At 38.8% G+C, this 72,089-nt stretch overlaps 1 long non-coding RNA gene across 3 annotated transcripts; it reads left to right on the forward strand.

Moving 5' to 3' along the window:
• The first annotated feature begins 19,040 nt into the window (after positions 1-19,040).
• On the forward strand, positions 19,041-51,266 carry LOC145109634 (uncharacterized). 3 transcript variants are annotated; one of them, XR_013709115.1, is made up of 4 exons: positions 19,041-19,240; positions 19,435-19,565; positions 20,596-20,685; positions 51,179-51,266. It is a non-coding gene; the product is annotated as an uncharacterized LOC145109634 (long non-coding RNA). The 3 variants fall into 3 exon arrangements; XR_013709114.1 differs by lacking the exon at positions 51,179-51,266 and adding an exon at positions 39,217-39,395; XR_013709113.1 differs by lacking the exon at positions 51,179-51,266 and adding an exon at positions 34,149-34,263.
• Positions 51,267-72,089: the final 20,823 nt, after the last annotated feature.

The following is a 72,089-nucleotide window of genomic DNA, read 5'->3' on the forward strand; positions in this document are numbered from 1 at the left end:
GTTTAGGCTGGCATGACATTCAACAATGCTAATGTCCTAGTTCTACTATTGAGCTAAAGAAAATTATTCGTGTCCCACATGCTTTTGCTATGGGATCGATCATATATGCCATGCCATGTACCAGATCTAATGACTCGTATGCCTTGAGCATGACAAGTTAGATTAGATCAATTAGGCAAGAATCAACGAATCAAGATCAAGAACATTCTTAAGTATCCTTGAAGGACAAAAGATATGATCTTGATAGTATGGAAGAGATCATTGTAAGAATTACATTGATGCTAATTTCCATAATAGTAAAGACGATTCCATTTGGAGTCGGATTTCCTGCTTCTCTGAATGGTGAAGTATTAGCTTGAAAGAGTACCAGGTAATACACCATAGTGGATTTAACATACTTGGAGTATATTGCAGTTAGTTAAATTGCAAAGAAGACAACGTGACTAAAAGATATTCATTAGTGACATCTTTGTTGAAATTCAATCATTGATGGTCCTTATGAAGGTTCTTGTGACTTTGGGTGAACTTACCTCGAGTATGGATCCCAAGTCACACAAGATCACATGAAACATACTTAGTAAGTACCAACACATTTGATAGTGAGTCAAATGTAAAGACATCATAGTCAATATGTCATATCGAAAGATAATCTTGTCGATCCATTCCTAAGCCGATGTCATTGACCAAGTCTGACAGTCAGAAAAAGTCGAGAGGCATTAGATTTGCAAGTGAATTGGCTTTAAAACTCTTAGTTTGGTTTGTTTTAAAACCCGAGAACTTTAAGCGGTATAAGTTTTAATTTGATTTGGCGATTATTAAGTGGTGATCTTAATATATGATGGATTTCGGTCAATTCAATTAGCATATCACTGCGTTCTCACTTTTGCATGTTTGGAACCCACTTCCCGAGTATTAATTTACTCAAACGTCCACAGTCGGTCATACTCTTGGAAGTAAGTAGTGATTCAAGACTGTCATGAGTATTAGTGCATTGTCCATAATGATTGGACATAGCATAGAGATTGCGCTAACACTCATAAGTGCTTAATAGAGATTTAAGTATTGGACCAACCCACGCTTAGAGATTACTTCATGGATTCAGTCACGAGTAATTCAAAGAAGATAATATCTTCTATTCTTCAAACCTAGATACATGTGGGGTTTTGCTTTTGTAACACCCTGTTTATTTATTAGATAAATAAATAAATTAATGAACAAATGGTAGCCCTAAAATAAATAATTATATATCAAAAGATGGTCTCGAAGAGCTAACTGTCACAGTTTTAGAAGTTGGGGGTTAAAAGTGTATGTTTCGGAGTGGTTTGTAAATATTCATGATGACAGGGATTAATTGGTAATTATTAGGACTTAATATGGAAGGAATTATGGAAGCAAGGGCTAAAGGATAAATTCTGGATTTAATTGGTAAAGATTTTTGGAAGTTGGGGGCTGAATGGTAAATTTTTGATCAAAGTTGAAAAGATTTATGGGGTCAGGGGCCAGACTTGTAATAATGCTTCAAAGTTTCAAATGGAACACGGGATAACACCCGTGCCTTCCCCTCGCGCATCTTAAACTCTAAACCTAGGATATCAGCCGCCACATTGCATGACACTTCCAGCCGCACCATTTTCCTCGTTCGTTTTCCGATCAGACCAGGTAGCCAAGCCGCTACTCCGCCATCGAATGCAACGCTGCTGCCGGAGACGTCGTGGGCAGCCGGCGAGTCGCAAAATCAGAGTTGGAATTGGGTCATTGTGCGTGGGTCGTAAGCCGTAAGAAACACTCGGTAAGCTAGCTACACTGCAATTCTTCTTCTCCTTCGTTCTGTTTACCGGTTCGACGTCGGGTATGTCGGTTGTGGCTGCCGCCGTCCGTTGGTCGCCATTTCTGCTATACTCCGGCGACGTCGGCCGCTTGGGAAGCCACCAGACGTTATATGCATGTGTATTCATGTGCTGCTGTTGTGTTTGCTGGTTGTAGTGCTTCTTAGTGATTTTGATGTGGATTCGCATGCGTATGAGCTCTCTGTCGAGTGAAGTTGTGAAGAACCACCATGGCAGCCGGCCATGGTGGCTGCTGCCGTCACTGCCCACCGCAGGTGGAAGATTTGGGTCCGTTTCTCAAGAAAAGGAGTGTATTTCTATTAAGTGTGTGTCTTGTGTGATATGCTTGCTCGGAAAATTGAGAAAAGGCCACCGCCACCACCGTGAGGTGGTGGCTGCTGCCACGTGCCACCGCTGGCCACCACAAGGGTGGTTGAGTGTGTGTTCATTTTAGTGTAGTGTGTGTGTGTTATTTTGGTATTTTCATTGTAAATTGTAAAAATTGAATAATGGAAAGAAATTGAAAACCACCACCTTTGGGTAGTGGCTGCCGCCACCGGCCGCCGTGTCGGGTGGCGGTGTGCTTTGATGGTGTTTTGACTCGTTTGGATGTTTGGACAAGGGAATAAAACCCTAATGGGCCCAATGAACCCTAATTGGTCAAAGGACCTAGCTAATGGGCCTAATGGGCTAATGTGGGTTGGAAAAACCCTAATGCCAATAGAACCCTAATTTGGGGAATTAATCGGGACACTCGGGAATTAAGTAATAACTTGAGATAGTAATTAATAATCATTGCAAATTAACCTAAGGCCATGTGGGACTTAATGGATTAAGTCCTTAATGGGTTAAGTAGGAAACTTAACCCTAATCATCATTTTATGTGAAACCCTAATTTCACTTGGGTTTATTATTGGGCCTTTCAATTGGGCCTTGATTGGATTATTAATGGGCCATCCAAGAATAATCATAAGGACTAGAATAATTTAATGGGCCTAAGGTAAGGCCCATGTAAGGGGTTTTGGCCCAATTTGGAAAATTGGGTCATAGATGGGCCACAGTTTGGGCCTTAATGATTATATGATGTTGGGCCTTAGAATAAGACTATATATGGGCTTGGGCCCAATGTGACAACCGTGAAAATTCGAGTCGGTTCTAGATTTGAATAAACTTAGTTGCACATATAGGCACGACACGTGAATAGACTTAGTAACTAGAAGCTAAGTTATAACCTACTAGAAACTTAGAAACAAGTAGGATCGAATGATAGTGTACTTAGATTTCACATTGATATGTGAATTCTACTACTACTTAACTGTAATGACTATCCATATTTGGGTCACTCTTCGACTCGAACACCATTTCATGAATCATATAAACACATCATGCACTTGACCTAGTAGTAGAAATTAGGTCAAAGTCTCATAGAAACTTAAGTCAAAGTTGAAGACTAGGACTTGTATACTTGATTCCTCAATTTCGCTTGAATCTCGGAATCACTACATAGAATGCCAATAAATCGATAAAAATAAATTACAAACATTATTTATAACTATGAAAGAGTTATAATACCATAAGATAATTTAAAGTCTCAAATATTCTATTTATTTTGATATCCAAAGATTTACAAAATCTCAAGACCCTAAAAGCCATAAAAACTCATATTTATAAACTTTAACCTTAAAAATTCTACAAAAATAATTATGAAACTTATAATATGATCTTATAATAATTAAAATTATGAAAATGCATTTAAGGAAAATAAAATTTAAGTCATTAACAATTGCCCTAAATTTATAAGTCAAAAATCAAGGTTTCATGAGCAAAAACTTGGTTAGGGTGTATATTTTATAAAAAGTTTGATATTTTTATAAAATAATTGAATTTTTTTATAAAATTAAAAGAGAGGGAGGGAATTTTACACTCAAAACCGTCCACCCTCTTCCCAAGACACCTCCCCTCTTCCCAAAACACATAATCACTCCTTTCTCTCTCACACTCCACTTTCTCTCTCATTTTCTCTCACTTCTCTCTACCTTCACCACTCCATTTTCTCTCTTCCTCTCTCTAGGAACCACGAAATTTTCCAGGAAACAAGTCCAAGAACACTCATGATGCTCAAAATATTCATCATCTAGTGGTGTTCATTACGGTAGAACACGATTTCCTTTCATTTTCCTTCAAGTTTCATGGTTTTTCTTGCATTTCCTTCTTCTTCTACACCTTTCTCTTAGAAAATATGTGTGCATGTTCATTCACTTCAGTTTTGATGATGATGGTGGTAGGATTTCACCCAAAAACAACATGCATGTTGTAAATGGTGAAATCCAAGGACCTAAACCTAAGTCAAGATCATGAAAATGCACTTTTCTACAAGTTTTGGTGGAAAATCACCACATGCACTCTAAGTTTTCTTTCAAAAACGATTTTTGAACATTTCAAACTCATGAATGGTCTTCAAACAAACATGCATGTGATGATCTTCAAGCTTAGATGCTAGATCATCAAAGTATGTTGTTAAAAGCTTTCAAATATGTTCATGAAGGATTTATTTCCAAATAAATATCTAAAACTCCTTTTCTGACCAAATCCGATTTTTCCCAGATTCCCATCAACAAAATGAGATGTTCAACAAATTTTCAGAAAATAATTCATTTTTCTCGAATTAATATAATTATTGGAATAAAATAGGGCAATAAATCATATAAAATACTTTCTGAGGTCTATAAATCCTAGATAAATTCGTGAATTACCCCTATGCTAAATAATGACCCCACCTTAAATTTCATCGGTTTTTGTTACTGTTTAATATGGTTTTGAATTTTCTTTTTGTTTGGCTCCAATAAATCATAAAAGCACTTTAGAGAATCTTAAAATGATATATAACAATTTTCGCAGTTGCTACCAGAGGTATAAGACTCAGAAAAATATTTTCAAAATTTTTCATAATGCATTCCTATTTTTCCCCGATTTTTGTATTTCTAATGGCCTAAAAATAGAAAAAATAGTTCGGCTCATCCAAAATTCATGAAAATTTACCAGAACACCTTGCAGTACATTAGGAGGCTACATAAAGTTTTTGATGATTTTTCTCTTATGTATACTATTTTTCTCCTATTTTCTAAGATTAAATACACTTAAATACACAAAATCGGATTCCAGTAGATAAAAACCACCTTTGGGATTTTTCCCAGATTATTTACACTGTAAATGAACTTTAAATTTTTTTTTGGTAATTTACTTTAACTGTTTAATAATTATTCTTCAATTAATGATTATTTAAGAGGATAAAACAAAGAAAAATAGAAAGACTAATTGAAAAATATCTTTTATATTTTTCACAGCTTCTACATGTATAATAAAAGTGTTACAAAAATTTTGGGCAATTTTGGAAACTGTTTTCTATTTATTTCAATTTTTATTAGAATAAATGCTCAAAAATCATAAAATTGGGTTAAACAGTTTAGAAATCAATTTTTATATTTTTCCCAACTTAAGAATGTTTCATAACAATATTACAAAAAGTTTGGGTAATTTTGGAAACTGTTTTATATTTATCCCCATTTTTATTAGAATAAATGCATAAAAATCATAAAATTAGGTTAAACAGTTTAGAAACCCCTTTTTATATTTTTCCCAGCTTAATTATGTGTAATGACATTGTTATAAAATTTTTGGGGTATTTTCTTAACTAATTTCTATTTTTCATGAATTTGTATCTATTTAGAGAATTAAATATATGAAAAATGGTTATACATATTCATAATCCATGAAAATTTATCTAGAAGTCTTTTAGTACATTTAGAACCAAAATCTGAAGTTTGGTAATTTTTATTAACTGTTTAGTATTTTTCATGATTTTATGGTTATTCAAGAAACTAAAATCGTGAAAAATAGTCAGACAAATCAAAAATTCAAGAAAATTTATCTTGAGGTCTTTATTTCTCATGATGACAACGAACTTTGTTTACACAAACTTATTTACTCATTTTAGCAATATATTTTTATCTATGGAAACTTATATCAAAATTTGATTTCGATTCATGAAACCAATATTATTTTTAAACTTGTGAGTACTCACCAACTATTTTTATAATTGACGCTCGTTTTACATGCTTTTTCAGGAATCATCGAGTAAGTGGCACTTAGGGACACTTCAGTTTTAGGAGCATTCGCATGTGTTGTATTTCAATTTACATTGTAATTTCTTTTAAAAGTTGTTCAAACCCATTGTAAAATTGTAATGATTTTTAATACTATGGTTGGTGTTGTCTTTTAACTTTTGCTATGAAACCCTTTATACTGCCACGCCTCGTGTTTCCGCTTTAGCGGGGTGTGACAGGAAATGGTATCAGAGCCGAAGGTTATAGAGAATACCGGTTTTCCTTTGGAGAACCACAACTATAGCCAAAAATTTTCAAAATGTTTTTAAAATACTGAACATACTACTAGTATAACTAATTCGAGTACACATTATTAGACTTTAATTAAGTATAGCCTGGCCAACTATGCTTAATTAAGGAAAATTAATGCGAGGCTGGAAACGGTTATAGTAGAATTATGTTCAAAACAATTTTCAACTTAAACTTTTGAAAAACAAATTTTTTCGGTGTGCGTACGGGCATTGCATATTATAGGCATTCATCTAGATACACTTAGAAACTAAGTGCACTTTTATAACAATGTCTTTATTTAGAAATACTCTTATCCCTTATCAAGTGATAGGTTAACCACTTAGGTTGTATCACTAGCCACTCTAGGAGCAATGCACTTAGTACTGATAATGGGTATTCCTCGGTAGCTATTGACTTTAGATGTAAGGTTAGTAGCTAGATATACACTAGTAATAATCTTAAGTCGAAACCTATACCAATTATTTCTCAATACCTCTTCATCGTCTTCGTACTAGAGTTACAACTAGGAAAACGTTCCGATACTGACACGGATGAAAATTGGAGCATCGCGTAAGGAGGTAGATGAGTCGTTTCTAAGTAATCACTTGGATACCATTGGTGGGCATTCCGGATTCGACTCACAAGGAGACACGGAGGTTTAACGCATACATGAGACCTTATTACTACGCTACGATTTAGCTCTACGTTGTTTCCACCTTGAGCTGAAAACTTAACATAGGATGTCCCTTTGACCTCTATAGAAGGTCGTAAACTGCATTGACACCATAAAACGTTTTTCAAACAATTTTCTTGCCCTTTATCTTAGGGAAAAAGACATCGGTACTCGTCTTATACTCGCCTTGTACTCGCCTTAGTATTTAGGTACGATCAGCTACACTAATATACTTATTCCTTACTTCTTAATCTTCCATCGAAAAATTATTTCGCTTCATCGGTTTTATTTATCATCAATAAAATATTTTATAACCACGTCATACAACTTAGTAGACCATTCCTAACAATGTAAACCATATTCTCGCTAAAACCTTTTTGACAACTTGCCTTAAACTTAACACTTTTCTTCAAAACTCGATTTAACCAATATTGGTTTTAACCTTGCTATTTCATTTTTATTTCAAATCCATTTCATTGGATAGATGTGTTTTTAAGGGCATATAAACCATTTTAAACCTTGCTTACCATTTTGACACGTTTTCGAAAAACTTAGAAACATTTTCTTTTATAAAAGTGTTTAAACTCTATTCTATAAAACTTAAACATATAACATTGAAGTCCTATTATATGTAAAAGCGTCCTCGGATTTTCCAAACCACTTTTGCTTTGACACATTTAACCGCTTTCTCATTTAGGAATTGTAATTTACTTTAATGTGTTTTCTCGAAAACACAACATGATATTTATGCAAATGTCTACTTCAAACATGTTTATAAGACATATCTAACGCTTGTAATTCAAAACATACCTTATTTGTGTACTTTGCTTCAATATAGTTTTATAATCTATAAAGATTCTAAAATATAAAGCATTGCAAAACTTAGTGTTCACTTTTAAATTTCCAGTGGCGCACTTTCGACAATGCACAATTATTCATCTAAATATGTTAAGTCTTTACCTTATCCGTTTTAACCATTGTTGGACTCCAGTCAAAAATGTCAAAGCTGTCGGAATTTCAATTACAAGTTTTAGTGTTTCTTCTTTTTCACAAATGGAGTTTAACTTAATAGATAACTCATAAATTTTTAGAAAACACTTTAAAACTCCCACATGTCTATTTAATCATCAATATACATCAAATATTAAAGTTTGAAATATATCTCAACCTGGTTTTAATCTACCTATAGGTATTGTTCTTATAATTTTAACAATAACAATCATTGCCGCCGCTACCTTCCTTTTTCTTTCCCCCGCACTTGATTTCTTGCTATCCTTATGATTTTAGATCTCGCACACCCATAATAGTAACATAATACATTGTCTAACTTTGTTTCTGTCTATTTTGCTTCTCCTGGTATCATGTTTGTACACATACATACTAGAAGTCTATCCTTTCGTTTTGAGCGATTAATACATGTATAGCCGTGAGGAATAATTTTTATTTAGTCAACTTTGATATATTCAATTACGCCTTTTATCATATACATCTTGTTTTTATTTTGAAATCTCTATAAACAAGTGATCCTTATTTACATTTGCTCTTTCGTTCTAAATTCAGAAACTTGATATAAAATGCAATTTTCATTGTATTTTTCCATATAATTAATACACAAGATGAATACTCTTATGCTTATAATTTTTCTATATCCGGAAAATATATGTGAAGGATATATTTCCTTATGTTTCTTCTTTTCTTTAAATACATCAAAAGTTTTGAATTTTACGATTATCTATTCTCTAAATGATTGTTTTTGTAGAAACACTAAACTATGAATGCACTATTTTCAAAGATTAACATTTTTACACCTTTCTTAAAATAGTATTTTACTTTGCAATTTTCAGTGAGTTCCTAAACTCTCAAACTTGTTTTCATAAGTATTCTGACTCCTCGTAAACTTGAATTTGTCCTGACTTAGACAATTGGACAATTTCTCAAAAGTTTAATACAAATATTTCTATACAAATTCCTTTAATGACAACTTAAACCTTTAACCTTAATTCATCTTTATATTATTTTACTACTTTGTTGGATCGCCACACATGTATCTTCATTATCTTGGAATTATTACACATTTTGATAATAGTGAGATTAATTATCATTTCTAAACACACATTTTGATAACAATGAGATTTTTAATCACTTCTAAACACTTAAAATGCTATATACACAATGTGATTTAATTTATCATAAATTTTCATCGCCTCCATTTGCACCAATGACTCTCTAAATATGATTATTCTTCGAATAAGGTTTTATTATTGTAAGAGTAACCGTAGTAGTAATTATAGCCTCGGAGATGCTCAATCATTTCGTAATTTATTTTGTCGACGACACTTAATTAGCCTTTACATTTGAGATGTACCAAAACTTCGTTGCCTCCCTTAGTACGTATTTTTAGGAACTTACCCTCAATCGCTTCTCTTTCATTCATGCTACCCCTTCTTATTTCAAAATATATCTTTTCCAGATGTAGTAGCCAACCCGGAAGTGAACAAATTGTTCCTAATCTCTTCTTTATTAGGCGGCGAATTTACACTTAATGCTAATTTAGAACGCGACTTAAGGATCAATGCGGATTTAACGCTCAGTGCAGTTAGTGCTTCAGCAAAACTTATAGCTCTCTTAATTCAGATAATATCTAACTAGATGATCTTTTTCGACTAGGTCGCCATGTTTGGATCTTGATTTCCATGATCCTAATTTCTCGCAATCTAAATTGTAGAACTCGAATTAAGGAAACATTAATTTGACTATAGCTAAAGAATTGGGTTCCTCCTTTGAGGAAATAAACCCGAAATAATCAAAGAACACTGCAAGTCACCACCTCTCCAGCTATATAATTGTATTCGACTGAGTTCTAATAGAATACGTCACGAATTGAATTTCGGGGCGAAATTCTTTTAACCGGGGGAGAATGTGACAACCGTCAAAATTCGAGTCGGTTCTAGATTTGAATAAACTTAGTTGCACATATAGGCACGACACATAATATACTTAGTAACTAGAAGCTAAGTTATAACCTACTAGAAACTTAGAAACAAGTAGGATCGAATGATAGTGTACTTAGATTTCACATTGATATGTGAATTCTACTACTACTTAACTGTAGTGACTATCCATATTTGGGTCACTCTTTGACTCGAACACCATTTCATGAATCATATACACACATCATGCACTTGACCTAGTAGTAGAAATTAGGTCAAAGTCTCATAGAAACTTAAGTCAAAGTTGAAGACTAGAACTAGTATACTTGATTCCTCAATTTTGCTTGAATCTTGGAATCACTACATAGAATGCCAATAAACCGATAAAAATAAATTACAAACATTATTTATAACTATAAAAGAGTTATAATACCATAAGATAATTTAAAGTCTCAAATATTCTATTTATTTTGATATCCAAAGATTTACAAAATCTCAAGACCCTAAAAGCCATAAAAACTCATATTTATAAACTTTAACCTTAAAAATTCTACAAAAATAATTATGAAACTTATAATATGATCTTATAATAATTAAAATTATGAAAATGCATTTAAGGAAAATAAAATTTAAGTCATTAACAATTGCCCTAAATTTATAAGTCAAAAATCAAGGTTTCATGAGCAAAAACTTGGTTAGGGTGTATATTTTATAAAAAGTTTGATATTTTTATAAAAGAATTGAATTTTTTTATAAAATTAAAAGAGAGGGAGGGAATTTTACACTCAAAACCGTCCACCCTCTTCCCAAGACACCTCCCCTCTTCCCAAAACACATAATCACTCCTTTCTCTCTCACACTCCACTTTCTCTCTCATTTTCTCTCACTTCTCTCTACCTTCACCACTCCATTTTCTCTCTTCCTCTCTCTAGGAACCACGAAATTTTCCAGGAAACAAGTCCAAGAACACTCATGATGCTCAAAATATTCATCATCTAGTGGTGTTCATTACGGTAGAACACGATTTCCTTTCATTTTCCTTCAAGTTTCATGGTTTTTCTTGCATTTCCTTCTTCTTCTACACCTTTCTCTTAGAAAATATGTGTGCATGTTCATTTACTTCAGTTTTGATGATGATGGTGGTAGGATTTCACCCAAAAACAACATGCATGTTGTAAATGGTGAAATCCAAGGACCTAAACCTAAGTCAAGATCATGAAAATGCACTTTTCTACAAGTTTTGGTGGAAAATCACCACATGCACTCTAAGTTTTCTTTCAAAAATGATTTTTGAACATTTCAAACTCTTGAATGGTCTTCAAACAAACATGCATGTGATGATCTTCAAGCTTAGATGCTAGATCATCAAAGTATGTTGTTAAAAGCTTTCAAATATGTTCATGAAGGATTTATTTCCAAATAAATATCTAAAACTCCTTTTCTGACCAAATCCGATTTTTCCCAGATTCCCATCAACAAAATGAGATGTTCAACAAAGTTTCAGAAAATAATTCATTTTTCTCGAATTATTATAATTATTGGAATAAAAGAGGGCAATAAACCATATAAAATACGTTCTGAGGTCTATAAATCCTAGATAAATTCGTGGATTACCCCTATGTTAAATAATGACCCCACATTAAATTTCATCGGTTTTTGTTACTGTTTAGTATGTTTTTGAATTTTCTTTTTGTTTGGCTCCAATAAATCATAAAAGCACTTTAGAGAATCTTAAAATGATATATAACAATTTTCGCAGTTGCTACCAGAGGTATAAGACTCAGAAAAATATTTTCAAAATTTTTCATAATGCATTCCTATTTTTCCCCGATTTTTGTATTTCTAATGGCCTAAAAATAGAAAAAATAGTTCGGCTCATCCAAAATTCATGAAAATTTACCAGAACACCTTGCAGTACATTAGGAGGCTACATAAATTTTTTGATGATTTTTCTCTTATGTATACTATTTTTCTCCTATTTTCTAAGATTAAATACACTTAAATACATAAAATCGGATTCCAGTAGATAAAAACCACCTTTGGGATTTTTCCCAGATTATTTACACTGTAAGTGAACTTTAATTTTTTTTTTTTTTGGTAATTTACTTTAACTGTTTAATAATTATTCTCCAATTAATGATTATTTAAGAGGATAAAACAAAGAAAAATAGAAAGACTAATTGAAAAATATCTTTTATATTTTTCACAGCTTCTACATGTATAATAAAAGTGTTACAAAAATTTTGGGCAATTTTGGAAACTGTTTTCTATTTATTTCAATTTTTATTAGAATAAATGCTCAAAAATCATAAAATTGGGTTAAACAGTTTAGAAATCAATTTTTATATTTTTCCCAACTTAAGAATGTTTCATAACAATATTACAAAAAGTTTGGGTAATTTTGGAAACTGTTTTATATTTATCCCCATTTTTATTAGAATAAATGCATAAAAATCATAAAATTGGGTTAAACAGTTTAGAAACCCCTTTTTATATTTTTCTCAGCTTAATTATGTGTAATGACGTTGTTATAAACATTTTGGGGTATTTTCTTAACTAATTTCTATTTTTCATGAATTTGTATCTATTTAGAGAATTAAATATATGAAAAATGGTTATACATATTCATAATCCATGAAAATTTATCTAGAAGTCTTTTAGTACATTTAGAACCAAAATCTGAAGTTTGGTAATTTTTATTAAATGTTTAGTATTTTTCATGATTTTATGGTTATTCAAGAAACTAAAATCGTGAAAAATAGTCAGACAAATAAAAAATTCAAGAAAATTTATCTTGAGGTCTTTGACTTCAATTAAAACTGAAATGCAAACTTTGAGAAATTTTAGAACTAAATTGATTTAGTTTTTGAATATGTAATCATTGGAACACCTCTTAAAATGTTAAATATTAGTATTTCAATAATGGGAAATTTCCACTTAAATTGTTATATAACAATTGATTCATTGAAATTTAATTTTCACAGAAAAATGTTTGTAACTTATCAATATTAAATTTTGACACATTATTGGCATAATTATATTGTAGTAGTAAGTATACTAGTGTTAGATTTCGATTAGAGACTCACTAGCGAATACCATTATTGTAGGAATCGATAGTGGTACGAGTGGAGCGTAGTCAAGGCACCATTTGCATCATCTCAATGCATTGTGAGTATTCACGCACTCCCCTATTTTCAGTTTTTATGTTTTGGGGTGGAAAAGCATGTCCCGGAAAACTATTATTTGTTCGTTGTATTTAAATTGATTTGTATCAAACATGATTGCTATTTTATTGCTATATCTCTCTATGTATGTCTATGCAACACGGGACATGAGAACTTATCGTCTTAAGGCCCTTCCCTTACACTTTTCTCTAACCATTAACTCTTTGAGCCAATGGTCATTGTGGATAGCGCTATTAGGAATTGACAACTCCTCACTCGCCCTATTGCTGGAGTGCATGATACCATATTAATCTATGGAACGATAAGCATAGATCTTGATAGGGCTTCAGTCATAGGTTTGGTTGAGAACTCATTGTTTGCTCATACACATACAAACTTGTTATTTATTATGGCAATAAACTCGTTTATCAATTATAGCAATCAACTTTGTTTCTTATTATAGCAATAAACTTTGTATCTCATTATAACAACGAACGTTTGTTACTAAATACTTATTTACTTGTTTTAGCAACAAAATTGGTTGCTTCTTATAGTAACAAACTTGTTTGCTCCTTGTAGCAATGAAACTTGATTACTCATTTTAGTAACAAACTTTATTTCCCATGAGGATATGAACGTTGCATCTCTTTTGGGCAACATACTTTATTTCTCATGATGACAACGAACTTTGTTTACACAAACTTATTTACTCATTTTAGCAATATATTTTTATCTATGGAAACTTATATCAAAATTTGATTTCGATTCATGAAATCAATATTATTTTTAAACTTGTGAGTACTCACCAACTATTTTTATAGCTGACGCTCGTTTTACATGCTTTTTCAGGAATCATCGAGTAAGTGGCACTTAGGGACACTTCAGTTTTAGGAGCATTCGCATGTGTTGTATTTCAATTTACATTGTAATTTCTTTTAAAAGTTGTTCAAACCCATTGTAAAATTGTAATGATTTTTAATACTATGGTTGGTGTTGTCTTTTAACTTTTGCTATGAAACCCTTTATACTACCACGCCTCGTGTTTCCGCTTTAGGGGGTGTGACACCCAATTTGGAAGGTTGGGCCATATGTTGGGCTTTGATTCCTAGTTGACTTTGGGCCTAAGGATTTGGGCCTTGGGCTTGAATAAGCCAAGCTTAGGGTAATGTAGTAATTATCCAAAGTATGTACTTATGGTTATGTAGTGAGACCCAATTATTAATTGGGTGTTATTTTGGTGTTGACAGCTCGAGAGTCTGTCATTCAGTAGCTGGGGGTTGAGTCTGCGGGACTTCAGCAGTGTGGGATCGAGCCTTCGGGACTTCAGCAGTGCCAAGTGAGTCTTCTCACTATACCTTACCCAGAGTGGTAATTATGTGTGACCGGAAGGTGTTATGTGGTTATACGTGATACGTGATATATGTTTTATGTGATATGCTATGTTATGAGTTGCCTGGTTTAGACCGGAAGGTCGACAAGGTTTGGACCGGAAGGTCAACAGAGTTGGGCCGGAAGGTCAACAGAGTTAGGACCGGAAGGTCTACAGAGTTAGGACCGGAAGGTCTTATGTGCTTACATGAGTTATGCGATATTTTGCAATTTGTTTATGTGATATTATGCATTTTTGTCTATGTGATATTATGCATTTTGTCTATATGGTATTATGCATTTGTTTATGTGATATATGTGATATGTATATGCTATGCCCTGAGCTTGCAGGGTGTGGACCGGAAGGTCAATAGGGTTTGGACCGGAAGGTCATCAGAGTATGGACCTGAAGGTCATCAGAGTATGGACCGGAAGGTCAACAGAGTAGGACCAGAAGGTCTACCAGAGTTATGGGACCGGAAGGTCCCATAGAGACACATTGACCGGAAGGTCTTGTAAAGCTTTAGCCTCGAGTGGCTAATTATATGTGCGCGGTATTTTGGGGAGCTCACTAAGCATGCGTTCTTACCATGTTATGTGGTATGTGTTTCATGTACTTTGTTTCAAAGGAGAGGAGCCGGCTTGGTCGCAGCGCATCACACTATGTTTCCCGTACACGGGATCCTTGGGATTACACTCTGATATGGTTTTATGATACTATGTTTTGATTATTGACACTTTGGTTTTGACATGAGATATTATTATGAAAGTTTTTATATTGATCGGTTTTATGCAATAACTTAAATAAAAATGAAATTTTTGGCCTTGAATTTTGGGATGTTACAAGTTGGTATCAGAGCCTTGGTTTTAGGGATTCGGGCACACTTTCGGGTGTGTCTGAACTCAAACTAAGGACTTGGTATGAAAATTTTCAAAAGTAAAACCCTTTTATAAAAGAAGTTTGAAAAGAATTTAAAAAGAGAAAATAACTTTGAAAACAACAAGGTGTGTGATGCGTGAAATCAGCCGGGCTCAAGTAAATTTTCCCAAGATACCCATACATGCTATGATATGTTATGCTATGTTATGATATGATTATGAGAACTGCATGCTAGATTAGGGCTGAGGATCTAGGAGGATGCCTTATATGCCTATTGTATGTGCTTGTAGACTTGCATGCTAGTACTGATCAGTCAGTGATAGGATAGCCTATTTAGGTTATGCCTGATTGTATGAGCCTCTGAATTGTATGTACAGATTCCTGATTAGAGGATATAATGGTTTGATTGAAATATGATGCTTAGATTTTTCCATTGTCTGAATGCTGCTTTCTTTGTGCTTTGTGGGATTCTTAGTAATGTGAGCTAGCTATTAAGTGAATATGCTAAGTCACATGTGGCACAGGCTGGATAATCTCATAGTGATAGATTTGACCCTATTGCGTAGCTCTTGTCTGAGTCGAACCGTTCTAGGCATGAGTCTGTTACTCGAAGGATTATCTGATCTCTGTTGCATGTGGCTATATTCATGAGGTAGCTGGTTGACATTACTGGGAATCTTTCAGCAACTGAGGAATGGGTGGGTACGGGAACCTAGGAAAGCCTAGGATATGTTCAGTGGGTTAGTAATGAGGTTTAGTTAGACTTGGGTGTATCAGTTTGAGAAGTGACTTAGAGGATTCAGGAGGATTACTGAGGAAAGTATGGATAGGTGTGGAAGGTAGTATTGGGCCCGTACTACTGAAAGCACAGGATCCATACTCGAATCGGTGAGAGTCTTGGAGAATCTGAGAAGCTTCGGGGAGAAGTTTGTGATCCGGTTTGGGGACAGAGGATGTTCTGGTTGTTGCAGCTTAGCAATTGGTAAGCGAGCTAGTCAGCATGACAGGGTGTCAGTCCTTGGAGGATATGACTTTTAAGTCCGAGGATGCGAGATCGATTTGGAGCACCCTGGGAAGAGATGGTTGTGCCAGGTGCGTATAGTAGAGGGTCCTGGGAGGGGACCCACGACTTCTGATCAGCGGGTGAAAGGCCAGGAGGGTCGGAGTCAGTGCAACACGCACGGGAAAATGCGCAAGGGAATTGACATTCTAAGGGTTTGGGTTGCTACAAGTGAGGGGTTGATCATGTCAGCTGAAGGTGATCAGTGTTCCTCTAGATGTTGTGGATATGTTATCATTTGCCACTTCATGGTGGATGTTGGGAATCTGTATTGCCTTGGAATTGTGACTGAGCTTGGGCAGGACAGATCTCAGGCCGATTTTCTGTTAGTGTTTGGGTTATCAAGGATCATATATGCCATCCTGCATGCCGAAAGGTCCTTGATGAACCCACAGAGGGACGTACCTTACGGAGTGGGTTCCGCGTGTACCATTATCATTCCGAATCTTTGACGAGATCGGTGCAGGAGTATTATTCAGAGAACATTGGGTCAGGATTAGAGCGATGGTTCTCTAGTGAAGTCAGAGATCAGTGGTTCTATCATTGTTTGGATATTGTCATTAGCTGCCTACGGAAGAACTTTGGAGTTCAAGGCACTACCATTGCTAGGAAAGGACTGGTAGCATGAAGACAGTGGACTCAGTTACGAGTGTTAAATGTATGGGTGTCCGGTCATTGAATGATCGAGAGAGTTGCATTTTTGCATGGGTTGTGCTCAGTTAGAGTTCAGTAATGCTGCGAGAATGAAAGTGAGAACGAGGATTCGTCAGCCAGAGTGAAGATTAAGGTCTCTGGTTGTCAGCATGGGAAGTGGATTGAGGTGTCAGGCTGGACCAGATCTCATGAGTACTCTTCAAGATTACAAAGGATGGGCGATCTTAGGATGTAACCGGTGATTGATCGCTAGCATTAGTAAGCACAGGGTGTCATCAGTGGGATACTAGGAAGCGAGAAGGATTGGGAGTCCTTCAATTCTCACGAACCGTGAAGACTTAATCGAAGCTAAGTGGGGGAGAATCGAGCAGGTGCCTAGGAGCAGAAGTAGGTATGAAACTAGGATGAGTTTCGCATCCCCGTCAGGGGGAAAGGCGGTCGAGTGGCCGTCTAGGTTGAGGATTGGGTGAGTTGGAAGTTTAGAAAACGTTCCAACGTTTGGTTCATGTTTTTCCTTGGCATCAGATAGCAGGTTTCGGGAACCAGGTTAGAGCTCCAGTTAGGACTCAAGTTTAGTGCGTGTTAGGTCGAGTGCATGTTCGACCAGTTTGGAAACCGCTGTAAGACTGCGGGTATAGACGTAGCATTCCCTAGATTGGTCGGTAACATGCACGCGTTGTTAGGACGCGGATGGAACAGTGGTACCCACCAGTTCGGGTGCAATATTGAGGATATGGAAATCCACAGATTGGATTTCGGAATTTACCCAGAAGGATTAGATCAGGTGGACCCAGTGATAAGACTGTTGGAGTGCCACTACAGTTATGGGATCAGGGAAGCGATGGAACGTATAAGATTGCTTGTGATATAAGGATACTATCGGTTAGGTAGCAATCACTTTTAGCTTGGGTTTGATGATGTCAGGATTCGATGTAGGGACCCGATCGGTTGGATCGAACGGTTGTTAGAACCACAGTGGCATGATAACTAGTGACAACTAATTCCAGAAAAGGATTTCGTTCGCATGTCGTGTGAGGCGACTAAGTGGGAGTCCCTTGGCTCCGCAGCCGGGCCGGAACCCGGTATTTCAGATGGTTGGTGAACGAATTGAGACCAGGCAGGTCTCGTTAGATTTTAGAAAGCAGCCATGTGGCAACATACTGCTTCAGCCAGTTCAGGGTTCGGACAGTTTCAACGATTGGCAATATTAGTATTTGTGTTTAGGGTTGCAAGTTTGGACAGAATAGCTAGATGATTTGGGGAGTGACAAGTCACTCACAGCGGGAGTATCTGAGCCTTGGTCAAGTATTAGTGGTCTGCAAGGATAATTGGGTCTGTGACCCTGTTTTATAGTGGGAACCTCGAGCTATCAAAAGTTGAGTAGTCAGTTGAGGGGTAAACATGCTAGATTCAACGATAATGATTTAGTATGAGTGGTCTTTCATGGATTCAGACCATCTCGAGACAGCAGATTTCGGACAGAGAACATGTGGTCTTGTTGCAAGGAATTCGGCACCTACGGATTTTAGGGCTTTACGAGGATTGGCCATGGCTACCCTGGGAAGGCTAGGGCGTGCCCAGGTTGGTGACCATGCTACTAGAGTGGTTGGGCGAGTAAGGGAATGGTAAGGAATGATTTTGAGGACAAAATCTAATTTAAGTGGGGGAGAGTTATAACACTCTGTTTATTTATTAGATAAATAAATAAATTAATGAACATATGGTAGCCCTAAAATAAATAATTATATATCAAAAGATGGTATCGAAGAGCTAACTGTCACAATTTTAGAAGTTGGGGGTTAAAAGTGTATGTTTCGGAGTGGTTTGTAAATATTCATGATGACAGGGACTAATTGGTAATTATTAGGACTTAATATGGAAGGAATTATGGAAGCAAGGGCTAAAGAATAAATTCTGCATTTAATTGGTAAAGATTTTTGGAAGCTGGGGGCTGAATGGTAAATTTTTGATCAAAGTTGAAAAGATTTATGGGGTCAGGGGCCAGACTTGTAATAATGCTTCAAAGTTTCAAATGGAACACGGGATAACACCCGTGCCTTCCCCTCGCGCATCTTAAACCCTAAACCTAGGATATCAGCCGCCACATTGCATGACACTTCCAGCCGCACCATTTTCCTCGTTAGTTTTCCGATCAGACCAGGTAGCCAAGCCGCTACTCCGCCATCGAATGCAACGCTGCTGCCGGAGACGTCGTGGACAGCCGGCGAGTCGCGGAATCAGAGTTGGAATCGGGTCATTGTGCGTGGGTCGTAAGCCGTCGGAGACACTCGGTAAGCTAGCTACACTGCAATTCTTCTTCTCCTTCGTTCTGTTTACCGGTTCGACGTCGGGTATGTCGGTTGTGGCTGCCGCCGTCCATTGGCCGCCATTTCTGCTATACTCCGGCGACGTCAGCCGCTTGGGAGGCCGCCAGACGTTATATGCTTGAGTAATCATGTGCTGCTGTTGTGTTTGCTGGTTGTAGTGCTTCTTAGTGATTTCGATGTGGATTCGCATGCATATGGGCTCTCTGTCGAGTGAAGTTGTGAAGAACCACCATGGCAGCCGGCCATGGTGGCTGCTGCCGTCACTGCCCACCACAGGTGGAAGATTTGGGTCCGTTTCTCAAGCAAAGTAGTGTATTTCTATTAAGTGTGTGTCTTGTGTGATATGCTTGCTCGGAAAATTCAGAAAAGGCCACCGCCACCACCGTGAGGTGGTGGTTGCTGCCACGTGCCACCGCCGGCCACCACAAGGGTGGTTAAGTGTGTGTTCATTTTAGTGTAGTGTGTGTGTGTTATTTTGGTATTTTCATTGTAAATTGTAAAAATGGAATAATGGAAAGAAATTGAAAACCACCACCTTAGGGTGGTGGCTGCCGCCTCCTGCCGCCATCGGCCGCCGTGTCGGGTGGCGGTGTGCTTTGATGGTGTTTTGACTCGTTTGGATGTTTGGATATGGGACTAAAACCCTAATGAGACTTGTAAGCCCTAATGGGCCCAATGAACCCTAATTGGTCAAAGCACCTAGCTAATGGTCCTAATGGGCGAATGTGGGTTGGAAAAACCCTAATTCCAATAGAACCCTAATTTGGGGAATTATTCGGGACACTCGGGAATTATGTAATAACTTGAGATAGTAATTAATAATCATTGAAAATTAACCTAAGGCCATGTGGGACTTAATGAATTAAGTCCTTAATGGGTTAAGTAGGAAACTTAACCCTAATCATCATTTTATGTGAAACCCTAATTTCACTTGGGTTTATTATTGGGCCTTTCAGTTGGGCCTTGATTGGATTATTAATGGGCCATCCAAGAATAATCATAAGGACTAGAATAATTTAATGGGCCTAGCATAAGGCCCATGTAAGGGGTTTTGGCCCAATTTGGAAAATTGGGTCATAGATGGGCCACAGTTTGGGCCTTAATGATTATATGATGTTGGGCCTTAGAATAAGACCATATATGGGCTTGGGCCCAATTTGGAAGGTTGGGCCATATGTTGGGCTTTGATTCCTAGTTGACTTTGGGCCTTGGGCTTGAATAAGCCAAGCTTAGGGTAATGTAGTAATTATCCAAAGTATGTACTTATGGTTATGTAGTGAGATCCAATTATTAATTGGGTGTTATTTTGGTGTTGACAGTTCGGGAGTCTGTCATTCAGTAGCTAGGGGGTTGAGGCTGCGGGACTTCAGCAGTGTGGGATCGAGCCTTCGGGACTTCAGCAGTGCCAAGTGAGTCTTCTCACTATACCTTACCCAGAGTGGTAATTATGTGTGACCGGAAGGTGTTATGTGGTTATACGTGATATATGTTTTATGTGATATGCTATGTTATCAATTGCCTCGTTTGGACCTAAAGGTCGACAAGGTTTGGACCGGAAGGTCAACAGAGTTGGGCGGGAAGGTCAATAGAGTAGGACCGGAAGGTCTACAGAGTTAGGACCGGAAGGTCTTATGTACTTACATGAGTTATGCGATATTTTGCAATTTGTTTATGTGATATTATGCATTTTTGTCTATGTGATATTATGCATTTTGTCTATGTGGTATTATGCATTTGTTTATGTGATATATGTAACGCCCGTAGATCTGGGCTAGTCAATTTAAGGACAATGAGCGTCAAAAATGACTTTTTGAGGAAAGATTATTTAGAAGGATTAATCTTAACTAAGTTTTAGTTTATGTTACGAGGTTTCCGAATATGTAAAGAATGCTGAAATGGGAGTTATAACGAAGAAGTTATGACCTGTCGAAGTTTCGCGACAGAACCGACACGACACAGCGCGACGTAAATAGTGAATTTACGTTAGAATGATATTTAGCCGAAACAATCTAAACGAGAATCGAAGATCTCGTCAATAGTAGTCCAACGACAAAAAGACAGACGAAAACGGAGTTCAGATGAAGGAGTTATGAATTTCGAACGGAGTTTTCCTGTCCCGGCCTACTAAAAATAATATATAAGTAATATATTTATAATATATTAAAAATAAGTTCAAAATTAGCCAACGGAGTCTAAACGAGAGTTGTAGAGCATAATCTCACCTACGCGTCGATATAAAGAACGTCGAAAACGGAGTTCGTATGCGAAAGTAATGAATTTCTGAAGTTCGGGGCGCAAAACCCCAAAACTGTCAGATACCACGACGTGGCGAGTCTTCTGACGACTCCTGGAGTCCCCCAGACGCAACTTGCGATGACGCATGCAGTGACGATCAAGCCCACGACGTGGAAAATGAAAAATTTGCCATATAAATAGATTTGAAGGGCCAGCCGTTTAGGGTTGCTTCATCTCTTCTCTCCCACTCCCGATACACCCTCTAAGCCCTATTTTAACCCCCCGAAGCCCCGATATCATCCCGAGACCCAAAGCGAGTCCCGAAGCCCGAAGATCCCGAGAAGAAAAGAGTTTTCGAGCCGAAGCTCTGTCCGCGAGAAACCCGATGTGTGCAGATATCCCGGTTTCACCGAAGAATATCTACTTGAAGAGCCGTAGTGCTGTCCGAGCATCGTCTAATCAAGTGAGTGTATAGTCCCTTTCATAAACACGAATATAATACGAGTATTGTTTGAAGGTGTTAAGTATATGTTTTGTGTGAGTGTATAGTCCCTTTCATAAACACGAGTATAATACAAGTATTGTTTGAATGTATTAAGTATATGTTTGGATGAGTGTATAGTTACTTTCTTCTAACACATAAATGTTAAGTATTGGTTATGAAATACGTACTATGTGTTAACGAGTTGTTTGTTTATCTGGGATGGGTGTTGAATACGAAGTATTGACTATAAGATACGTGATATGAGTTAATAAGTTGTTTGTTTATTTAAGATTGGTATTGAATGCAATATTTGGTACAGGTTTTAAATGAGTTAAACTGTATATGTGTTTTATATCTACTATTATGTTGGGGAAAACATGGGTAGATAATTGATGGGGTACGAAAGATGATTAAGAATAATATTGGCAGATGCACCAATAGTGAATGTAATAATACTAGCAGATGCGCTTAAGAATAATATTGGTAGATGCAACAAATAGAGAATGTCCTGATACTAGCAGATGCGCTTAAGAATAACATTGGTAGATGCACCAAATAGAGAATGTCCTGATACTAGCAGATGCGCTTAAGAATAATATTGGTAGATGCACCAAATGGAGAATGTCGGCAGATGCGCCAAATAGAGAATGTCGTAACATCCTGGCAGATGCGCTTATAGGATAATGTCGGCAGATGCGCCAAATAGATAATGCCATAATACTAGCAGATGCGCTTATAGGATAATGTCGACAGATGCGCCAAATAGAGAATGTCGTAATCCTGGCAGATCTGGCAGAAGCGCTTAAAGGATAACCTTGGCAGATGCGCCTTATGTAGTGATGGACTTTGTGTCAATTCCTTAGGTCAATCCTTAGGAATGAATGAGTGAAAGATGATTGATTCTTAGGGTAAATCCTTAAGAAATAAAGGAGATAATGGGGATGGGTAATTGGGTTGATTGTTTGATGATTAAATATTGTTGAGAGAAAAACTTAGAGACACACTTGAACAAAAGTTAGAACAAGTATATTGCGGAATAGTTAATCTCAAAGGATCTAAAAGCTCAACAATAATATAGTTAGATAGTTAGAGAGTTAGTTGCGGAAAAGTAAAGAAATAGAAATGACAGCAATTGTTATATCAAGAATACACTTAAGCTGATTCATAACAAGGAATGCATTCACTCCAAGTTAATAAGGAAGATCAAGCTTAGTGATTAAGTCAAAGATGACTTGCTCCGAAGAGAGATTATGATCAGCAGAATTATGATAAGATTTAAGTAAGAAGAGATGAGTGAAGAAAGATAGAGAGATAACTTCAGAATGTGTATTCAGATAGAATGCATAAGTTATCGGGTTCGAATACAAGAGAATAAGTCTTTATTTATAGAGACTCAGAAATGCACTAGATTACATCTCTATAAGTAGCCATGCAACGCATACTGGATAATAGAGTGTATTACAATAAAGACAAATAAAGTAATCTAGCTAAGTTGACTGCGGTAGGAAGAGTCTGGTTGCTGATGCGGTTGCTGATGAGCAAGATTGACTCCGGGTGCTGAACCGTTGCGGTAGAGAAATGGTTGCGGTAGCTAAGTTCAAGAGGGTCACTTTTATGATTCAACAATTTCCCCCTAAGTGACCTCTTTAACTCTGGTTCAGCTATCAAGTTTGAGGAACTTGATCAAAATCCACCAGAACTTCCTGATATTTTCTAGCCAATTGATTCTTCTTAAGATCTCGAACTTGACTTCTGCGGTAGTATGCTTCGATCTTTCAACTCCAATCTGGTAGATGTCAAGTTGTTTTCTTGTGAGGCGGTGCATGGCAGTCATAGGAATGAAATATTTGACGTTGTCAGTCTTCCTTTTGAATATGACTCCAAGTTCAGGGAAGTTTGTTGTGCCTAGAGATCTTTCTTGGAAGCCTTCGGTAGGCATTGGCGCAGGCTCAAGAGGTGGAAGGTCAAACTTCTTGATGATGGTGGGGTAGATATCCGCATCTATTTTGGCGAAGTCGCAGCCAGTTTCCTTTAGAAAGGTGTTGGTTCATTCAAGCGCAACCTTCATCTTGGGGTGCTTCTCAGACTTGTTTTGAAACACCTTGGCAATGAGGAAGATTTCTTCCGGATTAATGCAAGGGAAGTCTGCTTGGCTGCGGACGTAGTCATGCTCCCTTCTTGTCAGGGTGTACTGGATGTATTCAGCCTTCATAAATTTCGGACTTTGTAGTTCTTGACTGCGGATGGTCTATCATTAGACCATATGTTGTCGATGGAAGAGGCATGGTTAGCATAAAAACGATTAAGTCTCTCAAATTCCATCGGCAGTCGTTTGTGATCAGGAAGGCTGCGGTCAAACTGCTCAAATACAGTGAAGTACTTGGCATTTGGAGAGATTGGTACATCCCAGTACCCGTCTGATGGGGGTTCAGCGTATGTGAGGTGGGGTGTGTAATCTTCATCTTGCAGTCGGCGGTGCGGATTGATCCATGAATTAATCAGTGATTCGTCCATCATGGTGTCAAATCTGCTTTCTCTCCAGATGAGTTCTGCCAGCTTGGTTGCCTTCCAGTCTTGTTTTTTCTGAGCGGTGGCAGGGGAGTCAGTGGTGCTTGGAGAGGACAGATCTTCAGCCAAGTTTTTGAAGTGCGGGGGAGTCTCTGGTTTGTTAGGGGGGACTCTTTTTGTGGTGAAGGAATGAAAGGTGGAGTATGGCGAGAGTGTTGTGGTGAAGGTTGCGGTGTGGGAATCTTTTCAGTGATGATGGCGGGACTCTGATGAATAGATGGATCAGAGTGATGGACTTCTTCTTCTTCTTCACTTCCCCCTCTTGAGGGATGCAACCCAGGTGCTTCCTCAAGCCATTGCTTAAGTCCATCCACCTTGTTGAAAACTTCTTGGAACTGAGCTTTGAGGGCTTCGGCCAATTGGGAATTGTTAGGAGTGGAGGAGCTGAAGAGTAGTTTGTGGATTTCCTTTGTGAGTTGGAGGATCTCTGGACTGTGGAAGTTGGAGGACAGGGTTTTCTGCAGTCTATTGATGGTGGCGTGAAGAACAGAGATAGTGGACTCATAAGCAGTATGAGTCTCATCTATCAATTTCTTAGACGAAGAAGCTTGATCCGCGATGGCTGCCTGGAGATCCGTTTTGATTGCGGTCACCTCAGTGATGAGGCGTTCCGCTGCAGCCATGAATTCTTTGTGGTCAGCCTTGCGGTTGTTGTCAAGGGACCGGATCCCCATCTCTACTTTGAGAGAGATTCTTTCAGCAGCCATGCGTTCCCTTGTTTCCAGACGTTCAATTCTTTCAATCAGTGACTGCGGTCTGGGGGTGTCTTCAGGTTGCGGTTGAGTAGGCTTGACCGCAGCCAAGATCTGATCGACTTTGGCTTGAAGACTTAAGAATTCTTTTCTGGAGACTGCATTCTTCTTCTTCTTCTTCTTGTCTTTTGGATTGGAAGTTGAATGATGAGAACCGCTTGACTCCTCTTCTTCTTCAAACATCATAAGGTCATCATCTGAAGGGCTGGGCTTGTTGACCTCTTGGATATCGTCATCATCAAGACCGAAGGTTGGAGCAGAGCTGATTTCAAGTGCGGATCCTTCCTCTTGTGATGGATTGACTGTAGGAGTGGGAATTGGAGTTGGAGTAGGAGGGACTTTGGAGGTACCTATGGCTGCACCTGAAGCTTGAGCTTTTAAAATTGTTTCAGCCATCTCATCCATCCAAGTTTGAACCTTTTGAATGGTGGCTACGGTACTGGCATTGCTGATGGCATTTGCCCAATACTTAGCCACGAGCTGGATTTCCTGCTCCTTTTGCTGCTGCTGCTTGATCTGTTGATCCTTGCGGGCTTGGAAAGCCCTTCTGAATGCAGCATATTTGTTTTTATCTGACTCGGTTACTGGTGTGTACCGTAACCATGAGTCGTTTGAATCGTCTCCATCAAATCCTGAAAAGCGCACCGAAGTGTCCTTCGGGTCCACGGATCCTTGCACATTTGTGCTCACCGTGCCTAAACCAGCTGTAAAAGATGAAAGTAGAGTAGGATTTCCTGAGCTTCCTCGGTCTCCTTGACCCGTGGTCAAGTCTGGCCTCGGCTCAGTTCTGGCATGGGCGAAAGAAGTGCCCTGCGGGTGGGAAGGTGTTTGTAGTGTTTGGGTGACAGAAAGAAGGATGGAGTGCAACTCCTCTGGTGAAAAGAAATGCAGTCGGGAAGCCCTGGAGATCTTAGGGCGAGCACCAGTATCATCCTCTTGGGAGTGAACTGGGGGGGAATCTCCACGATTTTGTGAATCAGTCTCACTTTCTGAGTCTGACTGGAAAATGATGGTGGTGTTGAATGGGTTTGCGGCTACCCCAAGGACTACTGGAGCCTTTTGAGAGACTTCAGTATCTGTCCGGTCACGCATTTGGCCAGTGGTTGCGGTTTTTCTCTTCTTAAGGATGGCAATTGGTTGCGCATCCTCAGAGTCACTATCAGATGGAGGTGTGACTGGTTTGGTTTTTTCTTTTCTTGGAGGGTGCGGTTGGTTTGGGAGCGTTTTTCTTTGGGGTTCTCTGCTTCTTGGTTGCCAACTGCTTTCTTCTTTGAGAAAGATTGGATAGTGTAGTGGCAGAGGGGACTGCGGTACCCTCAGGGTTTACAATTGCGGATGTTTGAGGAGGAGGCGGGGTAGGAGGGTATGGGGCAATACCTTCCGTAGCCTCAATGTGGTCTGAGACATCAGTAGTCTGAAGACCAAGGGTTGAAAGAATATGTGTAGGGAGTCTGCGGATTGGTCCAAAAACAGATTGATTGGAAGAAGGATTGTACCTTTTGAGATCTTTAGTGACGAAGAAGTTGATGTCACTACCCATATCAATTCCAGCGTCCGTATGTAGATCAGAGATGCAGAGGGACCAAAATCTTGCAAATGTGAGCTCTGTTGGGTTCTCCTTGGGGCTTTCTTTGGGAATGTACTGAAGGAAATCGTCCCATAATATCTGCCCGTAGTTGACGTCGTGTCCGGTGAAAATGCTTCATACTAATTCCAAAAGTTTTAGACCCATATTGTCAATGCCTCCGGTTCTGCCGGATAGACAGCGGATGACAAAGTGACACACGAACTGCCATACCGCAGGCAGTTGGTTCTTCTTGAACTCACCAATCCCTCGAATTGGTTTTTGATATCCCATCTGGTAGAGAGCTGAGGTGATGTCTGCCATGGAAGGGGAGAAAAACTTAATGGATGGATGAATCAGAAGGTTTATGGCATTCAGAAACTTTTCTTTGGACAAGATGACCAAAGAATCATTAATGAGGTTGAGGTGAACTTCTTGAGGGTTTTCGATTGGTCGATAAGCAGAAAATGCACATTTGAAGAGGGTAGAAATTGGAACAACATCTGTAAAGGCATCGAATGGACCAATCAGAGGATGGTTCTTCAGGAACTTGATCATGAGCTTGGTTGGAGCATTGTATGAAGGATGATCTTCAAACACTGCTCGGAAATTGCTTGAGGCGATTGTTGGAGAGTCTGAACCAGTAGGATTTATCGAGCCTGATGCCTTGGATTGCTTCTTTGATACACATGATTTCCCCATTGTGAGAGAATGAGGAAAACACAGAGTTCTTGAAGGTTTCGACGGTTTTGAGGAAAAGATCGATTTGCAGAAAGCGTAAAGTGATTTGGGGAAGAATATGAGTTTATAAAGGGGGGTGAAACTTTTTAACCCTAGGTAAAAGGTAAAGAAAAGATAAAACGTCGTTTGGGGTTTTTTGGGGGGAATTTATGAATTAGGGATTAAATCTCAGCCACAAAAAATTAAAACGAGTTTTAAAAGATTTTGGGAGATTTCCAAAAGGGGTTTTGCATTTAATGAAAGATCAGACTCCTATCAATGTGTCAGGTGATCGTGGGGGTGATGGGAGAGGAAGTTGTAACGGATGGGACGTGTTAGGGAGAGGAAATGACAAATTAAGGATGAGTTTATGGAAAAACGTTCTTTTTGTCATCATCCCTAAAATAGGCCTGACACAAGGATTATTGAGAAAGAGAATGAGACAGTGTCTAACGGAATGTTTTATTTTTATTTAATGAAGGATCATTAAATAGCACACAAAGATTCAAGAGTTGATGAAACAGTTGAGAAATTAGCAACGTGATCGCGGATGGAAACTTCATTGCGAATTGATACGTCATCGCGGATGGAAACTTCATTGCGGATGGAAAGATGAATGACTGCAGTATAGAAACTGAGAAAAGCACTTGTGCAAAGATTAGAACGACAAACAATAAGGACCCATGAAAGATAGGTATGAAATATGGTTGCGGTACCAAGACTGCGGTACCAAAACCATCTATCATAAGTAACTTTCAGTTAGAACCGCAACGGGGACCAAGGATGGTCCGCGATATCTATCAATTCAAAAAGAATTGCGGGTCTGGATTCATCATGCCTAACATTTGTAGAAAGGTGTTAAGCTTTGTGGAGTCGAGCGCTTTTGTGAATACATCAGCAATCTCTTCATGAGTATGGACAAAGATGAGTTCAATGTTACCTTTCAAGATGTGGTCTTTGATGAAATGATACCGTAGTTCAATATGCTTAGTCTTAGAGTGCTGAATTGGATTGTGAGAAATAGCAATAGCACTTTCAGAGTCACAATAGATTGGTATCCGCAACATTCTATACCCGTAGTCCATTAGTTGAGTTTTCATCCAAAGGACTTGAGAGCAACAGCTGGCTGCGGCCACATATTCTGCTTCTGCGGTAGACAGAGAAACACAACTTTGTTTTCTTGATGACCAGCTGACGAGTCTTCCACCCAAAAATTGACATCCTCCTGAGGTACTTTTGCGGTCTAATCTGCATCCGGCGTGATCCACATCTGTGAAAGCTTGCAGGCTGAAGTCGTTGCCTGCAGGGTACCATAGACCATGTGACTTGCTTCCTTTCAGATACCGCAATATTTGTTTGGCTGCGGTCATATGTGACACTTTTGGGTCAGCCTGATACCTTGCACTTACACCATTTGCAAAGACAATGTCTGCTCGGCTTGCGGTGAGGTACATTAGAGAGCCTATTATACCTCTATACGTCTTGTGATCCACAGATTCACCAGAGGGATCAGCAGAGATCTTATATCCGAAGGCCATGGGGACCTTAGCCGAAGAACAGTTGTCCATCGAATATTTCTTCAAAAGTTCAGTGGTGTATTTCTCTTGATGAATGAATATTCCTTGCGGAACTTGTTTCACTTGAAGTCCTAGAAAGAAGTTAATCTCTCTATTCATGCTCATTTTGAACTTGTTGGTCATGAGCTTAGCAAATTCATCCACCATTCCTTGATCAGTCGATCCGAAGATAATATCATCCACATATATTTGTACAAGCATAAGGTGTTCACTATTTGCTTTTCTAAATAGAGTGGGATCAATTACTCCTCTTTTGTATCCGGATGAGACGAGAAATTCAGAGAGAGTCTCATACCATGCTCTTGGAGCTTGCTTCAGACCGTAGACTGCTTTTTCGAGTTTGTAACAATGATCAGGAAATTCAATACTTTCAAAGCCTGGAGGTTGCTGAAGATAAACCTCTTCTTTTAGTTCCCCATTGAGAAAAGCACTCTTAACGTCCATTTGATGTACCTTGACGTTCTTGTGGGCTGCGTATGCCAGGAAGATCCGGATAGCTTCCATGCGTGCTACCGGAGCATACGTTTCATCGTAGTCAATACCTTCAAGTTGATTGTAGCCCTTTACAACTAGTCTTGCCTTGTTTCTAACTACTGCACCAGATTCATCCAGTTTGTTTTTGAATACCCATCTAGTACCAACAATGGTGTGACCGCGTGGCTTCGGGATGAGCTTCCACACCTTGATTCTTTCGAATTCTTCTAGTTCTTCTTGCATTACGGATATCCAATCCGGTTCAAGTAATGCTTCTTTGATCGTCCGGGGCTCAACTGAGGACATAAATGCTGCGTAGTGATAGTGATCAGATAAGTCCTTGGAGGATCGAGTCTGGATACCTGCGGATGGGTTGCCAAGGATTTGACCTGGAGGGTGGTCCTTCGTCCATACATGAAGACGGGGTTGTAGATGATCAGCAGCTGCGGTAGAGGGAATATCTTGAATATCAGAAGAGTCTGTGGTTGGAGAGTGCAGTTCCCCCTGGATTTGGGAACATCCTGCTGAGTCATCTTGATTAGTTGGAACGAGAATGGAATTATCTTGAGCAGTTGGGAGTGTTCCCCCTGGATTGCTGACGGGAGTTCCTCTGGAACCTGAGAAGGTTCCCCATGGACTACGGATGGGAGAGTGATAACCGTTGGATCGGTTCTTGTGTCAATGTTCTCTATGAGTTCATCATCCGAATCCGAAGATACGTTTGATTGTAATGCTTCTCTGCGGGTAGGAGCTTGAGCATCATCTGGTACTAGAACCTCGACGGTTGGTGCTTGATTCGGAGTAGAACTTTCCCCCTCAACCGGAGAGGTGAAAGTATTGAGAGATGCTACTTCAGATAGAGATGGACCAGAAACATCAGCATGTTGTTGTTGAGTTGCGGATGACACGAGAACTTCGGATAGTTTCGCCATTTCAACAGGGTCGAAGAGATCGTCATAATTGACTTCAACGAGGTTTAAAGGTCCTGAAGAAGCAGGAATATCACTTTCCATGATTGCGGTGGTTTCATTGGATGGAGGGGCATTGCGGATGTGAGAATCATCAAATTTCACATCGAAGCTTTCAATGATGAGCCTTGTACGTCTGATGAGCACTCGGTAGGCAACCTTGTTTGTGGAATAGCCAAGGAAGATGCCTTCATCAGACTTTGGTGCAAATTTGTTAAGCTGATCGCGGTTGTTGATCACAAAACATCTACACCCAAAAATATGAAAGAATCAAACATTTGGCTTGCGATTGTTGAGTCCCTCATATGGTGTTTTGTTGAGACGTTTGCATACAATGCTTCGATTTTGTACAAAGCAGGCTGTTGCTACAGCTTCAGCCCAGAAGTAGAGAGGAAGGTGTGCGAAGTTGAGCATAGATCTGGATGCTTCTACCAATGTGCGGTTTCGTCTCTCTACTACCCCATTTTGTTGTGGTGTGTAGGGTGCTGAGAAGTTGTGAGAAATACCCTTGGACACCAAGAAGCTGTTGAGAAGATGATTCGTGAACTCAGTTCCATTATCACTGCGGATCCTTCTTACTGGGAGCTTTATCTGAAGTTCGATTTCTTTGATGAAGTTGATGAAAATCTGCGGTGTCTCTGATTTGAGTCTGAGGAAGAAGACCCATGTGAAGCGTGTATAGTCATCTACAATAACCAGTATGTATTTTTTATGGTGAAGACTGGCTACGGTAGATGGACCGCAGAGATCAATGTGCAATAACTCCAGTGGTTCAGAAATGGAAGAGTTCATTACCAAAGGGTGACTTGCTTTGGACTGTTTACCGCATTCACAAGCCGGACAAAGAGTATCGTTGCTGAATTTGAGAATAGGGAGACCTCTGACTAGTTATCCTGTGACCAAGTTGTTGATGTACCGGAAGTTGAGATGAGCTAGCTTGCGGTGCCATAGCCAGCTTACTTCAGATACGGCTTTGGACAGAAAACACAACTGCGGTCTGCCAATGATCAAAGAGACATCCAAAGGATACATCGTACCTTCGGATCGAGATTTGATCAGACAGGTGTTTCTGTCACTAGTCATTACATAACAGAACTGATCATCAAATTCAACCCTATGTCCTGCCTTACATAGTTGGCCCACACTGATGAGATTGTGTTTGAGGCCTTCTACATAGGCAACTTTCTGGATAGAGAAATTCCCCGTAGTGAGAATACTGTAACCTCGGATGACACCATTTGCATTGTTACCAAACGTGACATTTCCACCATTACATATAGGCCTGAAATCCCGAAGGTACTCTAACCTTCCGGTCATGTGCAAGGAGCAGGCACTGTCAATTAACCATTCATCTTCTTGTTCCTCCTTGCACAAACCCTGTTCGACGATGCTTAGAGTTCCATCCTTTGCCATGTCGCAGTAGTTCTTGTTCAGCATTGTAGACTCATCATCATCCGCATCCGCAGTGGCTAGCATGCAGATTTTTCCTTTGTCTTTGACACTGCTGATGGCTTTATCTTCGTCTCTGGATGACCATACTTGATGGTCTCTTTTGACATGGGCTACGTATGCCCTTCCCTTTTCTTTATCTTCCAGCTCTTGAGCCATTCTAAGGTAGAATGCTCTGTCTTTTACTGCATTGGCCTTACAATCTCTTGCAAAGTGATTTTCTTTGTTGCATTTGTGACAAATCACAACATCAGTCTTGTCTTCAGAGGGAGTACCTGAGTCAGTGTTTTGAGGAGACTGCGATACCTCCTTTGGTTGAGTGCTTTGAGATTGCGGTGGTGGATGAGAACCTTGTTGAAGTGTTGATTCTTGCGGTAGGAAGGAGGTGGTAGACGGTTGAACTATTGGCTAACCAGAGCAATAGCCTTCTGAAATTCTTCTTCATCATCATACTCTGAATCGGCTTCGTATGACTGCGGTGGAGTGTCATACGATGAAGAGTAGGGTGACTGTGGTGGAGCTTGTGCTATGAGAGCAAGTGGTCCTCCGAAGTCAGCACAATCTTTAAGTACGGTGGATTCTTGAGCTTGCAGCTCTCCATAGAGCTTGTAGAGTGACAAAGAGTGAATCTTTCTATCACCTTGGACTATCATCTTGGCCGTATTCCAATGTCTTCCCAAACCATTAAGAAACTGAAGATTAGTTTCATGGTTACTGCGGATGGTGCCCGCATTGGATAACTTGGTGACTATCAGGTTGAACCTTTTGAAGGAGTCTTCCAAACTTTCGCCTGTATGAGCCTTGAAGTTGCTGAACTCATTGAGTGCGGTAGTGAGCTTCTTGTCTTGTGCTTGTTCTGAGCCTTCGTACAAGTTCTTGAGAACTTCCCAGATCTCTTTTGCTGATTTGCAATTTATGATAATATCGAAGTTCTCAGGAGCAACTCCACAGGAGATTTCATAAAAAGCAACAACATCATTTTCCATTTTATCGAGATCATCCTTGGTGGGACGGCTCATAACTGGTTGACCTCCTCCTAGTCTGGTAGTAGCGCCGTCAGTTTGGACTGGAGTCAGAACAGGGACATGTGGTCCTTCTTCTACGGATCGCCATACATCTCTACCAAGTCTTCTTAAGTATCTTTCCATTCTTTGTGACCAGTGATGATATTCATTTGCTACCAGTATTGGGGCTCGGTTAGAACCACCAACACTGTTGGAAACATTCAGAGATAACGATTGAGCCATTTGAGATTTTTTGAGAAATGAGCTTTAGTGGTATAGAAGGCCTTTTGAAAAATCAGAGTTCCGTTTTCAAAAAGCAACCACTTTGGCCCTGATACCAATTGTTGAGAGAAAAACTTAGAGACACACTTGAACAAAAGTTAGAACAACTATAGTGCGGAATAGTTAATCTCAAAGGATCTAAAAGCTCAACAATAATATAGTTAGATAGTTAGAGAGTTAGTTGCGGAAAAGTAAATAAATAGAAATGACAACAATTGTTATATCAAGAATACACTTAAGCTGATTCATAACAAGGAATGCATTCACTCCAAGTTAATAAGGAAGATCAAGCTTAGTGATTAAGTCAAAGATGACTTGCTCCGAAGAGAGATTATGATTAACAGAATTATGATAAGATTTAAGTAAGAAGAGATGAGTGAAGAAAGATAGAGAGATAACTTCAGAATGTGTATTCAGATAGAATGCATAAGTTATCGGGTTCGAATACAAGAGAATAAGTCTCTATTTATAGACTCAGAAATGCACTAGATTACATCTCTATAAGTAGCCATGCAAGGCATACTGGATAATAGAGTGTATTACAATAAAGACAAATAAAGTAATCTAGCTAAGTTGACTGCGGTGGTAAGAGTCCGGTTGCTGATGCGGTTGCTGATGAGCAAGATTGACTCCGGGTGCTGAACCGTTGCGGTAGAGAAATGGTTGCGGTAGCTAAGTTCAAGAGGGTCACTTTTATGATTCAACAAATATAATAATTATATTATTGTGGGTTGAAAACCCTATATGCTCACCAGGCTCCCAAGCCTGACCCACTCAGTTTTCTTTGTATCATAGGTATCGATACGAAGACGTGTTTCACTGAGAGATTTAAGGAGATGTAAATCATTAGTGTAATTAAATGTAACTTCTGTTTATGCTTGTGTGTCTGTATCGGAACATGACATCCCGATGTTTTATTAATTAATGAAAATACATTCTTTTTGAGAAATGTTTTGATAAATGGTTATGATATTTTGTTTTGGGACAAATTCCGCAACTATTTTCTTTAAAAGATTACTCTGATTTTTAAAACAAAGCATAAGCAAATCGGTTTTTTCTGGCCGTGAAATTGGGGATGTCACAGTTGGTATCAGAGCATTAGTTTAAGCGAACTAGGAATTTGTAGGATTTCTAGACTTAAACTTAGAATGCTAAGTAAAGATTGTGAGGTGTGTGTCTGTTATATTTTAGACACGAGCACTAGTATATATTAGGAAAGATGCCTAATATGCTTTTATGTGCTAAATGTTATATGTTGCCATATATGATATTATTTGTTCGGATCTATGGTCTGTTGCCGACCGGATCGGGAAACCTTATGTGTTTAGGATTCTAAGCGTATGGTTACGATATTAGAACTAGCATGTAAACGTTTCAGAGTGATATGGAAGATCGTAATATCTATCGTGAATAAGGATCTAATTTCACCATATTCGGCGTATAGATCAAAATGGCAAGAACAAGAAGTGGAGTTGGAAACGCAAATGAGAACAGGAATCAACCACCAGTGATTGAGCAAATACCTGTTGTGGTTGCAGCACCTAAGCCAATAACAATGGCTGGTGTACAAATGATGATTCAAACAATGTTGGATCGTCAGATGGAGGAGACCAGGCGGTTGCTTCAGCAGAATCGTGAAGAACTGTCAATTCAAGTGGAAGAGCCCGAAGTGAATGGAGGGAACTCGGAAGGAGGAAACTTCAATGGAACTGTTGGTCAAGCCAACCCACCGATAGTTAGGCAAAACGACCAAGATGGAGAAAATGATTGAATGAGATGCAAGTACAAGGATTTTCTGACTTGCAAACCATCGACCTTCACCGGAAAGGAGGATCCGATCGGAGTCATGGATTGGATCTCAGAAATGGAGCTAGCCTTCATGACGTGTGGTTGCAGAGGCAAGTTGCAGACTACCTATGCAGTGCGTCAGTTCAGAGGAGGCGCTGTTCGTTGGTGGAACACATTAGGGAAGAGTCTAAGCCCTAATGAGCCACTACAATTTTCATGGGCAGAATTCCTGGTGCAATTCAAGCGCAAGTTCTGCTCGGCTCGAAACCTATTAGAGTTGGAGAACAAGTTTCTGACATTGACAAAAGGCAGCATGTCAGTCGATGAATACACCAATAACTTCACAGACAAAATGGAGTTTGCTTTGCGTATTGTCCCAGACGAGCTGACGAAAGTCGACAGGTATGCTAAGGGACTTCCATGGGAGTATGTGGTGCCAGTGCGTCAAGCATTTACTCTGGAGGCAGCTATTTGGGCTGCCAAGTCTGTTGAAGATATGATTAAGGGAAGAGCCGCCAGCAAGGCTGAAGTTGGCAAGAAGAGGAAGTTGGAAGGACTTTCAGAATCCAATGAGAAGAGAAAATTATCGAAGTCTGGAGGAGGAGGAGGAGATGAAGCAAGATGGTGCGATAAGTGCAAGAAGAAGCACTCGGGAAAGTGTGGCGGGGAGGTGACATGTTTCAAGTGTGGAAAGCATGGACATTACACCAATGAATGTACATTCGACAAAAGAGTGTGTTATGAATGTAATGAAGAAGGGAACCTCAAGCAAGACTGCCCAAAGAGGAAAGGAGCTACAAATCAAAATGCGCCACCAAAGCCAAAGGCGAGAGCATTCCAAATGATCCTTGACGAAACCGACGTCAATGCAAGGAATCAAGGATAGGGATTTTATATCCAAAGATCAAGTGATATGTGAATGGTAATGTGTGGTGTAGCCTGTTTAAGGCATAGTTTAGGGTGAACTTGAACTTTTGTGTAACCGTTTCAAGAAATAATATAAGCCCTGGTTTTGTTATCTGATGTGTTGAATGATTGTATGGTTTATGTACGGTGACTTGGTCGATTGCGGGACAATACTTGGGACGAGTATGAGTAGGTGTGAATGGTAGTAGAGATCTATACTATCGGAAGCACAGGACTCGCACTTGGATCAAGGAAAGTCGCAAGGTTACCAAGAAACTAGTAATTGATTCCGTTTGATTCATGTATGTCATTACCATTGTTTCCGTAATGACTAGTAAGATGGTTGTTATTCTGACCCTAGTGGTCATGGCATTTTGAGTCCGACTGCGATGAGTTTGTTACGTGGTTCCGAGAACTGAGTTTGATGTAGCATCTGACTGAAGTTAGAAGATTGGAATCATTATTCAAGCCTTGTTTCGTTGATGATTCCGGGACGTAATCATCCTAAGGGGGAGATAATTGTAACGCCCGTAGATATGGGCTAGTCAATTTAAGGACAATGAGCGTCAAAAATGACTTTTTGAGGAAAGATTATTTATAAGGATTAATCTTAACTAAGTTGTAGTTTATGTAATGAGGTTTCCGAATATATAAAGAACGCTGAAATCAGAGTTATAACGAAGAAGTTATGACCTGTCGAAGTTTCGCGACAGAACCGACACGACACAACGCGACGTAAATAGTGAATTTACGTTAGAATGATATTTAGCCGAAACATCTAAACGAGAATCAAAGATCTCGTCAATAGTAGTCCAACGACAAAAAGACAGACGAAAACGGAGTTCAGATGAAGGAGTTATGAATTTTGAACAGAGTTTTCCTGTCCCGGCCTACTAAAAATAATATATAAGTAATATATTTATAATATATTAAGGATAAATTCAATGTTAGCCAACGGAGTATAAACGAGAGTTGTAGAACATAATCTCACCTACGGGCCGATATAAAGAACGTCGAAAACGAAGTTCGTATGCGAAAGTTATGAATTTCTGAAGTTCGGGGCGCGAAACCCCAAAACTGTCAGATACCACGACGTGGCAAGCAGTGCCACGATGTGGCGAGTCTTCTGACGACTCCTGGAGTCCCCCAGACGCAACTTGCGATGACGCATGCAGTGACGATCAAGCCCACGACGTGGAAACATTGTCCACGACGTGGAAAATGAAAATTTTGCCCTATAAATAGATTTGAAGGGCCAGCCGTTTAGGGTTGCTCCATCTCTTCTCTCCCACTCCCGATACACCCTCTAAGCCATATTTTAACCCCCCGAAGCCCCGATATCATCCCGAGACCCGAAGCGAGTCCTGAAGCCCGAAGATCCCGAGAATAAAAGAGTTTCCGAGCCGAAGCTCTGTCCTCGAGAAACCCGGTGTGTGAAGATATCCCGGTTTCACCGAAGAATATCTACTTGAAGAGCCGTAGTGCTGTCCGAGCATCGTCTAATCAAGTGATTGTATAGTCCCTTTCATAAACACGAGTATAATACGAGTATTGTTTGAAGGTGTTAAGTATATGTTTTGTGTGAGTGTATAGTCCCTTTCATAAACACGAGTATAATACAAGTATTGTTTGAATGTATTAAGTATATGTTTGGGTGAGTGTATAATTACTTCTTCTAACACATAAATGTTAAGTATTGGTTATGAAATACGTACTATGTGTTAACGAGTTGTTTGTTTATCTGAGATGGGTATTGAATACGAAGTATTGACTATAAGATACGTGATATGAGTTAAAAAGTTGTTTGTTTATTTGAGATTGGTATTGAATGCAATATTTGGTACAGGTTTTAAATGAGTTAAACTGTATATGTGTTTTATATCTACTATTATGTTGGGGAAAACATGGGTAGATAATTGATGGGGTACGAAAGATGATTAAGAATAATATTGGTAGATGCACCAATAGTGAATGTAATAATACTAGCAGATGCGCTTAAGAATAATATTGGTAGATGCACCAAATAGAGAATGTCCTGATACTAGCAGATGCGCTTAAGAATAATATTGGTAGATGCACCAAATAGAGAATGTCGGCAGATGCGCCAAATAAAGAATGTCGTAACATCCTGGCAGATGCGCTTATAGGATAATATTGGCAGATGCGCCAAATAGATAATGCCATAATACTAGCAGATGCGCTTATAGGATAATGTCGGCAGATGCGCCAAATAGAGAATGTCGTAATCCTGGCAGATGCGCCTAAAGGATAATGTCGGCAGATGCGCCAAATAGTGTATGTCGTAATCCTGGCAGAAGCGCTTAAAGGACAACCTTAGCAGATGCGCCTTATGCAGTGATGGACTTTGTGTCAATTCCTTAGGTCAATCCTTAGGAATGAATGAGTGAAAGATGATTGATTGTTAGGGTAAATCCTTAAGAAATAAAGGAGATAATGGGGATGGGTAATTGGGTTGATTGTTTGATGATTGAATATAATAATTATATTATTGTGGGTTGAAAACCCTATATGCTCACCAGGCTCCCAAGCCTGACCCACTCAGTATTCTTTGTATCACAGGTATCGATACGAAGACGTGTTTCACTGAGAGATTTAAGGAGATGTAAATCATTAGTGTAATTGAATGTAAGTTCTGTTTATGCTTGTGTGTTTGTATTGGAACATGACATCCCGATGTTTTATTAATTAATGAAAATACATTCTCTTTGAGAAATGTTTTGATAAATGGTTATCATATTTTGTTTTGGGACAAATTCCGCAACTATTTTCTTTAAAAGATTACTCTGATTTTTAAAACAAAGCATAAGCAAATCGGTCTTTTCTGGCCGTGAAATTGGGGATGTCACAATATATGTGATATGTATATGCTATGCCCTGAGCTTGCAGGGTGTGGACCGGAAGGTCAATAGGGTTTTGACCGCAAGGTCATCAGAGTATGAACAGGAAGGTCATCAGAGTATGGACTGGAAGGTCAACAGAGTAGGACCGGAAGGTCTACCAGAGTTGTGGGACCGGAAGGTCCCACAGAGACACATTGACCGGAAGGTCTTGTAAAGCTTTAGCCTCGAGTGGCTAATTATATGTGCGTGGTATTTTGGGGAGCTCACTAAGCATGAGTGCTTACCGTGTTATGTGGTATGTGTTTCAGGTACTTTGTTTCAAAGGAGAGGAGCCGGCTTGGTCGCAGCGCATCACACTATGTTTCCCGCACACGAGATCCTTGGGATTACACTCTGATATGGTTTTATGATACTATGTTTTGATTATTGACACTTTGGTTTTGACATGAGATATTATTATGAAAGTTTTTATATTGATTGGTTTTATGCAATAACTTAAATAAAAATGAAATTTTTGGCCTTGAATTTTGGGATGTTACAGCTTTATGATTCTGTTATGCATTGGTCTACTCCAATGCTAACCGTAACTGGTATTATAAAGGGTATGTCCATGTGTGACATGATGAAATAGACAAAAACTACGTAGACGAAGTTTATTCGTTCCTTCTGCCTTAATAGGAGAAGCGATATCTATGGGCCCCTCGATGATTTGGTGCTGACATCTAAAGTGCTTGGCCGAGCCCTGATTGGAATTGATGTGTTCAATTTAGTAGTCAGATGCAGTCGTCACTAATCTATATCGGGAAACATAATCTTGAATTCTTGAGATTGACCATTATCCATGTCTCGAATTCATACAGATATCATAGAACGAAGGGATAGTTGATCACTTATCTAAGGGCTGAATCTTGATTAGATCAAGAGTTCGGTAGTTGCGTTGGATAGCTAACTCTCTGTTGATTATTAGAGAAGTATTTTTCCTCATATAGTTGATGACTTGTCCAAGTGGGAGACTGTTGGAATAGTGTCCAAGGTCATTAACTATTGGGAATATTTCTAATAATAGCAGGGTCCTTTTGGGTTACCCTCAAGACCCAAATTGAGTAGAATAAATAAAGGAGAAATTGGTTTATTAATTATTATGATTAATAATTAATTAGAAACTAATTGGAAATATATTATGGGAATTAATTAACAGTTTAATTAATTAAAGGGTTGAATGTTCATTAATCGATAGTTGGTTAATCAGGAATGTTCCAGAACCTTTATGGGATTAGGGTTGGATGAAAATCACTCCATCCTACATGGGAAAAGAGTGAAATTTCGTGGTTGGGCCTCCATCCCATATGGGAAGGAGTACTAAACCCTAAGAGGCATCCAAGGCTATAAATAGGGCCTTAGGGATTTCATTCCTCCTTGCACCTTGGCTTGGAGTTTCGCCAACCTTTCTTCCTCCCCCTCCTAGGGACGATTTCTAACCCCTTTGGGTTTATGAAATTTACCCTTCTCCTAGTTATTTTTATTCCACTCTTTGGTGTCATTAGGTGTGATACCATTAGAGGGATTCTGGTTTGGGTCCTTTCATCCAAGCAACTTCATGGAGGTTCAAGATCTCAAGCATGGAAATCAAGGGCAACATGAGAGGTATGTATTCTTCTTTTTTTTATGTTTTCTAGGGTTGATGTAATTAGCATGAAGCCATAGATCCGTAGGTTGCATGTACACTTAGGTATATCGTTGTTTCGATTTTTCCGCTGCCTAGTTTAGAGTGTATTTGATGCGTAGAAAACCCAACAGTTTTAGTGGTGAATGATGTGATGAACAAAGGTGGTGAAGATGAAGTACCTTGAGTTTCAATGAAGCAGATGAAGATGGTTGATGGTGTTCTTCATTTAACTTGTTAATGATCTTGATGTTCTTCACTTCATTGTTGTTGATCTTGGTGTTCTTCACTTTCTCCAGGGATTTATCTTGTTCTTGAAGAAGATGAAGATGGTGATGTTCTTGGGGAGTAATTGGTGATGTTGTAGGAAGTGTTACAAAATAACAAATGAACACACACACAACTCTTTACATACTCACGTATATATATATATATATATATATATATATATATATATATATATATATATATATATATATATATATATATATAACAATTTGGATAGTCTTTTAAGAATAGTATAGTTATGATTTGTTAATATATTATAAGTTATAATATATTAATATGAAATCATATTTTTTAATTAGTATTTGATCTATAATTAATTTAGAATTAATTTGATGATCAAAAAGGTGACTAATTAAATATGGACTCTTGTATATGTATGGAGTCGGCTAATGTTCATTTGGAATGGGCTAGGCTTGCATGGAAGTCCATGGAGCTTTTAACCAATGGATCCTATGGAAAGGAAGAGCCATGGGTATTAGGGTTTACATGGATTTAACCCTAATCCTCCATACTATATAAGGATGCCACTAGCACATGAAATGGCACTAATGTGTGTGAGAACAAGGGTGGGCCGATTGCTAAGTGTACATACTATTCTCTCAAAGTTTCCAAGTTTTTTGGTGATTTGTGATTCCATTTGAGGCATCCACATTATTGGTGCTAGGCTCTCAAACTCCAAGCAATCAATCACAAGAAAAAGGTATGTCATTCTACTAGTCTTTTATGATTCAAGTTCACTATGCCATGTTAGTTAGGATGAGAACCTTGGAAAATTATTATTTGCATGTATTTTAAAGAAAACATAGATCCAAGGTTTCTTGGGTTGCATGTACACCATAGGAGTGTTAGAATGCTCAAAACCCATCACATATAAGGCGCGACTGGTTGCGAAGGGATTTACTCAAACTCCAGGAGTTGACTATGATGAGGCATTCGAACCAGTAGTGAAGATTAAATCTATAAGGGTTATGCTAGCCATAGCTGCATTTCATGACTATGAAATATGGCAAATGGATGTCAAAACCTCTTTCCTTGATGGAAAGTTGGCTGAAGATGTTTACATGAGTCAGCCAGAGGGTTTTGTTAATGCAAAGTACCCTAATAGAGTGTGTAAGCTTGAGAAATCCATTTATGGATTAAAACAAGCATCTCACAGATGGAATCTTTGTAGATGACATACTACTCATAGGAAATGACATTCCAACCTTACAGGAGGTCAAGCCCTGGCTTGGGAAGTGTTTCGCTATGAAGGACCTCGAAGAAGCTGCCTATATCCTAGGGATAAGGATATTGAGAAACAAAAGTAAAAGACTAATACGACTTAGTCAAAGTACCTACTCGGACAAGGTGTTGAAACGTTTCAGCATGGAGAACTCCAAGAAATGTGACTTACCTATCAAAGATAATAACAAACTGAGTAAGACTCAGAGTCCGAGTATAGAGGCTGAGATAGCAGAAATGAGTCATATAACATATGCTTCAGCAGTTGGTTCGATCATGTATGCTATGACTTGTACTAGTCCTGATGTGGCCTTTGCTTTGAGCATGGTCAGCAGATACCAAGGGAATCCTGGTAAGGTTCATTGGACTGCGGTTAATAACATTCTTAAGTACATGCGGAGGACTAAAGACTGGGCCCTTACCGTTAGTGGGAGTGATGACTTGAGAGTAACAGGGTATAGCGACGCGAGCTTTCAGACCGACATAGATAATTTCCGCTCTCAGTCGGGCTAGATATTTACCCCGAATGGAAGGGCAGTGACATGGAAAATGTGACAACCCGAAATTTCTATTTTGTACAACATTTCAATTCATTAGAAGTTAAAATAGTTACTGCTAATTTTCAAGCTTTTTGGAATAAGTTTCAGTATTTTAGGATTAACACTTTAGGAGATATCAGGAGAGGGGATACTCTAGGGTTTATTGTGCAACAATAATACCCCAAAACTCCAAGAGTTTGGAGTTTACAGCCTAAACAAGGGTGTTTACGGCCGTAAACCCTAAATGGGGAGTATATATATATATATGACACTTAGTCATTATTTACCCTTTTTCACAAAACTCAAGATCCAAATCCATTTCTCTCTCAAGTATCATCCAAAAGTTTTTCAAGATCATCAACTTGTAAGTGTTTCTAGCCCTTTTAAGTTGGTATATTACTTAATCTAGCGTTTTAACACACTTCCATCCGTGAAAATGTTCCAAAAGGCTAGATCTTCAAGTCTCACCAAGAACACCAAGAACACACACTAGTGTTCTTGGACTTTTGGCTCATTTCAAGCCTTTATCTTGTAAGTACTTCTATCCTAGAGTATCTTATGGCTTGTTACACTTCCATATAACAAGAAATCATCAAAGAAACACCAAGATCAAGGTGTTTACGGTCCAAGATGTTCTTGGACCATAAACCCTAAAAAGGGTACCAAAGTGTGCCCTAGTCCCTCCTAAGCCTTGGTAACTAGCATGGATCCCTTCATTGATATGTTAAGAACTTGAAAACATCAAAATACCATAATCCATAAGGGTTTACGGCCGTAAACCCAAAGGGAAATGGTTTAAGGGCCGTAAACTCCATTTAGGAGTGAAATGGTGCCCTAATCCCTTCCATAGGCTTATACTTCAAGTGGAAACACTTCTAAGGACTTGTAAAGCTTCAAAACAACTCATGGTCAAGAAAGCATGAGTTTACGGCCGTAAACTCATGGGTTTACGACCGTAAACTCAATGAGTTATGGTCAATAAAGCGTAAACTCATGTAAGGGTTTCCCTTGAACCCTAATCTCAATAGCAATGTCCTACAGCACTTAGATGCAATCCTTAGCACTTATAACACCTATATAAGGTGTTTAACTTGTCCTAGGATGTCTTAACTTTGTTAATTAGTTGTTTAAAGACTAATTGGATACATATATGTGTTATTATATGTTAACTAGGATCATTGTGTGTGTACAAGTCTTCACTTGACACCTATCAATCCTATTTCTTCAGTTCATCCAAACCACTCACTACAGGTGAGTTCATACCCCTTAATTAACCTTTTAAATATTTTGAAATGCTTTTATGGGGGGGGGGGGGGGAATACAAGTTGAACAATTATAGTTATTATATCAATCACATGTGATTAATAACTACCAAACTAGTGGATTTCTTACTTTTCAAACTGTGTTACCAAACTGTTTTACTTCAAACTGTCTTATAAACTCTTTTAACTTATATTCTGTGTATCTATGTGGATATAGTTATATAAGTAGGATTGAAAGGACTTAGGACTGCTAGCCTACCTTACTTCATGTTCCTTGTTTGGTTGTGGACTTAGGGTATCAAGGTTAATTGTCCGAAGCTCGTTTGAATCCTAGTTATATATTATGTGTATGCATATAGATATAAAAGGTTACTTCTTTCATTCAGTTCCATACCCTTGGGTAGCAAGGGTATACAAACATGTTCATACATTACTAGTAAGCTACTATAGAAGTAGTTTAGGAAGATACTAAAACTATTACTAGAACAATGAAACATACAAAGAGTCAGTTCATACATGAGTCAATACCATACAGAGTAGATAACAAACAATACCATACAGAGAAAGAGATAACAAACAATACCATACAGAGTAGATAACAAACAATACCATACAGAGAAAGAGATAACAAACAATACCATACAGATTAGATAACAAACAATACCATACAGAGAAAGAGATAACAAACAATACCATACAGAGAGAACATACAGGCTAGACAGAGGGAGAACATACAATACAGCTATCACATTCATTACATATACATTATTACATTTATGTGAGCCACTAAACAGGGCATGGCACTACCTGCCATGACTGTTTTTGTATCCAGAATCTCCTTAATTGGAGAGCGTATGAGTTTGTGTATAGATCTATACTAGATTGACTATCCTACACCTTGCTGCTCGCTACAGTGGGACTTGCAAGTCTACGGGTGCCAAACGTCATTTCTTACGACATCTTACATTGTCGTTTTTCTATTGAGTCGGTAGCAGGATACAGGCCGATCACATGGTACTTTAAACAACAATAGGTTTAAAGTAAATGTAATGGGAAAATGATATAGTACTGTAGTGTTGTATTAAATAACTACTGCTGTATTAAATAATTAGTACATCAGTAGTTATTTAATACAACACTACAGTACCCGGCACAGGAGTGGGCCAGACTTGCTACGGATGTGGCGAGGTAGGCCACTTCAAAAGGAACTGCCTGAAGGCAGGGTTTGCCGGTGGAGTGGCAAGAGTTCTGGCCATAGGCCACGAGGAAGCGGTTGCCGACCCCACAGTGGTCACTGGTACGTTTCTCCTCGATAACTCATATGCATGTATACTATTTGATAGTGGAGCGGAGAGGAGCTTCGTGAATCAAAAATTTGCTCATTTACTTAAGCAAAAATCACGAGCACTTAAAGAACCGTTCACTGTAGAAATGGCTAATGGAAAGACAGAGCGCACTAGCAGTATATTCATAGGGTGTACCCTAACTTTAGATAGCCATTCATTTTCGATCGACCTCATGCCGGTCTCAATTAAAAGTTTCGACGTCATCATCGGCATGGATTGGTTGAGTCTTCATCGTGCCGACATCATGTGTTTCGAAAAGGCTGTTCGCCTTAATCTATCATCTGGCGAAATCTAGTAGTATATGGCGACAAACCCGGCACAAACCTTTGTATCATCTCGAGCATTCAAGCTCATAAATTCTTGCGAAAGGAATGTCACGCATTACTTGCTCATGTGGTCGATGTGAGCCAAGAAACGAAAGACATTCAAAACATCCAAGTAGTACACGACTTTCCCGACATCTTTCCAGAAGAACTACCAGGATTACCTCCGCAACGACAAGTCGAGTTCAGAATCGACTTAGTTCCAGGGGCTACCCCCGTAGCCAAATCGCCCTATCGTCTAGCACCTGCAGAGATGCAAGAACTGTCCTGTCAACTTAACGAACTGCTCAGCAAGGGCTTTATAAGACCAAGCTTCTCACCTTGGGGAGCTCCAGTCTTGTTCGTCAAGAAGAAAGACGGATCGTTTCGTATGTGCATCGACTACAGGGAGCTCAACAAACTGACCGTCAAGAATCGTTATCCTTTGCCTCGGATTGACGATTTATTCGACCAACTTCAAGGGGTGAATTTCTTTTCAAAAATCGACTTAAGATCCGGATATCACCAACTACGAGTGCTAGGGGAGGATGTTCCGAAGACAGCCTTCCGAACTCGTTATGGACACTACGAATTTGTAGTAACGCCATTCAGATTAACAAACGCGCCCACAGTATTCATGGACTTAATGAATAGGGTGTGTCGTCCTTACTTGGATCAGTTCGTCATCGTCTTCATCGATGACATACTAATCTACTCTCGTAGTAAGGAGGAGCATAGTCAGCATCTACGGCTAATCTTAGAAACACTACGTTCGGAGAAGCTTTATGCGAAGTTCTCGAAATGCGAATTTTGGATCCGACGAGTTGAATTCTTAGGGCACGTGGTTAACGAGGAAGGAATACACGTGGACCCATCCAAAATCAAAGCCATTGAGAATTGGTCAGCACCGAAGACGCCTACAGAAATTCGTCAATTTCTAGGCCTCGCTGGCTACTATCGCAGGTTCATTCAGAACTTCTCCCGCATTGCGAAACCTCTTACGACACTGACCCAGAAGGGCGTGGCCTTTGACTGGGAAGAGAAGCAGGAGAGAGCGTTCCAAACGCTCAAGCGAGCCTTGTGCACCACACCAATACTATCCCTCCCCGAAGGGATAGAAGACTTCGTTGTCTATTGCGATGCGTCAAATCAAGGAATCGGATGTGTTCTGATGCAGCGAGGAAAGGTCATCGCCTATGCCTCGAGACAGCTGAAGACACACGAGTTCAACTGCACCACCCACGATCTTGAGTTAGGAGCAGTTGTGTTTGCTCTGAAGATCTGGAGACACTACCTGTACGGTACAAAAAGCACAATCTTTACAGATCACAAAAGCCTACAACATATATTCGACCAGAAGGAGCTCAACATGAGACAACGACGGTGGGTCGAGCTACTCAGTGATTACGAATGCGAAATTCGTTATCATCCGGGTAAAGCCAATGTAGTAGCTGACGCCCTAAGTCGAAAAGAATATTCTGGTCGTAGAGTCAAGTCATTGACTATGACTATCCAATCACACTTGTCCACACAAATTAAGGAGGCTCAGCTCGACGCTTTGAAACCTGAAAATGTGGCAGGTGAATCCCTGAGAGGAATGGATAGGAACTTGGAGGTTAAAGGTGGCGGAGCTTATTATCTCATGGACCGGATCTGGACCCCGAAACTTGGTGGTTTCAGAGACTTGGTCATGAACGAGGCACACAACACTCGTTATTCCGTCCACCCACGTTCAGATAAGATGTATCTGGATCTTAAAAAGCTATACCGGTGGCCTAACATGAAAGCAGAGATTGCTACCTTCGTAAGTAAATGCCTTACTTGCGCCAAGGTCAAGGTCGAATACCAGAAACCCTCCGGTCTACTACAACAGCCAGAGATACCAGAATGGAAGTGGGAGTGGATCACTATGGATTTCGTAACCAAGTTGCCCAAGACAACGGGTGGACTTGATACCATATGGGTCATCGTCGACAGATTGACCAAGTCCGCACACTTCCTGCCTATCAAAGAGACAGACAAGATGGAGAAGTTTACAAGAACTTACATTAGGGAGATTGTACGACTGCACGGTGTTCCCATATCCATTATCTCGGGCAGAGATAGTAGATTCACTTCGAGGTTCTGGCAGTCGTTACAAAGTTCCCTAGGAACTAGGCTGGACATGAGTACAGCCTACCATCCGCAGACAGACGGGCAAAGTGAGAGGACTATCCAAACCTTGGAAGATATGCTACGAGCCTGTGTGATCGACTTCGGGAAAGCATGGGATACTCATCTACCCCTTGTCGAATTTTCCTACAACAACAGTTATCACACAAGCATAAAAGTTGCTCCATTCGAGGCCCTCTATGGACGAAAGTGCAGATCCCCTCTGTGCTGGGCTGAGGTGGGTGATACCCAGTTAGCTAAAGGACGAGTTCCTGAAAGCACTCTCACAGGTCCGGAGATCATTCGGGAAACGACAGAGAAGATCGTTCAGATTCGTGAACGATTGAAAGCCTCTAGAGACCGACAGAAAAGCTACGCTGATAAACGAAGGAAACCGTTGGAATTCCAGGTGGGCGACCGTGTTCTATTGAAGGTCTCACCCTGGAAGGGCTTGATACGCTTCAGAAAGCGTGGAAATCTAAATCCAAGGTACATAGGGCCTTTCAAGATTCTCGCAAGAATCGGGCCTGTAGCTTACAAACTTAACTTATCGAGCGAACTCAGTAACATACATTCTACGTTCCACGTCTCGAACTTGAAAAAGTGTCTGTCCGACGAGACTCTTGTAATCCGACTCGACGAGATCGAGATCAACGAGAGCCTCAACTTCGTGGAAGAACCAGTAGAGATCATGGACCGGGAGGTCAAGCAAACAAAACAGAGCTGTATCCCGATAGTGAAGGTTCGCTGGAACGCCAAGCGAGGACCTGAACGATCTTCTTTTTACTGAAATATCCTCTTCTTTTTACTTAGTTATTTGTAACTACTTATTTGCTTAAATTCTAATTTCGGGACGAAATTCCTTCTAAGGAGGGGATGATGTGACAACCCGAAATTTCTATTTTGTACAACATTTCAATTCATTAGAAGTCAAAACAGTTACTACTAATTTTCAAGCTTTTTGGAATAAGTTTGAGTATTTTAGGATTAACACTTTAGGAGATATCAGGAGAGGGGATACTCTAGGGTTTATTGTGCAACAATAATACCCCAAAACTCCAAGAGTTTGGAGTTTACGGCCTAAACAAGGGTGTTTACGGCCGTAAACCCAAAATGGGGAGTATATATATGACACTTAGTCATTATTTACCCTTTTTCACAAAACTCAAGATCCAAATCCATTTCTCTCTCAAGTATCATCCAAAAGTTTTTCAAGATCATCAACTTGTAAGTGTTTCTAGCCCTTTTAAGTTGGTATATTACTTAATCTAGTGTTTTAACACACTTCCATCCGTGAAAATGTTCCAAAAGGGTAGATCTTCAAGTTTCACCAAGAACACCAAGAACACACACTAGTGTTCTTGGACTTTTGGCTCATTTCAAGCCTTTATCTTGTAAGTACTTCTATCCTTGAGTATCTTAAGGCTTGTTACACTTCCATATAGCAAGAAATCATCAAAGAAACACCAAGATCAAGGTGTTTACGGTCCAAGATGTTCTTGGACCATAAACCCTAAAAAGGGTACCAAAGTGTGCCCTAGTCCCTCCTAAGCCTTGGTAACTAGAATGGATCCCTTCATTGATATGTTAAGAACTTGAAAACATCAAAATACCATAATCCAAAAGGGTTTACGGCCATAAAACCAAAGGGAAATGGTCTAAGGGCCGTAAACTCCATTTAGGAGTGAAATGGTGCCCTAATCCCTTCCATAGGCTTATACTTCAAGTGGAAACACTTCTAAGGACTTGTAAAGCTTCAAAACAACTCATGGTCAAGAAAGCATAAGTTTACGGCCGTAAACTCATGGGTTTACGACCGTAAACTCAATGAGTTATGGTCAATAAAGCGTAAACTCATGTAAGGGTTTCCCTTGAACCCTAAGCTCAATAGCAATGTCCTACAACACTTAGATGCAATCCTTAGCACTTATAACACCTATATAAGGTGTTTAACTTGTCCTAGGATGTCTTAACTTTGTTAATTAGTTGTTTAAAGACTAATTGGATACATATATGTGTTATTATATGTTAACTAGGATCATTGTGTGTGTACAAGTCTTCACTTGACACCTAGCAATCCTATTTCTTCAGTTCATCCAAACCACTCACTACAGGTGAGTTCATACCCCTTAATTAACCTTTTAAATATTTTGAAATGCTTTTATGGGGGGGAATACAAGTTGAACAATTATAGTTATTATATCAATCACATGTGATTAATAACTACCAAACTAGTGGATTTCTTACTTTTCAAACTGTGTTACCAAACTGTTTTACTTCAAACTGTCTTATAAACTCTTTTAACTTATATTCTGTGTATCTATGTGGATATAGTTATATAAGTAGGATTGAAAGGACTTAGGACTGCTAGCCTACCTTACTTCCTGTTCCTTGTTTGGTTGTGGACTTAGGGTATCAAGGTTAATTGTCCGAAGGTCGTTTGAATCCTAGTTATATATTATGTGTATGCATATAGATATAAAAGGTTACTTCTTTCATTCAGTTCCATACCCTTGGGTAGCAAGGGTATACAAACATGTTCATACATTACTAGTAAGCTACTATAGGAGTAGTTTAGGAAGATACTAAAACTATTACTAGAACAATGAAACATACAAAGAGTCAGTTCATACATGAGTCAATACCATACAGAGTAGATAACAAACAATACCATACAGAGAAAGAGATAACAAACAATACCATACAGAGTAGATAACAAACAATACCATACAGAGTAGATAACAAACAATACCATACAGAGAAAGAGATAACAAACAATACCATACAGAGAGAACATACAGGCTAGACAGAGGGAGAACATACAATACAGCTAGCACATTCATTACATATGCATTATTACATTTATGTGAGCCACTAAACAGGGCATGGCACTACCTGCCATGACTGTTTTTGTATCCAGAATCTCCTTAATTGGAGAGCGTATGAGTTTGTGTATAGATCTATACTGGATTAACTATCCTACACCTTGCTGCTCGCTACAGTGGGACTTGCAAGTCTACGGGTGCCAAACGTCATTTCTTACGACATCTTACATTGTCGTTTTTCTATTGAGTCGGTAGCAGGATACAGGCCGATCACATGGTACTTTAAATAACAATAGGTTTAAAGTAATTAGTACAGCAGTAGTTATTTAATACAACACTACAGTACTATATCATTTTCCCATTACATTTACTTTGTGATATTCCCACAATAAACAATAATGTAGAAACTATATTTTTGGATAATGATAGTCAGATTTGGGAAAATACATACACTTACAAGAGACACACACACAGACACTCGATGCCTTGGTAGAAGGCTACTTTTAGTAGGAAACATAGGGTTTTCTAGGAGAGTTCAAACAAATACAAACTTTTACAAACATATACAATTACAGACTTACAAACACTTTCATACAACTACAGACACTAATATACTTATGATCTCACCAGCTTTAAAGCTGATAAACTCTTTCAAAATAACTTGTATTCTCAGGTCGCCAGTAGACAGGTACCGGAGCCAGGTTTTTGAGAAGATGGAGCTCGTTCAAGACTCATCTTTATTTTGATGTATATTATTTTTGGTGTCTATAAAACTTGACAGAACACACTTGTATGAAATTATATTATTAATGCAATGGATGATGTTGTTGCTTGTTTACTACTTTGCATTGTTGTGATACTGTACATGACGTCCTCCACCCCCGAACGTTTCCGCCGTTCTCGGTTTTGGGGTGTGATAGAAAAGTTCCAAGCAAGAGACTGTAGCTGATTCAATGTATGAATCAGAGTACATATCAGTAAGCGAAGTAGCAAAGGAAGCGATATGGTTGAAAAACTTCATCGGAGACCTTGGAGTAACTCCATCCATAAAGGAGCCTGTGGAGATTTTCTGCGATAATGAAGGGGCGGTTGCCTTAACCAAGGAACTGAGAGATCATGGAAGATCCAGGCATATCGACAGAAGGTACCACTTCATAAGACATCAAGTAGAAGAAGGCCACCTCATGGTGAAGAGGATATCGTCAGAGGACAACACAGCAGATCCCCTCACAAAGGTACTGACTAGGGTTAAGCACTTGTAGCATGCAAGGGGCAGTGGGCTAACGGACGATATTAGTTTTAGTGATTAGATAAACCGAAACTTGTAATTGCTAAATTGTAATTGACATTTGATGATTGAATAAAAGGAATTTTAATTATAAGCAAAGTTACTGTCTTGTGTCAATCATTTACTATTGTTTCACTTTGCATGTTTTGACTTCCAGAATAATAAGATTTATTCAAACTATCCATAGTCGATCATACTTTGGAAGTAGGTATGAAAGAAGAATGTCATGAGTTGGCTTGTAGATTGTCTAAGGAGTTAGGAATAGCAACATATTTGTTACACCATTCATGAGTACTTTTGAAATAAGATTTGAGTATTGGATCAACCAGCGCTCACTTGAATCACTTCATGGAATTTATCACGAGTGATCGTGAGACGATAATATCATATAAGTCTTCAAACCAACATATATGAGTTGTTGACAACAAGTTGGTTGTGCATTGATGGCACGAAAACGCATCAGTAACTTGATGTTATAAAACGTGTCGTTGTGCATGATCTAATGAGTAGTTAGTACAAGCATATAATGCCGAAGTTTATCTGTTACTTTTATCCTCAGAGGATTAAAAGCGATATCTTGGGCCCCTCGATGATTTTATTTTGACTTATGCGCCAGGCCCGGTCAGAACTAAATTGATGTGTTCAGTTATGTTCTATGTCAGACGAATCGGAAATCGGGAAACAAACTGCTGGTCAATAAGTATGACATTGTTGCATTTATTTGTCCAGCTGATATCTTGAGAACAGAGGATTATATGATCCCTTATCTAAAGGATGCGTCACTGACTGGGTAAGAGTTGACAACGGCTTTTGAAAGCTTACGATTGCTAAGTCGGATCCTGAAGTCACATTGGCAGCTATAGTTATTAGACTTATCCAAGTGGGAGACTGTTGGATTTGGTGTCTAAGCCCATAAATATAACTGGGATTTACTTGACCCGATAGTAGCATGGTCCTTTTGGGTTGTCTTCACAGTGCAATTCGATAGGATGGACTTTTGAGAATAAGGTTATTTATGATTTATTAATATATTACAAGTATAATATATTAATATGAAATCACATTATTTAATTAGTATTGATCAAGAATTAATATGGAATTAATTTTGTGATCAAAAGACACTAATTAAACATATGGGGATTGATTATGTAAATCAATGATTCTTATAATATGGGCTAATGATCCATGATTATGTAGATGGACTAAACCAATAAGATAATCCATAGATAGTCCATGGAGGTTAAACCCATGGAGCATAAGAATGTGAAAAGCCATGGAGCATCAAGGTTTACAAAGTGTAACATTACCATTTGCCACATTATAAATAGACCACCCCATGAGCCAAAATCAGCTACACCCTCTTTTGAGTCAAGTAGCTTATTCTCTTAAAGCCTCCTCTTGCATATTGGTGTTAGTGAACCATTAGAGGCATCACACTTGAGGTGCTCGAGCTTTCAAAGGTCAAGAACTCTACCCTACTCAAGAGGTAAGCATCCAAACTAAGTTTTATATTATGTAGCTTCAATTGTATGCTAGCTAGGGTGAATGCTTTGGAAAAACAAAATGCATGTATAATTAGAGAAAACATAGATCCAAAGCATTTAGGGTTGCATGTGCACCATATGAGTGTTATAGTGCTCAAAACCAAACAATTACTTGATGACAGACCTTAAGCAAGGGGAAAAGGTCGTGGATAAAAATACTGGAAGTTGAAAACATGGTTAGCGTGTAGCATTCGGAGGTCATAAGAGTCGGAAAGATGAGAAGAAAATGGTTATTTAATGTCTTATTATTCAACTTGCGATGATAAGAACAATGCACTAAATAGCAATATACTTTGCAGCTTTTTTTTTGATTTTTTACCAAAATCCAAAGTACATTGCAATTTAGTGCATTCTCATATCTGGATGGTAAATGCAGTAGATAGCAATGTGTTGGAATAATATTCCTTAAAGATCGATAGATTCAAGCAGAATAATAAAAGATAAAGAATTAAAGAACTCAAGAATGGTTTAACTGGTGTCGAATGATTAAGCTTTAACACCTCAGAAGAGCTCGATTAAGAACTTCGACTGTAGAGGTGTTTAGGGTTACAATGCAATAATGATAATAAATGAAGATCATCTCTAAGACATACATGCATGCACTATTTATAGCTTAACCCTAATCTATAATCACGGAAGGACATGCCTATTCCGGGTATACAAAAATATAGCCCATGACGCAACACTAAATACTCAACAATCTCCCCATTTGCGTCAATGGAGCCAAGAGCTCACTTCTGTTGAGCTATAGAAGACTTCTTGATGGTCTTGAACACACTCGGTATAATGGCCAAAAGAGTTTGTCGCAATGTGATATACCACCGAAGCATGTCAGTAAAATTCTTCTGATCTGAGTCAGAGTTCTCCTTACACCGATGGATGAGGTTGAGAATGTGCTCCAAGCAGTCGATTGAGAACAAGTGCTTATCAACAAGAGCGAATAGAAACCTTTCACCTTTACTTCTTGTGAACATGACAGTAAGATGAGTTGAATCAATCTGGCCTAGATTCATTTTGTTGACATCTCCTGGTTTCGCCGTCGGCTTCACTGTCGGTCTCTTCCTCAGAACAGAAGCAACTTCCCGATCCATCTTAGCAACTTCATGGATATAGGAAGCCAACATCCTCTTAAGATGATTCAGGATCGGCTCATACTCCTTAGCATTAGTGAGAAAAATATTGAACAGCAAAATCCAATCATGAGGATTTAAGTTAGGAAGGTCTGCCAGGGAAATCATAGAAACCGAGTTGTCTGAACCTCGGGTAATTTTGAAATGAAGGTTAACAAATTTCCCTACAGGCGAAGGTTTCAGCACCTTGACCATTGTAATCTTCTGTACACTCCAGGTCAGATACTGCGGCTGACCGAACTTGAGATAAAAGTCAATAAGTTCATGATCAACTTGAGGGTGAGGTGAGGGAACATCAACTGTTGAGTCAAAACAGTGAAAAGTAAATGCCTTTCGTGTTATAGGCATGTCAAACTATGAGTTCCTCGAATTATCACAATCAAATGAAGTTACAGGTTCCAGCCGGTATGTGCTTGGAAACTCTATCGCTTCTTTGATTAGTGTTTCCCTAGTCTAAGGAGGAAACAAGGCCTTCTTGCAAATGAGAGCATCATGCTCTTCCTTCTTTTTCCGTTCTTTCTCTTCTTCTTCCATTGCAACCCGAAGGTTTTCATCTAACTCCTGATCCCTTTTCTTTCGTTTCAGGGCATCAGCAATAGTTTCTTGATATTCATCACTGTCATCATTTCCATCAGAAACACCTTTCTTCTTTTCTTGATCACCAGAACCCGAAGCTACATTACCCTTCGGTTCTGTTTTGACAATGACCTTCGGTTTAACAGGAGGTTGAACAGGAGGAATTTTTGTACTACCTTCTCCCCCTTGTTTCGGAGTAACGATCGGCTCCGTAACACCCTTCATTTCTCGTAGAAGTTCAATCACAGGAAGGAGCTTGGAGGTCAGGTGATTTCTGATTGTAAGAGTAAGAATTGGATCATGAGCATGAACAATATTGTTCAGCATATTGAGAACATCACCGGCACAACTTCGAAAAAATGCACGCTCGGTTTTCAACAAAGCAATTTCCCGTTCTGCCTTAGCCGGTTGAACCTTCTGGACTTCAACGGTAGTTGTCTGGCGAGCAAGATCATCTCGTAGTTTGCGTTCCATTGCGAAATCAGCATTAAGCTTCTCTAACCAAGAATCAACCGACAACAGAAAAGACTTGTTATCAGCAAAAATATTAGAACGAACTGTCTCAAATTTGGCTTGCTCTCCTTGAAGTGACTGAGAAAGAGAATCAATCGATGCATTCACCGTAGCAGCATTTGAATCAGCATGACCTTTGAGAGATTCTAAGAAGAGCTTGGAATCAAGAAAAAGGTCTTTGACATCGGATGTAGCTTTCGTGCACAAAGAAGTACAGTCATCCATAGCAGCAATGGATTTGTCAATGGATTCATGATATTGTTGCAAAGTTGTATCCATAAAAGCTTTCATCACAACATCATTGTACTTCTTTGAAGATTCAAGCAATGTATCCAGCTTTTCATGAACACTGTTTAGCTGTTGCTTGGTCATAGGAGCATCATCGTCATCATCACTCGGAATTCTGTATGGGCTATAGTAGGTGGAATCGAACCCAAAATTGTCTCCTCCAAGAATGGGACCAGACTCAGTGGAATGAGTTGGGGAAATGGGCTCGACTGTAACTATAGGATCGTCTTCAGTATTCGCCCCCACACTAGGTGTGTTGACTTTTACTGGAGGTTCGGTTGTGGTGATGATGATTGGTGTAGTGGTGATGGTTGCTTGAGAAATAATGGGAGGAGGTAATGGAGCAGTTGTGATTGGTGTTGTGCTTACAGGTGGTGGTGGTGGAGTTATAGAAGCAGGTTGTGTTGTAGAGATTGGAGCAACCGAAACTTAAACAGTTGTCTTCGGTGGAGATGGAGGAGGAGTGGGAACAGAATCATTGAGAGTACGTTCTGGAGTTGGAGACTGAGGTGGTGTATTACCCTTAGGAGAATCTTCACGCTGATCTTCATCTTCCTCACCAGCAGACTGTTCCTCATCATTATCAGAGCTGGAAGGTGAAGGAGTCTTTGGTCTCCGGGCCATCTTCTTAACTTTCTTAGGAGCCGAAGAAGCAGCTTTTTCAGCTTTTCGCTTCTTGGATTTGACTGGCTTAGAAGAAGGTCGTTCGGGTTCCACCTTCTTGGAATCTGCTTTCTTTCCTCTCTTAGCTGGCTTCTCAACAGCATCCATGGCAGCTTGTGATGGGTTTTGAGCATTCTAACACTCCTAAGTGTACATGCAACCCTAAATACCTTGGATCTATGTTTTCTCTATTATACATGCAATTATGAACTTTCCAAGGTATTACCCTATCTAGCATACAATACTTGATACTTGGGTAATCAAATGGATAGAATACATACCTTTGTTTGATGTAGCTTGTCTCCATGAAGCTTGAGTGCCTAGTGCCCCAAGTGTGACACCTCAAATGGTTCACACAACACCAAATGCACATGGAATGACTTGAGAGAAATGGAACACTCCTTGAAATCGTCTAGCCCTCATATTCACACATTAGTGCACGATTTCTTGAGCCATGGGATTCTTTTATATGGTGGCTATTAGGGTTACACTATGTAACTCAAAACTTTACCCATTCCTTATGCTCCATGGATTTTAACCTCCATGGAGTATCCATGGGTCACCCCATGGACTTAGTCCAACATAAGGAATCTTGGATCACAAGCCCACATATATAAGAATGAATGATTTACACAATCAACCCATATATTTAATTAGTCTCCTTTTGATCACTTAATTAATTCCAAATTAATTCTTGATCAATACTAATTAAATAACCTTATTAATATATTAGAACTTATAATATATTAACCAACCTTAAGTGTTATTTCTCTCATTATAGTCTATCCAAATGCATGATGCCATGCAACCCAAATGGACCATGCCGGGTCGGGTCAAGTCTTACCAATTATAGTTATGGACTTAGACATTAATCCAACAGTCTCCCACTTGGATAAGTCTAAAACTATTATTGCGTATGACTTCAGGAACCGATCAGCAATCGTAGCTGTCAAAAGCTTCTGTCGAACTCTGACCTTGTCGATGAACTCTGACCTTTGTCAATGACTTGTCCATTAGATAAGGGATCATATATTCCTCCATTCTAGATATCATATGGACTGAGACATGGATTATCAATCATTCTCTCTGTCCATTTGTTGTTTCTCGATTTCTGATTCATGATGACTGACTGATTGAACAAATCAAATCAGTCCTGGCTTGGCCAAGCACTCACATGTATCATCTTTAAATCATCGAGGGGCCCACATATATCGCTTTTATCCCGAAGGTAAAAGGAATGGATAAACTTCGACTCATATGGCTTGTTCTACTACTTGTTGAATCATACACAAAGGCACGTTTTTTAACATCGAGTTACCAAATGCGTTTTCGTGCAATCAATGTATAACCAACTCATAGTAACAACTCATATCTCTAGGTTTGAAGAATATAAGATATTATCGTCTCATGATCACTCGTGATAAAATCCATGAAGTGATTCAAATGAGCGCGGGTTGAGTCCAATACTCAGAACTTATGAGCACTCATGAGTGTTGTAGCACCACTTTGTCCACCAACTTGGACCTCTACAAACCAACCCATGACAGTCTTGATTCATATCTACTTCCAACATATGACCGACTGTGGATGGTTTGAATAACTTAATCATTCAGGAAGAGCGACTTAGTTATTCTGGAAGTCAAAACATGCAAAGTGAAACACAAGAATAAATGAATCAAATATGGTATCAAACCCTATGAATATAAATAAACACTTTTATTTATCACCATACTGATTACTCATTATTCATTGTTTCGGTTTTATCAACTTTATACTTGAATTAAAAACACTAGTTGTCCCATGCTCCAAGCATGTACACTATGTTTTTCTTAAACAATAGCTTTGCCATACACCAAGTATGCACTCTATGTTTGTCTATGATCCTTACTTTGTGAAATAAACCAATTGAACATAATTTCAATGATTCTAATTTCACACTCCCAAATCCTTATCGAAAAATGTGAGAATTTCAAATTCCTATCATTTATCGAAATCTGTTTAGATTTTAAACTTATATGCACTGACCATCCTGTAATGAATATGTACAAAGTCACAAAGACTTGTCAACAGTCATTATAAGGTATTCCAATGGAGATCAACTCCATGGAAACTAAGTCTCATATTCAAAGTACATTGCTTTGGACATGCTTCTTGCATTAAGTTTTCTAATCTTACACAGATAACTTCCACCTATGGAGACAACTCCATATTCTCATTTTGACTATCACTTCTGAATAAGAGATGCCTCTTTTCAGAATATGTCAATATGCTCCTTCCAAAACTAGCACTATACTTCCAACTGTCCCTGAGCAACCAATCTTTGGTAAACCTCAGATTGTCCTCGACAATTGCTTAATCATTTTAGTCATATCCAATTCTAGACCTTTTCCCTTCTTAATGCCTCTGGGCATTTGGAAAAATTTAGAAATGACAAATGTTATAGCACATGCAATCGATGCTGTACCCAAAGCAAATGGTACACGATTCATGATGTCTCACATAAAGACATGATTCTAGACCAGTCTTTTGCTACAATATTTTTATTTGCCATGTTTTCAAAATTTGACTATGAAGAGGGATGCCGTAATCATAATCGAATTTTGAGAACGCAATATATAGAATTTCCTTAAGTTGAACCAATCCAACATGAAATTCATATATATATTCTTGACTAAAGATGATTAAGTTCTCAATCTAAGCCTTTAGAACTGAAATGAAGTATATCCTCTCCCTTAATTATAGCAAAACAACTTTTTCAATCCCTGCAGCCTCACGAATTGAAACTTTTGTTTTCAATAATTAACATTGCTAACTTGCAACACTAACAATAATTATCATGCTCCCACTAACATGATGATTATTAGCATAACACTTATGCTCCCACTAGCTTTGACATGTACTCAGAAATCAGCTGGACTTCTAGAAATCAATACTTTATTGACTTCCTTACCAAAGTTCAGATTTCTGATACGAGATGCTTTGATAAAACTTTATCAAAATCATACACCTTTCCTTAGATAGCATGCATGTGTGTCTAAACAATTTCAGAACTATGAAAAGGGATGCCGTAATCATAGTCTCAATTGTTTAGACCTTTTTGACATCTGCTTCAAATCTACTTGGTGGAAGTGTTTCCTCACCATCATTTTCATGAATCGGAGAGAAACCTTATGACCCTTAGATTTTATGGTGTATGTGTTCTTATCCATGTGAATCGTCAAAACCATAGTCACAAGACAAGGATAATGACAAATCCAAACTCATATGGACTGAACTTATGCAATCTTAACTTCTTGCCACCTGGCAGTACAGGGCCTGCCATTGCTTCCAAGTTGTTATGCAACCAATTGAGAACTTTCAGAACTCCTATGCAAAGCCAACTTTAACTGGAATGGGCACAGAATATGTCAACACGATAGGTTATAAACCTCAAGTCGTGTGCTAGTGAAGAACCTCAGGTTTTATTCTTGATTAGTTCTTGAAATTCTTTTTAGGATATTTAAGACTCCCACTGTCCTCTTGACATATAAGACTATCTTGCCAAATATTCAAGAGATAGTGCGGATTCTTTATCAAGACAAACACTTCACACAATTGGCCTTAGTTGGTCTTTGTTTTATCCAAAACATCAAAAATTACCAATTTCAAATGTACAAGAGTAGGACACTTTTACTCTTACATTTGACAAGTGTTTTAAACCTTTCTTTAAGATATGTCACTCAAGTTACAATCTTGGAGTATGACTCTAAGAATTGTTTTGGAACGAAGTATGACTCATCTTCCTGATCTAACCATTTCAACAATTCATGACTCCTCTTCTTAGTCATAAGAATGCACTAAGATGACCTTTAGAGGACTAATTGTGATATGATTTCTAAATCATTAAGATGATCACAAACATGATACTAAAGCACTCTCCCATCTTTTCAGATTTGAGAAACTTTTATCTTTCTGGCCTAATTTGATTCTTCTCATTCGTTCTGCCATACATCGAGACTTTTCCAATGCTTCAGAATTACACTTAAGCGTATAAGTATAACCATATTTACTAAACTTTAGTAAATCATGACGAATAGTCTTATCGATCTTTGTGGTGGACTTGACCAGTGCACAAGAATGTGTACTTGATCCCTTTAGTCATTTACTTGACTCACATATACATGTAAACAAGGAATTAGTCTTAATTTTCTAAGGCTGAAAGTTCTCATTCATCATACTATACAACTTGCATGATTCCAAGTTTCGGTCCAATTGAAACTTGGGTGATGAGAAACTTTCCTTATTTGGTAAATTTAGACACTACCACAATTGAAAGAATCAAATCCATTTTCCAATATTGCTATCAATGGAAACATGTAAACAACAATTTTTCACAAATGCCATTGTAAGGATACTTAAAATAAATAAATCAAAACTGTTTTTTTTTTATTTTAAAACTTCCGGAAAAACTTATCCTTACAATACAAATGCATATGAAAAACTTGTTGTTATCTATTCCTAAGCAATATATCATAACTCCTAAGGAACAGCTCAAAATTTTGATCACCGAACCATGCGATCGAAAACCATCTTCGCGATCAGAATCAGCATATTCTTCCTTTAAGTTTCTTCACTTTTCTTTGATTCTTAAAACATCAACATGTGACCAAGTCACATCATGTAATAAGAATCTCAGAATAGAAACTTAACAGAGTTAGATAGTGAACTTTACCTGAAGCAGAGTCAAACTTCTTGACTTGATCAACCTTATGATCTTTCAGGTAAATAGGCAGCTTCGCAATCAATGCCCCTTCCTTTGGCAAGAGAAACATATGGACTCACTGGGAATGGTACATGGGACTATCGCAGATTTAGCCTTTCTCTTTACCATTTGGTCAACCTAGTTGACTATGGTCAAACCCTTTCTTTGGGATGAGAAGGCTTTTCTAGATATCCAATGTTACCATTGTCAATGTCCATTGGGAAGTTGATCTCCTAATCAATTTGATTTACTAGTCCTCAAATCATTGTTGACCAAGCAAATAGATATGATCATTAAGGTTCATGTCATAGTCTGTTTCATAGTAGTCCCAAAGGAACTCACTATGTGACTTAGAAAGTGATTGAACATCCAACTTTCTCAAGACTTTGACACCCAACTCTCCCAGCTTGTCAATATGTGACTTCATCTATAAGATGTGATCACACATAGACCTTGCTTGCCATTAGGGCTTGAGTGACCTTGAACTTGTGGGTTAGGGAGAATAATTGGAGGAGGTGGAGGAAGTAAAGTTCCAAGAGATTTGGGAAGATCATAGATGTTTGAACTAGACATCTTTTGGGAGATATTCAAGATAGTTGATCTAAAGTCCTTAATATAACACCCAATATGAAATATTAAGGCTAGGATCCAACAACCTATTTATAACTGGAAGAGGGATGCCGTAATCCGAGTTATAAAATAGTTGAAGGTAGGTAAATGACGATTTAGCAATTTCCACCATGAAAAACGAAATAATGTAATTAGGTTTTTAATTGGATTTGAAACTCCTAGATCTTTTGAGATTCATTGAACTTTTCAATGGCATGTTTCAATCTCGAGTGTGCCCTTCAGGTTTTGTGACTGGGATGCCGAGGATCACAAATCAAGGTGTGAAGTAACCATGCAAATATACTTGGTACCCTTAATATTTACCCCTCAATCGATGTGCCGGTTAACCACACGAGCTCCACCGATACTATGATAAATATTAAGTTACCCTTTGCCTACTTTGTTAAATCCAGGTTAGTGTGCCGGTTAACCACACACGCTCCACTAACGGTTTAAACAAAGTGCAAAGTGTAATTTCATGGATTCGCACCTTATTCACATTTTCCTAAGTAACTAAGATTGGGAATTTATAAGTGTTTAGTTACTTAGTATTTATCATTATTACTTTTAATGAAGGGAGAATTATAGTCATTGTCCTACCCGTTCGGCTAACGACCCTCCACCAGTCAAGGAAGCGGTGGGTGAGAGTGGACACCCATTAAACTGCCATTTTATAGGCAGTAACCTTATACCCCCCTTATAGACCGGCTTCGTGAATGAGGCCTACTAACGGTAAGACTGACTTGCTCTTATACATATATTTATTATTAACTTATAATACTATAAAGTATAAGGGTTGAATTTTAACTTTTAAAATTCTAAGGGCTAACTTGGAATTAAAGTATTCATGGGGAAAACGTTACAAATTCCAAAACTTGAGGGCAAGTTTTGAAAATATTCAAAACTAATTAATTCCATAACTTATGTGTTTAAAGTAGTTTTAATTAAAAAAAACTCTTCAAGTTCCATAACTTGAGGACAAGTTATCGAAGACGTTAAACTAATAAAAGAATGTAACTTTTTCTTTATTTTTGTAACTTATGGAACTAATTAAGGTTACACATTTTATCATTTAATGAAGTGACTCTTGAACCTCCATAACTTGAGGACAAGTTACGGAGTCATAAAACCATTTAATGAGGACAAGACTCTTCATTTTTGTAACCATTGCCAACTTTTTATGAGTTTTATGAAACTTAAATGTGACTTTTCATATAACTTGAGGACAAGTTACAAAAACACATTTTAGAATCAACTCTTAGATTAAAATGGATTGAAAACACATAATCAATTAACTTTTCTATTAATCTAATAAACTCATATGAACAAAGATAATTCACATCAAATTTTTTTTCAAGTAATTAGCATAACTTTTAAACTAATACAATTCGATTTTTCAGCTAATTTTGCAAGTATAACAAGAAAACAAGCCTTGGCTCTGATACCACTGATGGGTTTTGAGCATTCTAACACTCCTAAGTGTACATGCAACCCTAAATACCTTGGATCTATGTTTTCTCTATTATACATGCAATTATGAACTTTCCAAGGTATTACCCTATCTAGCATACAATACTTGATACTTGGGTAATCAAATGGATAGAATACATACCTTTGTTTGATGTAGCTTGTCTCCATGAAGCTTGAGTGCCTAGTGCCCCAAGTGTGACACCTCAAATGGTTCACACAACACCAAATGCACATGGAATGACTTGAGAGAAATGGAACACTCCTTGAAATCGTCTAGCCCTCATATTCACACATTAGTGCACGATTTCTTGAGCCATGAGATTCTTTTATATGGTGGCTATTAGGGTTACACCATGTAACTCATAACTTTACCCATTCCTTATGCTCCATGGATTTTAACCTCCATGGAGTATCCATGGGTCACCCCATGGACTTAGTCCAACATAAGGAATCTTGGATCACAAGCCCACATATATAAGAATGAATGATTTACACAATCAACCCATATATTTAATTAGTCTCCTTTTGATCACTTAATTAATTCCAAATTAATTCTTGATCAATACTAATTAAATAACCTTATTAATATATTAGAACTTATAATATATTAACCAACCTTAAGTGTTATTTCTCTCATTATAGTTTATCCAAATGCATGATGCCATGCAATCCAAATGGACCATGCCGGGTCGGGTCAAGTCTTACCAATTATAGTTATGGACTTAGACATTAATCCAACAGCTTGCATTTCAGGAGTCAATTGTCGTGGACTTCTAGGAGGAAGCACTCGGTACTCAGCAATCACTTTACTTTCTTGAGAGACACATCGGTACATAGTTTCAGGAATGGAGCCAATGTGTGGAAACCTTGTTGGATCAGCAACAATAATCTTCTTTGTGTGAAAGGCTGCTACTGAAGAAAGCACAACGTCCTTCATGACCAGAATCTGAAGAGAATTGATTGCCCGACGAGTGACAAGGGTCCAAAAATGACCACAAGAAACTCTCTTTGTTCTTGTCATACGTCGCAGTAGAGTACACTTGTGACAGCAGGGACATGGGAACTGATTCCACCTGCATAAGAGCGATTACCAGTGGGGAGTACTTGAGACACTCAACAACTTGCAGCATGTAGGAATCATACAAGAACGGGGTTAGTTGAATGATCAGGTTCTGATTAGGTTTGATTTCGAGCATTGACGACGAAGCAGTTTGATCTGGAAGAGATGATGATTCCGCCATTGTTGATGTACAGAAGAAGATGAACAGTTGAAGATCGCATGTTGTATTTGAAAGAGTTTGATCATGGTAAGGAGGTACAACGGTGTGAGAAATCCTATATATACGGTTGCCAGGAGAGAGAAAGAATCTTTAGTGATAATGATACGATCTCTAAAAGGTCGCCTGAAAAATCGGGATTTGACAGCTTGGTTTCCCCAGATAGACGTCATTAAGCGTGGTTTTATAGGCCGTTTCAAATTCACGCGCCCAATATTGTACTTATCCATAAACCCATTTCAACTTCTTATCCGATCGGCTACCCCATTCCTTTATTCATTCGCTTTACAATCAGCTACGTTCGCTTCCAAAAAACTGTATATCTATTAGAGCCGAAGTACATGTTGAAATAACTCATAATCGTCAAGTACCAGAACTTTGGAAAATCATGAAGATTTTCGTGCAAGAGTGTACCAAAGAAAAAGAAATAAAGCAATATGTGTATGGGATGTAAGTGATGTCATACAAAGACACAAAGCAGATGATCCCGGGCACGAATCTCTTCCATCAAAGTCAAGAGGGACTTGAAGTGCTTGGGTGGTTTCCCGTTAGAATACGATCAAATGTTTGTTAAGAAACATTGAAAGGCATCTTTTCATACATAGGCTCTAGTGGGTGGCTTATCTTCAACCGAACTTCAATACTTGACATAAGACCGAAAGTTAGGCGAAGTACTTGTGAGACCGATGTGGTCTGTTGAACAAGTAGGTTGGATATTTTGTTTAGTAACAGGATATGTAAAAGAAATCTCAAAAACAAAAAAATTAAACTGAATCTTATAGGAAGAAATGTCTTGGTGTGAGATAATTTCATTAAGATCACGCAAAAAATAACATGAGATTTCATTAAGTAACAAGTGAGATCTTGAATATTAATATTCACCGTCAATTCATTAGTGGTGTTGGATTTTGGGTCTCACTTAGCACGTGGTGTACGTATCTAAGATCATAAACGCAGATTTTGTGTAACCATAAACCTCAGTGGTAATAGCTGAGAGTCTCAAGGGTTACGTTGATGATACGAAATTTGGTGGAGAATGTAGAGGAGGTGTTTAGAGAACCGAAAGTACCCCTGCTATATAAGAGTGACAAAGCAGAAAACTCTTAACTCATTTGAGAAGAGTAAGGTAGCTCAGGACTTGAGTGAATTTAGCAGCCTGATTGGGAAGAGACGATAGGTATAGATCGAATCATTAAGGCCTCACTCATAGTCTAAGAGGCTTCAGTCTACATGCAGCAGCATGCTTCTAGGGACACTTAACTAGTTCAAATTGAAATCGACGTACCTGCCCTAGATCCAATTCATGTTGCAACGATATACTTGGTACCTAATAAAGAGAATAAACAAAGACAAACAAACCATACACACAAACAAAAAAAAACAGAAGATAAAAAGATAAATAAAAGACAAAATCTTTTTGGAATTTTGATTTTTCTGAAAAATAATAAAAACAAAATATTTTTGAATTTTTTTTTTTGAACTTTCTGAAAAAAAATAATAAAAACAGAAAAGTAAATAAACGAAATTAATTTTAGAAACTCGAGGAATAAAGATAAAAGGAAAAATAAAGCAAGTAAAAAGATTAAAAGGAAGGTTACAAGATATACAGCCGAAATCAAACCTTAAAGAGATGAAGCGAAATAAGCCGAGCGATCGGTTCATTTCGGTTCCCTAAAATTCTGGAGCCGAAATAGACCGTGCGTTCGGTTCATTTCGGTTCCCGAAAATTATGGAGCCGAAATAGACCGAGCGTTCGGTTCATTTCGGTTCCCAAAAATTATGGAACCGAAATAGATCGAGCGTTCGCTCTATTTCGCTTGTCTAATTTTTAGAGAAAGGTTTGAGGGTTCGGTACCGACTCAGCTTCCATCGTTTCCAAACATTGCAAAATTTTATTGAAGCTTGCTTTCGGTAAGGCTTTAGTGAAGATGTCAGCTAGTTGATCAGAGGACCGAACGAAATGAACTTCTACGTTTCCATCTTCAACATGGTCCTTGATGAAATGGTATCTTAGTGCAATATGATTTGTCTTCGAGTGTTGCACTGGATTGTGACATATTCTTATCGCGCTTTCAGAGTCACAATAAAAGGGGTATTTTATTCATACTCATTCCATAGTCTCTTAGTTGGCTTTGAATCCAGATTACTTGTGAGGTACAGGATGCAGCGACTATGTACTCAGCTTCGGCTGTTGAAAGGGACACACATGTTTGCTTCTTGGATTACCAGTTAACAAGTTTACCATCAAGGAATTGGCATCCTCCAGTTGTGCTCTTTCGGTCCAGACCGCAACCTCCAAGATCAGCATCAGAAAAGGCTTGAATGAAGAATCCGGATTTTGCTGGATACCAGAGACCGAGAGACGAGGTTCGCTTCAGATAGCGAAAAATATTCTTCACTGCTACCATGTGAGGTTCTCTAGGATTTGCTTGAAACCTGGCACAATAACAAACAGAGAACATAATGTCTGGTCTACTAGCTGTTAGATACATGAGAAATCCTATCATTTGACGATAGAGTGTCACGTCAACAGCAGGTTTTTCCAGAGATGGTGTTAACTTTGTGCCAAAGGCCATGGGAACCTTCACCTTCGAGTCTCCCGTCATACCGAACTTCTCTAGTAAGTTCTTTGTGTAGGCCTCCTGGTTAATAAAAATGCCTTCTGGTCCCTGTCTTATATTCAAACCAAGGAAAAAATTAATTGGACCCATTGCGCTCATTTCAAATTTAGTCTCCATCAACTTCCTGAATTCAGCCGTTAAGCTAGGATTCGTGGAGCCGAAGATGATACCATCGACATAAATCTGAACTATCATTAAATGTTCGCCTTCTTTCTTGCGAAAAAAGTTTGGGTCAACCGAACGTTGCTTGAATTTAGACATTTTAAGAAAGCGAGTTAATGTTTCATACCAGGCCCTCGGTGCTTGTTTCATACCATATACAACTTTGTCCAACATATAGCAGTGATCAGGGTATTTCTCGTTCACGAACCCAGGTGGTTGCTCAACATACACTGTTTCTTCTAGTTCTCCGTTCAAAAAAGCGCTTTTTACGTCCATTTGGAAAACTTCGAAGTTTTTATGAGCAGCGTACGCCAGAAAAATTCTAACCGAATCCAACCTTGCTACGGGAGCGAAGGTCTCTTCATAGTCTATTCCTTCTTCCTGGCAGTATCCCTTCACCACCAGCCGAGCCTTGTTGCGAATGACGTTTCCCTCTTTATCCAACTTGTTCCTGAAGACCCATTTTAAGCCGACCACAGAAGCATCCTTTGGTGTGGGAATCAGCCTCCAAACTCGATTACGTTCAAACTCATGGAGTTCATCTTGCATTGCTTGTACCCAATCAGCGTGATCAAGTGCGGCATTAACCGTCTTCGGTTCGATTTTGGAGACAAACGAATTAAACATGCGGAACTCAACATTAGAGAATAAGGCAGCTTGTTTCGCTTTCAATTGAGAGCGTGTGAGAACTCTCTCAGATGATTCACCAATTATTTGTGTTTTGGGATGATCCTTGGTCCATTTTGTTAGAGGAGGGTAGTTCGAGTCATAAACAGGATCCAACTCTGCATTTACCTCTTCTTCAAATTCTGATTGATCGCCTTCGTCATTTGTATTTTCATTCTCCCCCTCAAATGGCGAAGCGTATCCCATGTCAGGTTCAGGAGTCTCTCCCTCTGTTGGAGTTGGATTCTCCCCCTCGGTTGGACCATCATGGGTTGGAGTTGGATTCTACCCCTCGAATGACAATTCGGTTGTATTGGATACAGATGAACCCTACCCTTTGAATGTTGAGCTGTTGTTTGGAGGGTCGGTTGAGGGTTGACCATCAGTTGGTTTAGGAGGTTCATTTTCCATATCTTTTGCAGCTTCATCGATGATCTTTTTCAGATTGTCAATTTTGTTGTCTGCTGCTTTCGCCTCCGAGTGTATAGCTTTTTCTGGTTCGTCAAAAATCCTTATGTACTCTTCAAACAGGTTGGAAATGGGAACCGAGACTTGACCTGATTCTGGAAATATTTCCCCCATGGTACTTTCGTTTGTTGTAACTTTCTTCATGTATTTGTCATCAAAGGTTACATAGTAGGTTTCTTCAATATGCTTGGAGTGTTTATTCAAAACCCTATATGCCTTTGAAGTGAGTGAATAACCAAGAAAGATTCCCTCATCGGCTTTCACGTCGAACTTGTTTCGGTTCTCTCTTGAGTTGAAAATGAAACATCTTGAAACGAACACGTGAAAGAACTTAACGTTGGGCTTCCGATTGTTTAGAATTTCATACGGAGTGATGGAGAATCGTTTGTTACGTAAGGATCAGTTCTGAGTGTAGCATGCAGTGGCAACAGCATCAGCCCAGAAGTATAGCGGAAGAGAAGCGAAGCTCAACATGGTTCGGGCTGCCTCACATAAGGAACGGTTTCGTCTTTCAACAATTCCATTATGTTGTGGTGTATAGGGAGTAGAGAAGTTGTGAGATATTCCCTTTTCAACCAGAAAATCTTCAAAGTCTTTATTCTTAAATTCAAGCCCATTGTCGCTTCTAATGTTCCTCACCATCTTTCGAAGCTGCAGTTCCACTTGTTTGATAAACACCTTCAACTTGGGAGTTGCGTCTGATTTCTGCTTAAGAAAGAAAACCCAGGTGAAACGTGAAAAATCATCTACTATGACAAGAATGAACTTACTACCACCGATGCTTTCGATAGCCGAAGGTCCACATAAGTCAATATGCAGAAGTTCAAGAGCTTCAACGATCTTGGTATTGATACGTGTAGGATGGCTCTTTCTGCTTTGCTTGCCCATCTCACACGCTGCACACAGGTGTTCCTTATCAAACTTGAGAAGAGGAAGGCCTCGAACATGATCACCAAGCACCAACTTATTAATGTCTTTGAAGTTCAGGTGCGATAGCCGTCGGTGCCATAACCAGCTTTCATCAGTGTTCGCCTTTGACAGCAGACATATTGCTGGTTTTCCTCGAATTGGGTTGAGATTTAAGGGGTACATCTCTCCCTTGCGTTCAGACTTCAACATAACTCTTTTGGATTGCTTTTCAATAATTTCAGATCCCTCATCATCGAATGAAACTTTCAATCCGGTTCCCACAACCAATTGAGATACACTTATTAGGTTGTGCTGCAATCCTTCCACATAAGCCACTTTTCGAATTGTGAATTCTACGTTGGTTATCATTCCATATCCTTTGAAAGTGCCATAAGAATTGTTTCCATACTTCACACATCCACCATCCTTAAGGGACCGAAACTCCCTCAGCTCTTCCTTCCTTCCTGTCATGTGACGTGAGCAGCCACTGTCTATGTACCATTCGTCATCGAACTGCTCGTCACTTATAACCTGCAAATTTAAGCAGATTTAGGAACCCAAAGTCTCTTGGGCCCTGGTGACTCTTTTACAGAAAAAGGAATAGCAACAGAAAGATCAACCAAATAAGTTCTTTTTATTAGAGTGGTTTAATCTTTTCTTTTGATTGTGTAAACCTTTATTTTATTTTTGTCTTGTTTAAATTGAAGTAGTTCAGATGGTTTTTTGTTACTTGGTTTTGGAATATTCTTTTGACTCCTAGGGTTAGCTGACTTTTTCTTATTATTGATTTCAGAGTTTGACTCAAGCTTTCCCTTTCCTATAACATCCTTTGCTAAATAAGGCTTTTGTTGACAGTGAGAAGGACCAAAACTAGACTTTCGGTTCCCAGCCTTAGTGTTGGGACCGAAACTTGAAGTTCGGTTCTGAGATCTGGTGTTGGAACCGAGACTGGATGTTCGGTTCTTAGACCTTGGGTTGGAACTGAGACTGGATGTTCGGTTCTAAGATGAGTTGGGACTGAAACTGGGCTTTTGGTCACGTGAATAGTAAGAGTTTGGACCGAAAGTGGACTGTCGATTGTTCTCTGACTTGTCATTTCCTTTGACATTTGTCTCTTTCTTGGAAGGAACATAGTTAGGGTTTTGGGACTGCCAAAACTGTTTTCGCTCATTTAGATTCTTCATGTATCTCTGATTTCTTTGGCGTTTCTGTTCAGCCAGCTGCTTTTGAGATTTATGAATATTGAAGCTTGATTTCGGCTTCTCCTTTTGAGCTTCGGTTGTCTTGGAAGGAACATGGGATGCCTTCTCTGGTTCTTCTGGTATCGCTTTTGTTCCACTCGAGCTAGGTTTATCGAAACTTGAGGGTTTGTTGATGGGTTCAGCAACGTATCTTCCCCTTACCCTCCACGATGTTCGCTCCGATAAGCCGACGGTTTCGTCTGCATTCTCGATAGGGGCAGACCAGAAGTAATCATCGCACCCTTCAGCATTGTCTGTGTCGACCAAGATTTTCAATTCTGTTGTTTGTCTTTCAGTGACACCTTTAACAACATAAACCTGATTTGGCACTGTTTGGACTTTCTGGTAGACCATTGCTTTCTCTTTGAGTTTCTTTGACTTGTCCTTTGACAAGCGAGCATATTCAACCGAGTTCTCAGATATAAGGGGTTTTTCAGTCTCCGTTTCGCTCTTCTAGAACTCAGAACAGTCAACCACATCTTCCATTGAGATTTCGCTCATCTCACTTTCCTCATCAAATTCCGACGTATTTTCTACATTCATTTTATGTTCTGTCATTAATTTGGCGTTTGACGAGTCAAATGATTGCATTGTTTCTGACTTAATTTTCAACCTATCATTTTCATCCAAGAGATTTTTAAGCATTCATTTATGTTCCTTAGAGTCAATAAAGGTCTCAATTTTGTCCAGTCCGATTTTGTAAGTGATGGAAGTCTCTTCTGAGGACATTATGGATTCACACTCAGCAATGACCTCATCCTCCTTAAATTCAAGGAAGGTTAAGATCATCTTATGAATCTTTTTCCCTATTTCACAATTTAACTGCAACTGAGCAATATTAGTATATAAGCGTTTAGCAATCAAGCAAAAAACATTTCGTTGTTTCAAAAACTTTAAATTGTCTCGTTGCAAATAAATAATCTCATCCCTAGCCCTAGTTAACTCCGTCTCCTTCAGCTCAATCCACATCCGTCTCTCCTCACTCTTCGAAGACACCCTGCTGAGTTGGTCAGTTAGGTTAGAGTTTGCTAAGCGAGTTTGTATGAGACTACCACTTAAGTTAGAAAATTTAAATTTTAGTTGATTTAATTCTTATTCATAATTTGTGACGGGAACTTTAAGAGATTCAAGGATGGATTGTACCTTTTTGATCAACCGATCACAGTCGTTGATCCTCTCACTCACGGTCTTGGCTACAAAACACTTGTCCTCATTCAGGTTCGGCTCCTTATGCTCACCTTTGGTTGGTATTCCAGCAGTCACCATCAAGCACTTCCCAGCCGAACTGTTAACTCCCTCTCTCGCCACATAAGCTCTGCCATGCGTGGGTTTTCTCACTTCCTCATCCTCAGAAATCGGTCGACCAGACTTCAACACCACCGAACTCATCTTCGTCCACATTTCCCTGCACAATCAAG

Source organism: Lactuca virosa, chromosome 1 (genome assembly GCF_052849685.1).
Source record: "Lactuca virosa cultivar CGN04683 chromosome 1, Lactuca_virosa_CGN04683_v6, whole genome shotgun sequence".
NCBI lineage: Eukaryota > Viridiplantae > Streptophyta > Magnoliopsida > Asterales > Asteraceae > Lactuca > Lactuca virosa.